This window comes from Pristiophorus japonicus, unplaced genomic scaffold (genome assembly GCF_044704955.1).
Source record: "Pristiophorus japonicus isolate sPriJap1 unplaced genomic scaffold, sPriJap1.hap1 HAP1_SCAFFOLD_512, whole genome shotgun sequence".
Lineage (NCBI taxonomy): Eukaryota > Metazoa > Chordata > Chondrichthyes > Pristiophoridae > Pristiophorus > Pristiophorus japonicus.
This window is the reverse complement of record NW_027254418.1, coordinates 22,902-83,781: the sequence shown is the minus strand read 5'-3', so window position 1 is coordinate 83,781 and position 60,880 is coordinate 22,902. Positions and strand designations below refer to the sequence as shown.

The 60,880-nt window shown below is 44.2% G+C and overlaps 1 protein-coding gene across 1 annotated transcript; it reads left to right on the top strand.

Annotated features, from left to right (window-relative positions):
* Positions 1-8,069: 8,069 nt before the first annotated feature.
* LOC139253805 (zinc finger protein 229-like) lies at positions 8,070-24,919 on the top strand. The gene is made up of 2 exons (XM_070873561.1): positions 8,070-8,429; positions 23,963-24,919. Exons 1-2 carry the CDS (start codon positions 8,070-8,072, stop codon positions 24,917-24,919), a joined length of 1,317 nt encoding a protein of 438 aa, XP_070729662.1.
* The last annotated feature ends 35,961 nt before the right edge of the window (positions 24,920-60,880 follow it).

The following is a 60,880-nucleotide window of genomic DNA, read 5'->3' as shown; positions in this document are numbered from 1 at the left end:
AGTGCTGTTGGGGAGGATTTAAACTAATATGGCAGGGGGATGGGAACCAATGCAGGGAGACAGAGGGAAACAAAAAGGAGACAAAAGCAAAAGACAGGAAGGAGATGAGGAAAAGTGGAGGGCAGAGAAACCCAAGGCAAAGAACAAAAAGGGCCACTGTACAGCAAAATTCTAAAAGTACAAAGGGTGTTAATAAAACAAGCCTGAAGGCTTTGTGTCTTAATGCAAGGTGTATCCGCAATAAGGTGGATGAATTAATTGTGCAAATAGATGTTAACAAATATGATGTGATTGGGATTACGGAGACGTGGCTCCAGGATGATCAGGGCTGGGAACTCAACATTCAGGGGTATTCAACATTCAGGAAAGATAGAATAAAAGGAAAAGGAGGTGGTGTAGCATTGCTGGTTAAAGAGGAGATTAATGCAATAGTTAGGAAAGACATTAGCTTGGATGATGTGGAATCTATATGGGTAGAGCTGCAGAACACCAAAGGGCAAAAAACGTTAGTAGGAGTTGTGTACAGACCTCCAAACAGTAATAGGGATGTTGGGGAGGGCATCAAACAGGAAATTAGGGGTGCATGCAATAAAGGTGTAGCAGTTATAATGGGTGACTTTAATATGCACATAGATTAGGCTAGCCAAACTGGAAGCAATACGGTGGAGGAGGATTTCCTGGAGTGCATAAGGGATGGTTTTCTAGACCAATATGTTGAGGAACCAACTAGGGGGGAGGCCATCTTAGACTGGGTGTTGTGTAATGAGAGAGGATTAATTAGCAATCTCATTGTGCGAGGCCCCTTGGGGAAGAGTGACCATAATATGGTGGAATTATGCATTAGGATGGAGAATGAAACAGTAATTTCAGAGACCATGGTCCAGAACTTAAAGAAGGGTAACTTTGAAGGTATGAGGCGTGAATTGGCTAGGATAGATTGGCGAATGATACTTAGGGGGTTGACTGTGGATGGGCAATGGCAGACATTTAGAGACCGCATGGATGAATTACAACAATTGTACATTCCTGTCTGGCGTAAAAATAAAAAAGGGAAGGTGGCTCAACCGTGGCTATCTAGGGAAATCAGGGATAGTATTAAAGCCAAGGAAGTGGCATACAAATTGGCCAGAAATAGCAGCGAACCTGGGGACTGGGAGAAATTTAGAACTCAGCAGAGGAGGACAAAGGGTTTGATTAGGGCAGGGAAAATGGAGTAGGAGAAGAAGCTTGCAGGGAACATTAAGGCGGATTGCAAACGTTTCTATAGGTATGTAAAGAGAAAAAGGTTGGTGAAGACAAACGTAGGTCCCCTGCAGTCAGAATCAGGGGAAGTCATAACGGGGAACAAAGAAATGGCAGACCAATTGAACAAGTACTTTGGTTCGGTATTCACTAAGGAGGATACAAACAACCTTCCGGATATAAAAGGGGTCAGAGGGTCTAGTAAGGAGGGGGAACTGAGGGAAATCTTTATTAGTCGGGAAATTGTGTTGGGGAAATTGATGGGATTGAAGGCCGATAAATCCCCAGGGCCTGATGGACTGCATCCTAGAGTACTTAAGGAGGTGGCCTTGGAAATAGCGGATGCATTGACAGTCATTTTCCAACATTCCATTGACTCTGGATCAGTTCCTATGGAGTGGAGGGTAGCCAATGTAACCCCACTTTTAAAAAAAGGAGGGAGAGAGAAAACAGGGAATTATAGACCGGTCAGCCTGACCTCAGTAGTGGGTAAAATGATGGAATCAATTATTAAGGATGTCATAGCAGTGCATATGGAAAATGGTGACATGATAGGTCCAAGTCAGCATGGATTGTGAAAGGGAAATCATGCTTGACAAATCTTCTGGAATTTTTTGAGGATGTTTCCAGTAAAGTGGACAAAGGAGAACCAGTTGATGTGGTATATTTGGACTTTCAGAAGGCTTTCGACAAGGTCCCACACAAGAGATTAATGTGCAAAGTTAAAGCACATGGGATTGGGGGTAGTGTGCTGACGTGGATTGAGAACTGGTTGTCAGACAGGAAGCAAAGAGTAGGAGTAAACGGGTACTTTTCAGAATGGCAGGCAGTGACTAGTGGAGTGCCGCAAGGTTCTGTGTTGGGGCCCCAGCTGTTTACATTGTACATTAATGATTTACACGAGGGGATTAAATGCAGTATCTCCAAATTTGCGGATGATACTAAGTTGGGTGGCATTGTGAGCTGCGAGGAGGATGCTATTAGGCTGCAGAGTGACTTGGATAGGTTAGGTGAGTGGGCAAATGCATGGCAGATGAAGTATAATGTGGATAAATGTGAGGTTATCCACTTTGGTGGTAAAAACAGAGAGACAGACTATTATCTGAATGGTGACAGATTAGGAAAAGGGAAGGTGCAACGAGACCTGGGTGTCATGGTACATCAGTCATTGAAGGTTAGCATGCAGGTACAGCAGGCGGTTAAGAAAGCAAATGGCATGTTGGCATTCAAAGCGAGGGGATTTGAATACAGGGGCAGGGAGGTGTTGCTACAGTTGTACAGGGCCTTGGTGAGGCCACACCTGGAGTATTGTGTACAGTTTTGGTCTCCTAACTTGAGGAAGGACATTCTTGCTATTGAGGGAGTGCAGCGAAGGTTCACCAGACTGATTCCCGGGATGGCGGGACTGACCTATCAAGAAAGATTGGATCAACTGGGCTTGTATTCACTGGAGTTCAGAAGAATGAGAGGGGACCTCATAGAAACGTTTAAAATTCTGACGGGTTTAGACAGGTTAGATGCAGAAAGAATGTTCCCAATGTTGGGGAAGTCCAGAACCAGGGGTCACAGTCTGAGGATAAGGGGTAAGCCATTTAGGACCGAGATGAGGAGAAACTTCTTCACCCAGAGAGTGGTGAACCTGTGGAATTCTCTACCACAGAAATTAGTTGAGGCCAATTCACTAAATATATTCAAAAGGGAGTTAGATGAAGTCCTTACTACTCGGGGGATCAAGGGTTATGTGATGAAAGCAGGAAGGGGGTACTGAAGTTTCATGTTCAGCCATGAACTCATTGAATGGCGGTGCAGGCTAGAAGGGCTGAATGGCCTGCTCCTGCACCTATTTTCTATGTTTCTATGTTTCTATGTTTCTAAAAACCAATGCCTATAATGTGGCCAAGGTTAGTGGGAAACTAGAAGATTGGGAAAATTTTAAATGACAGCAAAGAATGACAAAGAAAGCAATAAAGAAAGGCAAGATAGATTACGAAAGTAAACTTGCGCAAAAGATATAAACAGATAGTAAAAGCTTTTACAGATATATAAAACGGAAGAGAGTGACTAAAGTAAATGTTGGTCCTTCAAAGATGAGAAGGGGGATTTAACAATGGGAAAAGTGGAAATGGCTGAGACCTTAAACAATTATTTTGCTTCGGTCTTCACAGTGGAAGACACAAAAACCATGCCAAAAATTGCTGGACATTGGAATATGGGAAGAGAGGACCTTGAGACATCACTATCACTAGGGAGGTAGTGCTGGACAGGCTAATGGGACTCAAGGTGGACAAGTCCCCTGGTCCTGATGAAATGCATCCCAGGGTATTAAAAGAGATGGCGAAAGTTATAGCAGATGCATTTGTTATAATCTACCAAAATTCTCTGGAATCTGGGGAGGTACCAGCAGATTGGAAAGCAGCTAATGTAACACCTCTGTTTTTTAAAAAAAAAGGGGGCAGACAAAAGCCAGATAACTATAGGCCGGTTAGTTTAACAGCTGTAGTGGGGAAAATGCTTGAAGCTATCATTAAGGAAGAAATAGAGGGACATCTAGATAGGAATAGTGCAATCAAGCAGACGCAACATTGATTCATGAAGGGGAAATCATGTTTAACTAATTTACTGGAATTCTTTGAGGATATAACGAGCATGGTGGATAGTGGTATACCGACGGATGTGGTGTGTTTAGATTTCCAAAAGGCATTCGATAAGGTGCCACACAAAAGGTTACTGCAGAAGATAAAGGTACGCGGAGTCAGAGGAAATGTATTAGCATGGATCGAGAATTGGCTGGCTAACAGAAAGCAGAGAGTCGGGATAAATGGGTCCTTTTCGGGTTGGAAATCGGTGGTTCGTGGTGTGCCACAGGGATCAGTGCTGGGACCACAACTGTTTACAATATACATAGATGACCTGGAAGAGGGGACCGAGAGTAGTGCAACAAAATTTGCAGATGACACAAAGATTAGTGGGAAAGCGGGTTGTGTGGAGGACACAGAGAGGCTGCAAAGAGATTTAGATAGGTTAAGTGAATGGGCTAAGGTTTGGCAGATGGAATACAATGTCGGAAAATGTGAGGTCATCCACCTTGGGGGAAAAAAAATAGGTAAAAGGGAATATTATTTGAATGGGGAGAAATGACAACATGCTGCGGTGCAGAGGGACCTGGGGGTCTTTGTGCATGAAACCCAAAAAGTTAGTTTGCAGGTGCAGCAGGTAATCATGAAGGCAAATGGAATGTTGGCCTTCATTGCGAGAGGGATGGAGTACAAAAGCAGGGAGGTCCTTCTGCAACTGTATAGGGTATTGGTGAGGCCGTACCTGGAGTACTGCGTGCAGTTTTGGTCACCTTACTTAAGGAAGGATATACTAGCCTTGGAGGGGGTACAGAGACGATTCACTAGGCTGATTTCGGAGATGAGGGGGTTACCTTATGATGATAGATTGAGTAGACTGGGTCTTTACTCGATTGAGTTCAGAAGGATGAGTGTTGATCTTATAGAAACATTTAAAATAATGAAAGGGATAGACAAGATAGAGGCAGAGAGGTTGTTTCCACTGGTCGGGGAGACTAGAACTAGGGGGCACAGCCTCAAAATACAGAGGAGCCAATTTAAAACCGAGTTGAGAAGGAATTTCTTCTCCCAGAGGGTTGTGAATTTGTGGAATTCTCTGCCCAAGGAAGCAGTTGAGGCTAGCTCATTGAATGTATTCAAATCACAGATAGATAGATTTTTAACCAATAAGGGAATTAAGGATTACGGGGAGCGGGCGGGTAAGTGGAGCTGAGTCCACGGCCAGATCAGCCATGATCTTTTTGAATGGCGGAGCAGGCTCGAGGGGTTAGATGGTCTACTCCTGTTCCTAATTCTTATGTTCTTATGTATGAGAGACTGAATCAATTGGGCCTTTATTCACTGGAATTTAGAAGGATGAGAGGGGATCTCATAGAAACATATAAGATTCTGATGGGACTGGACAGGTTAGATGCGGGTAGAATGTTCCCGATGTTGGGGAAGTCCAGAACCAGGGGACATTGTCTTAGGATAAGGGGTCGGCCATTTAGGACTGAGATGAGAAGAAACTTCTTCACTCGGAGAGTTGTTAACCTGTGGAATTCCCTACCGCAGAGAGTTGTTGATGCCAGTTCATTGGATATATTCAAGAGGGAGTTAGATATGGCCCTTATGGTTAAGGGGATCAAGGGTATGGAGAGAAAGCAGGAAAGGGGTGCTGAGGGAATGATCAGCCATGATCTTGTTGAATGGTGGTGCAGGCTCGAAGGGCCGAATGGCCTACTCCTGCACCTATTTTCTATGTTTCTATGACAGGAAAGACTGGTCAGGGAGGGATAGCTAGAAAAGAAAAAGTGGGAGAAGGAAGTGGAACTCGAAGGGAAATGGCTCTGGTCCGAAGTGGCAGCAAATAGACACAGGAAAAAAAAACTCAGTTTACACAGTGACTTGGAAATACTACAATAGGGATTCTACAATAGTGCAATCAGTATAATCAAGATCAATTATATTGAAACAAAATTGATTAATATATAGATCAATTATAAGTAAACTTAAAATCACAATTTAAGTAATTGAAAAGTTGAATCAGTCTCGAGCTGTCTCATTAAATCAGTAAATCAATTCTCGGGTAGATCAAAAGGCACAATGACAAGTAATCATTCCAAAGACCGTTGATCCAACTTCTGTCCTGTGATTGTATGAACTGATGCTCTCCACTCTCTATCCTGTGATTGTATGAACTGATGCTCTCCACTCTCTGTCCTGTGATTGTATGAACTGATGCTCTCCACTCCCTGTCCTGTGATTGTATGAACTGATGCTCCCCACTCTCTGTCCTGTGATTGTATGAACTGGTGCTCTCCACTCTCTGTCCTGTGATTGTATGAACTGATGCTCTCCACTCTCTGTCCTGTGATTGTATGAACTGATGCTCCCCACTCTCTGTCCTGTGATTGTATGAACTGGTGCTCTCCACTCTCTGTCCTGTGATTGTATGAACTGATGCTCCCCACTCTCTGTCCTGTGATTGTATGAACTGGTGCTCTCCACTCTCTGTCCTGTGATTGTATGAACTGATGCTCTCCACTCTCTGTCCTGTGATTGTATGAACCGATGCTCCCCACTCTCTGTCCTGTGATTGTATGAACTGGTGCTCTCCACTCTCTGTCCTGTGATTGTATGAACTGGTGCTCTCCACTCTCTGTCCTGTGATTGTATGAACTGATGCTCCCCACTCTCTGTCCTGTGATTGTATGAACTGGTGCTCTCCACTCTCTATCCTGTGATTGTATGAACTGATGCTCCCCACTCTCTGTCCTGTGACTGTATGAACTGGAGCTCTCCACTTTCTGTCCTGTGATTGTATGAACTGGTGCTCTCCACTCTCTGTCTTGTGAAAGTTTCAACTCATAATTTCTATATAGTTTCAGTTTAAAAAACAGAGGAAGCTCTCTCTACAGTGTCCTATCAAACAGGTCCTTTTCTGCTCACTTTATTATTTACACCGACACACACTTGCTCTGGGTAGTTTGATCCTGATCATTGCAAATCCCTTCAGCCTTCCCACTCTGCTCTCTCCAGATGTAATTGGCTACAAGTCAGCATGAAACAAACAGGAACGATGGATTTTAGGATTTTAGTTTTGAAATGAAGATTTGAGATGCTGTGGGTGGATTCTCTGTAGCGGGAGAGGTGGTTGTGGGCCGGTGGAGCGGAGGGCAGTAATGGTCCGACAGATGGACGGGAGGCTTCATAAACAATTGGTGTACGCCGCAAACCATGAATAATAACCTGAACTACCGGCGTTTGCAACTTCGGGGCTTTATCGCCCTCTCTCCGTCCATGCTAGACTCCAGCCACCACCTCGCTCGGCTCAATCTCACTCTCACTCCCTCCCTTTAAGTCTAATCTCCAAATCACCCCATCAGCAGCGGCTGCCTTCTATTCCCCCTTCACTGCGGTCGGATATATAGATATAGATTAATGGTGATGTGGATCAATAATTCCCTTTTATCAGCAGTAATTCAGTCATGATTGTGGGCCAGGTGTTGAGATGCCGATTTCAGGGGAGGGAGAGGGAGGGGAACCAGTGAATGTAGAACTGAACACAGCCAGAGTCAGCACCTTCAGGGGAGAAGAGGGAGGGGAACCAGTGAGTGTAGAACTGAACCCAGTCAGAGTCAGCACCTTCAGGGGAGGAGAGGGAGGGGAACCAGTGAGTGTAGAACTGAACCCAGCCAGAATTGGTGGTGAAACCTGGGAGTGGAGGAGGAGCTGTCTTCAGACATGCGATTGTGTTTGAATTTCAGGACAGAGAGTATGGAGAGGGTATGGGATGGTGATTTACAGCTTTGGAGGAACAAGAGAAAAGAATGTTCCATAGAATCTAGAATTGTCTGTTCTGAATTTCTGTCCTGTATTTGCAGTCATGGTTTTTGTAAACTCCTTTTCCAGGGTATTAAAGGCATGATATGCAGAAGGGAAACTCAAACCAAACATCACGTCAAGGTCTGATGCAATCACTTGATTTATCAGGACATGAATATCATCAGCCTTTGAATGTGAAAGGAGAAATGTTTGTCTGTTCTGTCTGTGGGAAAAGATTTCCAACATCAGTGTAACTGGAAGAGCACCAAGACACACACACCCGAGTGCGAGTGTTCCAATGCACTGCCTGTGGAAAGAGCTTTAACCAGTTACACAGCCTGAAAAAATATCGCACCATTCAGAGCGGGGAGAAACCGTACACGTGTTGTGTGTAGATGAGGCTTTAACTGATCGTCCAACCTGGAGAGACACAAGGACACCCACACCATGGAGAAACCGTGGGAATGTGGGAACTGTGGGAAGAGATGCAATTCCCCATCTGTCCTTGAAATTAGTCAACACAGTCACAGTGGGGAGAGGCCATTCACCTGCTCTGAGTGTGGCAAGGGATTCATTTGTTCTTCCCATCTGCTGATACACCAGCGAGTTCATACTGGGGAGAGGCTGTTCACCTGCACTGTGTGTGGGAAAGGATTCACTACCTCATCCCACCTGCTGACACACCAACGAGCTCACACTGGGGAGAGGCCGTTCACCTGCTCCATGTGTGGGAAGGGATTCACTACCTCCTCCCGACTGCTGACACACCAGCGACTTCATACTGGGGAGAGACTGTTCACCTGCTCCGTGTGTAGGGAGGGATTCATTCAGTCATCCAACCTGCTGAGACACCAGCGAGTTCACAAGTGACTGCAGGGTTTGGTTCTGCTGGTACCTCAGATTGATTGTGTTTGTTCTGACCTGTTGGGGGTCTCTCTCTGCCGATTTTAATTTCCACTATAACTGGGCTGGAGTTTGATATTTGACCAATTAATCAAGGGAAAGATGAGATAAAAATAATGCTGATTGTGCTTGCATCCATACTTAACTCTTGAAAGGGCTTCAAATACTCAAAACTTCAAAAAATTGAGCTAAATGTTAAACAATTGAGAATAAAATGAATTGAATCTGCATGTTGGTTTTGGATTTCTCTGGGAGGGAAGGTACTTGATGTGCCTTGAAATACCGCCGGTGGCCAGTAGATGACGCTGTCCATCCAACTAACTTCGACTGAGAGGAGCGTGACTGCCCCCTAGAGCAGGAGGACTGAGGGCAGTCCAGGGTCACTGAACATGCTGCACCTCACAGGGTCATCACACACGGCCCCCTCCATGGGGCAGATCAGAGTCAGACACTGAACATACTGCACCCCACAGGGACATCACACACTGGCCCCCTCCATGGGGCAGATCAGTGTCAGAACTTGGAGTGGGAAGGGGAGGATCCAATTGTCGTGGACCATGTAGGAACCAACGACATAGGTAGGACTAGGAATGAGGTTCAGCTGAAAGAGATGGAGGAGTTGGGGGTCCAAAAGAAAAAGCTGAACCTCAAAGGTAATAATCTCTGGATTGTTACCTGAGCCCCACACCAATTGTTACAGGAATAAGCAGATTAGAATGTTAAATGCGTGGCTCAAAGAGTGGTGTGGGAGGCAGGGGTTTTGCAGTACTGGGCAAATAGGGAGCTGTTTCTTTGGGACGGGTTCCACTTGAACTGGACAGGAACCAGTATCCTGGCGAATCGAATAACTAGAGCAGTAAACATGGCTTTAAATTAATGAAGGTGGGGGAGATTTAGGAAAGTGTACAGCATGGTTTAGATACTGAGAAAAAGCATCAAGAGACATGTCAAGGTTCTAGAGCAGAGCAGAGTTTTGGGTAAAAATAAGCAGAGTGGGTCAGGAAGGGACAGATGGAGTAACAAAGGTAATAGGGCATGACTGACTGAGGAGACATCAAGGAAAAATAGAAAAAAGTCAAAGCTAAAGGCACTATGAATACATGAAGTATTCACAATAAAATAAAATAATTAATAGCGCAGATAAAAATTAATTGGCTATTAGATCAAACCTTTGTGGAGATGAGGTTGCAAAGTGACCACGGTTGGGAATTAACATTCCAGGAGACATAACTTTAAGAAGAAATAGCAAAATAGAAAAGAAAGAGGGGAAGCCCTGATAATAAAAGCTGGGATAAAGACAGTAGAGGGAAAGGATCTTAGTTCAGAAAATCAAGAAGTAGAATCAGTTTGGGTGGAGCTAAGAAACAGCAAGGGGCAGAAAACATTGGTGGGAGTTGTTTACAGGCCCCCCAAACCGTAGTGGTAATGTAGGGCACAGTATAAATCAGGAAATTAGAGGTGTATGTAACAAAGGTAATACAATAATCATGGACTTTAATCTGCATATAGACTGGGGAAACCAAATTTGCAGTAATAGTGTGGAGGACGAGTTCATAGAAGATATCCAAGTTGGTTTTCGAGATCAGTATGTTGAGTAACCAACTAGAGAACCAGTTATTTTAGATCTAGTATTGTGCAATAAGAAGTGGTTCATTAATAACCTTATATTAAAGGGGCCCTTAAGAAAGAGTGACCATAATAAGAGATAATGTTACATTAAATTTGAAAGTGATTTAGTTAAATCCGAAACTAGGGTCTGAAATCCAAAATAAAAGAAAACTAGGAGAGTTGGCTAATGTAGATTGGGAACATAAGAACAAAAGAATTAGGAACAGGAGTAGGCCATCTAGCCCCTCGAGCCTGCTCCGCCATTCAATAAGATCATGGCTGATCTGGCCGTGGACTCAGCTCCACTTACCCATCCTCTCCCCGTAATCCTTAATTCCCTTATTGGTTAAAAATTGATCTATCTGTGACTTGAATACATTCAATGAACTAGCCTCAATTGCTTCCTTGGGCAGAGAATTCCACAGATTCACAACCCTCTGGGAGAAGAAATTTCTTCTCAACTCGGTTTTAAATTGGCTCCCCCGTATTTTGAGGCTGTGCCCCCTAGTTCTAGGCTCCCCGACCAGTGGAAACAACCTCTCTGCCTCTATCTTGTCTATCCCTTTCATGATTTTAAATGTTTCTATAAGATCACCCCTCATCCTTCTGAACTCCAACGAGTAAAGACCCAGTCTACTCAATCTATCATCATAAGGTAACCCCCTCATCTCCGGAATCAGCCTAGTGAATCGTCTCTGTACCCCCTCCAAAGCCAGTATATCCTTCCCTAGGTAAGGTGACCAAAACTGCATGCAGTACTCCAGGTGCGGCCTTACCAATACCCTATACAGTTGCAGAAGGACCTCCCTGCTTTTGTACTCCATCCTTCTCGCAATGAAGGCCAACATTCCATTTGTCTTCCTGATTCCTTGCTGCACCTGGAAACTAACTTTTTGGGATTCATGCACAAGGACCCCCAGGTTCCTCTGCACCTCAGCATGTTGTAATTTCTCCCCATTCAAATAATATTCCCTTTTACTGTTTTTTTTTCCCAAGGTGGATGACCTCACACTTTCCGACATTGTATTCCATCTGCCAAACCTTAGCCCATTCGCTTAACCAATCCAAATCTCTTTGCAGCCTCTCTGTTTCCTCTACACAACCCGCTTTCCCACTAATCCTAGTGTCATCTGCAAATTTTGTTACACTACACTCTGTCCCCTCTTCCAGGTCATCTATGTATATTGTAAACAGTTGTGGTCCCAGCACCGATTCCTGTGGCACACCACTAACCACCGATTTCCAACCCGAAAAGGACCCATTTATCCCGACTCTCTGCTTTCTGTTAGCCAGCCAATTCTCTATCCATGCTAATACATTTCCTCTGACTCCGTACCTTTATCTTCTGCAGTAAACTTTTGTGTGGCACCATATCGAATGCCTTTTGGAAATCTAAATACACCACATCCATCGGTACACCTCTAATCCACCATGCTCGTTATATCCTCAAAGAATTCCAGTAAATTAGTTAAACATGATTTCCCCTTCATGAATCCATGCTGCAACTACTTGATTGCACTATTCCTATCTAGATGTCCCTCTATTTCTTCCTTAATGATAGTTTCAAGCATTTTCCCCACTACAGATGTTAAACTAACCACCCTATAGTTACCTGCCTTTTGTCTGCCCCCTTGTTTAAACAGAGGCATTACATTAGCTCTTTCCAATCCGCTGGTACATCCCCAGAGTCCAGAGAATTTTGGTAGATTTTAATGAATGCATCTGCTATAACTTCCGCCATCTCTTTAATACCCTGGGATGCATTTCATCAGGACCAGAGGACTAGTCTACCTTGAATCCCATTAGCCTGTCCAGCACTAACCCCCTAGTGATAGTGATTGTCTCAAGGTCCTCCCTTCCCATATTCCTATGACCAGCAATTTTTGGCATGGTTTTTGTGTCTTCCACTGTGAAGACCGAAGCAAAATAATTGTTTAAGGTCTCAGCTATTTCCACATTTCCCATTATTAAATCCACCTTCTCATCTTCTAAGGGACCAACATTTACTTTAGTCACTCTTTTCCATTTTATATATCTGTAAAAGCTTTTACTATCTGTTTTTATGTTTTGCGCAAGTTTACCTTCGTAATCAATCTTTCCTTTCTTTATTGCTTTTTTTAGGCATTCTTTGCTGTTGTTTAAAATTTTCCCAATCCTCTAATTTCCCACTAACCTTGGCCACCTTATACGCATTGGTCTTTGATTTGATACTCTCCTTTATTTCCTTGGTTATCCATGGCTGGTTATCCCTTCTCTTACCGCCCTTCTTTTTCACTGGAATATATTTTTGTTGCGCACTATGGAAGAGCTCCTTCAAAGCCCTCCACTATTCCTCAATTGTGCCACCATTTAGTCTGTGTTTCCAGTCTACTTTAGCCAACTCTGGCCTCATCCCACTGTAGTCCCCTTTGTTTAAGCATAGTACGCTCGTTTCTGACACAACTTCCTCACCCTCAATCTGTATTAGAAATTCAACCACACTGTGATCACTCATTCCGAGAGGATCTTTTACTAGGAGATCGTTTATTATTCCTGTCTCATTACACAGGACCAGATCTAAGATAGCTTGCTCCCTTGTAGGTTCTGTTACATACTGTTCTAAGAAACAATCCCGTATGCATTCTATGAATTACTCCACCAGGCTACCCCGTGTGATTTGAGTTGACCAATCAATAAGTAGGTTAAAATCCCCCATGACTACTGCCATTCCTTTTTCACATGCCTCCATTATTCCCTTGATTATTGCCGGCCCCACCGTGAAGTTATTATTGGGGGCTTATAAACTACGCCCACCAGTGACTTTTTCCCCTTACTGTCTCTAATCTCCACCCAGAATGATTCAACATTTTGTTCATTAGTGCCAATATTGTCTCTTACAACTGCCCTGATATCATCCTTTATTAACAGAGCTACCCCACCTCCTTTCCCCCCTTGTGTATCTTTTTGAATCGTCAGATACCCCTGTATGTTTAATTCCTAGTCTTGGCCACCATGCAACCATGTTTCTGTAATGGCAACCAAATCATACCCATTTGTCATGATTTGTGCCGTCAACTCATTTACTTTATTTCGAATACTGCGTGCATTTAGCAGGAGTGTTTTAATCCTTGTTTTTAAACCATGATTTTTAGTTTTGACCCCTCCTGCAGCCCCTTTATATTCAACGGTCCTTTTTGTTTTTTGTCTTGGGGTTCTCTTCCCTCCACTTTTACTCATCTCCTTTCTGACTTTTGCTTTTGTCTCCTTTTTGTTTCCCTCTGACTCCCTGCATTGGTTCCCATCCCCCTGCCATATTAGTTTAACTCCTCCCCAACAGCACTAGCAAACACTCCCCCTAGGACATTGGTTCCGGTCCTGCCCAGGTGCAGACCATCCGGTTTGTACTGGTTCCACCTCCCCCAGAACCTGTTCCAATGCCCCAGGAATTTGAATCCCTCCCTGATGCACCACTGCTCAAGCCACGCTATCCTGCGATTCCTACTCTGACTAGCACGTGGCACTGGTAGCAATCCCGAGATTACTACTTTTGAGGTCCTACTTTTTAATTTAGCTCCTAGCTCCTTAAATTCGTCTCATAGGGAAACTACACTAAAAGGTATGTTGGTAGCAAAGCAATGGCTAGTATTTAAAGAATTAATACATCATTTACAATGCCTTAAAGTATACATTCCTTTAAAGCACAAAAACCCCAGAGGAATAGTGGTCCAACCATGGCTAACTAAAGAAGTTAAAGGTTGTATTAGATGAAAGGAAGATGCTTATAATGTTGACAAATGGAGCAGTAAGCTTGAGGATCAGTAAGGCTTTGAATTCAGCAAAGGAGGACCAAGAAATTGATAAAGAAAGGGAAAGTAGAATATGAGAGTAAACTACTGAGAGACAAATAACAGAATGCAAAAGCTTCTATCAGTATGTAAAAAGGAAAATATTAGCAAAGGTAAGTGTGGATCCCCGACAGACTGAGACAAGAACATAAGAACATAAGAATTAGGAACAGGAGTAGGCCATCTAGCCCCTCGAGGCTCCTCCACCATTCAACAAGATCATGGCTGATCTGGCCGTGGACTCAGCTCCACTTACCCGCCCGCTCCCCATAACCATTAATTCCCTTATTGGTTAAAAAATCTATCTATCTGTGACTTGAATACATTCAATGAGCTAGCCTCAACTGCTTCCTTGGGCAGAGAATTCCACAGATTCACAACTCTCTGGGAGAAGAAATTTCTTCTCAACTCGGTTTTAAATTGGCTCCCCCGTATTTTGAGGCTGTGCCCCCTAGTTCTAGTCTCCCCGACCAGTGGAAACAACCTCTCTGCCTCTATCTTGTCTATCCCTTTCATGATTTTAAATGTTTCTATAAGATCACCCCTCATCCTTCTGAACTCCAACGAGTAAAGACTTAGTCTACTCAATCTATCATCATAAGGTAACCCCCTCATCTCCGAAATCAGCCTAGTGAATCGTCTCTGTACCCCCTCCAAGGCTAGTATATCCTTCCTTAAGTAAGGTGACCAAAACTGCACGCAGTACTCCAGGTACGGCCTCACCAATACCCTATACAGTTGCAGAAGGACCTCCCTGCTTTTGTACTCCATCCCTCTCGCAATGAAGGCCAACATTCCATTCGCCTTCCTGATTACCTGCTGCACCTGCAAACTAACTTTTTGGGATTCATGTACAAGGACCTCCAGGTCCCTCTGCACCGCAGCATGTTGTAATTTCTCCCCATTCAAATAATATTCCCTTTTACTGTTTTTTTCCCCCAAGGTGGATGACCTCACATTTTCTGACATTGTATTCCATCTGCCAAACCTTAGCCCATTTGCTTAACCTATCCAAATCTCTTTGCAGCCTCTCTATGTCCTCTACACAACCCGCTTTCCCACTAATGTTTGTGTCATCTGCAAATTTTGTTACACTACACTCTGTCCCCTCTTCCAGGTCATCAATGTATATTGTAAACCGTTGTGGTCCCAGCACCAATCCCTGTGGCACACCACTAACCACCGATTTCCAACTCGAAAAGGACCCATTTAAATCGACTCTCTGCTTTCTGTTAGCCAGCCAATTCTCTATCCATGCTAATACATTTCCTCTGACTCCGCGTACCTTTATCTTCTGCAGTAAACTTTTGTGTGGCACCTTATCGAATGCCTTTTGGAAATCTAAATACACCACATCCATCGGTACACCTCTATCCACCATACTCATTATATCCTCAAAGAGTTCCAGTAAATTAGATAAACATGATTTCCCCTTCATGAATCCATGTTACATCTGCTTGATTGCACTATTCCTATCTAGATGTCCCGCTATTTCTTCCTTAATGATAGCTTCAAGCATTTTCCCCACTACAGATGTTAAACTAACCGGCCCTATAGTTACCTGCCTTTTGTCTGCCCCCTTTTTTAAACAGAGGCATTACATTAGCTGCTTTTCAATCCAATGGTACTTCCCCAGAGTCCAGAGAATTTTGGTAGATTATAACGAATGCATCTGCTATAACTTGCGCTATCTCTTTTAATACCCTGGGATGCATTTCATCAGGACCAGGGGATTTGTCTACCTTGAGTCCCATTAGCCTGTCCAGCATTACCCCGCTAGTGATAGTGATTATCTCAAGGTCCTCCCTTCTCACATTCCCGTGACCAGCAATTTTTGGCATGGTTTTTGTATCTTCCACTGTGAAGACCGAAGCAAAATAATTGTTTAAGGTCTCAGCCATTTCCACATTTCCTATTATTAAATCCACCTTCTCATCTTCTAAGGGACCAACATTTACTTTAGTCAATCTTTTCCGTTTTATATATCGGTAAAAGCGTTTATTATCTGTTTTTATGTTTTGCGCAAGTTTACTTTTGTAATCTATCTTTCCTTTCTTTATTGCTTTCTTAGTCATTCTTTGCTGTCGTTTAAAATTTTCCCAATCTTATAGTTTCTACTAACTTTGGCCACCTTATACACATTGGTTTTTAATTTGATACTCTCCTTTATTTCCTTGGTTATCCACTGCTGGTTATCCCTTCTCTTACTGCCCTTCTTTTTCACTGGAATATATTTTTGTTGAGCACTATGAAAGAGCTCCTTAAAAGTCCTCCACTGTTCCTCAATTGTGCCACCGTTTAGTCTGTATTTCCAGTCGACTTTAGCGAACTCTGCCCTCATCCCTCATCCCACTGTAATCCCCTTTGTTTAAGCATAGTACGCTCGTTTGAGACACTACTTCCTCACCCTCAATCTGTATTACAAATTCAACCATACTATGATCACTCATTCCGAGAGGATCTTTTACTAGGAGATCATTTATTATTCCTGTCTCATTACACAGGACCAGATCTAAGATAGCTTGCTCCCTTGTAGGTTCTGTAACATACTGTTCTAAGAAACAATCCCGTATGCATTCTATGAATTCCTCCTCAAGGCTACCCCGTGTGATTTGATTTGACCAATTGATATGTAGGTTAAAATCCCCCACATGCCTCCATTATTCCCTTGATTATTGCCCGCCACACCATGAAGTTATTATTTGGGGGCCTATAAACTATGCCCACCAGTGACTTTTTCCGCTTACTATCTCTAATCTCCACCCACAATGAATCAACATTTTATTCATTAAAGCCAATATCGTCTCTCACAACTGCCCTGATATCATCCTTTATTAACAGAGCTACCCCACCTCCTTTCCCTTCTTGTCTATCTTTCCGAATTGTCAGATACCCCTGTGTGTTTAATTCCCAGTCTTGGCCACCCTGCAACCACGTTTCTGTAATGGCCACCAAATCATACATTTGTAATGATTTGTGCCGTCAATTCATTTACTTTATTTCGAATGCTGAATGCTTTTTGGTAGATGTTTTAATACTAGTTGTTATACCATGATTTTTCGTTTTGACCCCTCCTGCAGCGCTTTTATATTCACACATATTGTCCTTTCCTATCACCTTGTGGTTTACACTTACCCCAGTGCTACTCTGCTCTGTTGCCTCCTGCCTTTTGCATTCTTTCTTGGGGTCCTGTTCATCTGAGCTCTCACCCACTCTAACTAGCTCAGAGCCCCCTCTTGGGTTCCGAATACTCCTTGCATTGAGGCACTGAGCTTTCATGCTTGCCTTTTTATTACACTTTGACCCTTTAAAATTTTGTTGTACATTGGCCCTTTTTGTTTTTTGCCTTGGGTTTCTCTGCCCTCCACTTTTACTCATCTCCTTTCTGTCTTTTGCTTCTGTCTCCATTTTGTTTCCCTCTGTCTCCCTGCATTGGTTCCCATCCCCCTGCCATATTAGTTTAATTCCTCCCAAACAGCATGAGCAAACACTCCCCCTAGGACATTGGTTCTGGTCCTGCCCAGATGCAGACCGTCCGGTTTGTACTGGTCCCACCTCCCCCAAAACCAGTTCCAATGCCCCAGGAATTTGAATCCCTCTCTGCTGCACCACTGCTCAAGCCACGTTTTCATCTGAGCTATCCAGTGATTCCTATTCTGACTAGCACGTGGCACTGGTAGCAATCCAGAGATTACTACTTTTGAGGTCCTACTTTTTAATTTAGCTCCTAGCTCCTTAAATTCGTCTCGTAGGACCTCATCCTTTTTTTTACCTATATCGTTGGTACCAATGTGCATACGACAACTGGCTGTTCTCCCTCCCTTTTCAGAATGTCCTGCACCCGCTCCGAGACATCCTTGACCCTTGCACCAGGGAGGCAACAAACCATCCTGGAGTCTCGGTTGCAGCCGCAGAAACGCCTACCTATTCCCCTTACAATTGAATCCCCTATCACTATCGCTCTCCCACTCTTTTTCCTGCCTTCCTGTGCAGCAGAGCCAGCCATGGTGCCATGAACTTGGCTGCTGCTGCCCTCCCCTGATGAGTCATCCCCCTCAACAGTACTCAAAGCGGTGTATCTATTTTGCAGGGGAATGACCCCTGCACTACCTTCCTTTCACTGCTCTTTCTGCTGGTCTTCCATTCCCTATCTGGCTGTGGACCCTTCACCTGCGGTAAGACCAACTCGCTACACATGCTACTCACGTCATTCTCAGCATCGTGGATGCTCCAGAGTGAATCCATCCTAGGCTCCAATTCCGCAACGCGGACCGTCAAGAGCTGGAGGCGGATACACTTCCCGCACACGTAGTCGTCAGGGACACCGGAAGTGTTCCTAAGTTCCCACATGGTATAGGAGGAGCATATCACGTGACCAAGCTTTCCTGCCATGACTTAACCCTTAGATACACTTAAATTGGCAACCACAATGCTAAAGTTTACTCACTGTTTTCGAAGAGAAAAAAGAAAAACTACTCACCAATCACCAGCCAATCACTTACCCCCTTGGCTGTGATGTCGCCTTTCTGTTTCTTTCTACTTTTTTTTTGCCTTCTCCCTGCAGAGAAATTATAATGGAGAACAAGGAAACGGCAGAGAAATTAAAAATATATTTTCAGTCTGTCTTCACGGAAGAAGGTGTAAACAAAATTGCCGCAACTACTGGATAACCCAGGGTCTAGCGAGAATGAGAAACTTAAGGAAATTGGTATTAATCAAAAAATGGTACTGAAGAAATAATGGGACTGAAAGCCAATAAATCCCCTGGACCTGATGGCCTACATCCTAGAATATTGAAACATAGAAACATAGAAAATAGGTGCAGGAGCAGACTATTCTGCCCTTCGAGCCTGCACCACCATTCAATATGATCATGGCTGATTATGCAACTTCAGTACCCCATTCCTGGTTTCTCTCCAGATCCCTTGATCTCTTTAGCCGTAAGGGCCACATCTAACTCCCTTTTGAATATATCTAACGAACTGGCATCAACAACTTTCTGTAGTAGAGAATTCCACAGGTTCACAATTCTCTGAGTGAAGAAGTTTCTCCTCATCTCGGTCCTAAATGGCTTACCCTTTATCCTTATACTGTGACCCCTGGTTCTGGACTTCCCGAACATTGGGAACATACCTAACCTGTCCAATCCCGTCAGAATTTTATATGTTTCGATGGAACCCTCTCATTCTTCTATATTCCGGTGAATATAAGCCGAGTCGATCCAAGCTTTCTTCATATATCAGTCCTGCCATCCCAGGAATCAGTCTGGTGAACCTTTGCTGCACTCCCTCAATAGCAAGAATGTCCTTCCTCAGATTAGGCGACCAAAACTGTACACAATAGTCAAGGTGTGGCCTCACCGAGGCCCTGTACAACTGCAGTAAGATCTCCCTGCTCCTATACTCAAATCCCCTCGCTATGAAGGCCAACATGCCATTTGCTTTCTTCACTGCCTGCTGTACCTGCATGCCAACTTTCAATGACTGATGTACCATGATACCCAGGTCTCGTTGCACCTCCCTTTTCCTAATCTGTCATCATTCAGATAATATTCTGCCTTCCTGTTTTTGCCACCAAAGTGGATAACTTCACATTTATCTACATTATACTACTTCTGCCATGCATGTGCCCATTCACCTGACTTGTCCAAGTCACCCTGCAACCTCTTAGCATCCTCCTCACAGCTCACACCGCCACCCAACTTAGTGTCATCTGCAAACTTGGAGATATTACATTCAATTCCTTCATCTAAATCATTAACGTATATTGTAAATAGCTGAGAAAGGTAGCTATAGAAACAGTGGATGCATTGGTTGTCATCTTCCAAAATTCCATAGATTCAAGAACTATTCCCATGGTTTCAAAGATCACAAATGTAACTGGGCTATTTAAGAAAGGAGGGAGAGAGAAAACAGGGAATTATGGACCAGTTAGCCTGACATCTGTAGTCGGGAAAATGCTCGATGCTATTATTAAGGACGTGGGAACAGGAACTTAGAGAATATTAATAAAATTTGTCAGAGTCAACACGGCTTTATGAAAGGAAATCATGTTTGACAAATTTTTGAGATTGTAACTAGCAGAATAGATAAGGAGGAACCAGTGGATGTGGTGTATTTGGATTTTCAGAAGACATTCGATAAGGTGCCACATGAGGTTATTAAACAAAATGAGGGCTCATGGGATTGTGGGTAATATACTAGCATGGATTGAAGATTGGTTAACGGACAAAAAACAGAAAGTAGGAATAAATGGTTCATTTTCAGGTTGGCAGGCTGTAACTGGTGGTGTGTCACAAGGATCGATACTTGGGCCTCAGCAATTCACAATGTATATCTGATTTGGATGAGAAGACCAAATGTGATATATCCACGTTTGCTGATGATACAAAGCTAGGTGGGAAAGCAAGTTGTGAGGAGGGTACAAAGAGGCTTCAAGGGGATAAAGAGAGGTTAAGCGAGTGGGCAATCATCATACAATCATAGAAATTTACAGCATGGAAGGAGACCATTTCAGCCAATCGCATCCAGCCTAATCCCACTTTCCAGCTCTTGGTTCATAGCCCTGTAGGTTGCGGCACTTTAAGTGCACATCCAAGTGTCTTTTAAATGTGGTTGAAGGTTCATGGCACTACAACCCTTTCAGGCAGTGAGTTCCAGACCCCCACCACCCTCTTGGTGAAGAAATGTCCCTTATCTCCTCTAAACCTCCCCCCAATTACTTTAAATCTATGCCCTCTGGTTGTTGACCCCTCTGCCACGGGAAACCAAATCATCCCTATCCACTCTATCCAGACCCCTCATAATGTTATACACCTCAATCATGTCTCCCCTTAGCCTCCTCTGTTGCAAAGAAAACAGACTCAGCTTCTATTTTCTTTCATCATAGACAAAATTCTCCAGTCCAGGCAACAATCTTATAAATCTCCTCTGCACCCTTTCCAGTGCAATCACACCTTTCCTGTAATGTGGTGACCAGAACTGCATGGAGTACTCCAGCTGTGGTCTAATAAGTGTTTTATACAGTTCAAGCCTATCCTCCTTGCTCTTGTATTCCATGCCTCGACTTATAAATGCAAGTATTCCATATGCCTTCTTAGCCATCTTATCAACCTGGCCTGCTACCTTCGAGATTCTGTGGACCTGCACTCCACAGTCCCGATGTTCCTCTACACTTTCCAGTGTCCTACCATTTAATGTGTATTCCCTTGTCTTGTTAGACCTCCCCAAATGCATTACCTCACACTTATCCGGATTGAATTCCATTTGCCACTGTTCTGCCCACCTGACCAATATGTTGATATCTTCCTGTAATCCGCAGCTTTCTTAGGATAAGGGGTAGGCCATTTAGGACTGAGATGAGGAGAAACTTCTTCACTCAGAGAGTTGTTAATCTGTGGAATTCCCTGCCGCAGAGAGTTGTTGATACCAGTTCACTGGATATATTCAAGAGGGAGTTAGATATGGCTCTTACGGTTAAGGGGATCAACAGGTATGGAGAGAAAGCAGGAAAGGGGTACTGATGGAATGATCAGCCATGATCTTATTGAATGACGATGCAGGCTCGAAGGGCCTACTCCTGCACCTATTTTTCTATGTTTCTATGTTTCTTCTTCATTATCAACGACTCAGCCTATTTTAGTGACATCTGCAAACTTCTTAATCATATACCCAACATTTAAGTCCAAGTCATTGATATATATTGATAAGAACATGGCAAATGGAATATAATGTGGAGAAATGTGAAGTTATCCATTTTGGTAGGAAACATAGAAAAGCAGAGTATTTTTTAAATGGTGAGAGATTGAGAAATGTTGGTGTTCAGAGGGATCTGGATGTCCTTGTACATGAATCACTGAAAGTTAACATGCAGGTACAGCAAGTAATTAATAAAGCATGTTGGCCTTTATTACTAGTGGATTTGAGTATAAGTGTAAAGTAATCTTACTGCAATTATATAGGGCCCTGTAGTATTGTGTACTGTTTAGGTCTCCTTATCAAAGAAAGGATATACTTGCCATAGAGGAGGTGCAACAAAAGTTCACTAGACTGATTCCTGGGATGCGGGGATTGTCCTATGAGGAGAGATTGAGTAGATTATGCCTCTATTCTCTAGAGTTCAGAAGTATGAGAGGTGATCTTATTGAAACATACAAAGTTCATACAGGGCTTGACAGGGTAAAAAACATACAAATTCGTAGAAGGCTTGACAGGGTAGGTGCAGGAAGGATGTTTTCTCTGGCTGGGAAGTCTAGAACCAGGGGTGAGTCTCAGAATAAGAGGTCAGCCATTTAGGACTGAGATGAGGAAAAACCTCTTCACTCAGAGGGTGGTGAATCTTTGGAATTCTCTCCCCCAGAGGGCTGTGTAGGCTCTCAGGGTTTGAATATATTCAAGGCATTGATCAATAGATTTTTGGATATTATGTAAATGAAGGATATGGGGATAGTGCAGGAAAGTGGAGTTGAGGTAGAAGATCAGCCAAGATCTCATTAATGGCGGAGCAGGATCGAGGGCCGAATAATTTTACTCCTGCTCCTGTTCCTTACGGTCCAGTGCCCCCAGAGCACAATATTCACGCAGCAGGAGCCCAGTGCGCAGGCGCAACACCGGACTGTACCTGGAGCATGCGCATTGTGACTTTGATCAGACCGAACGCGGCCTGGAAGCGGGCAAAGGCCGGATCCACAGTTTGGAGCCGATCCGAATCAGCGGGGAACAGGGGAGGAACGCACCTCGCAGGTAGGCTTCATACACACCTAGTGTAGGTCGCAAGCATGTATTAAGAAACTATAAGTTCCGAATTTGCAGCTCCAGGGCATTTTCGCGGCAACAAACCGAGGGTGACGGCCGCCATCTTTGTGAAGGACAGCTGCAGGTTTGTGCTCCACCATGGTGACTCATCGAGCAGTAGAGCGCATGCGTGAACATCTTTGCAAACGAACAACGTGTGGGCGGGGCTTCAGTGTCCCAGTGAACCCAGCCAGAGTCAGCACCTTCAGGGATGGAGAGGGAGGGGAACCAGTGAGTGTCGAACTGAACCCAGCCAGAGTCAGCACCTTCAGGGGAGGAGAGGAAGCGGCATCAGTGAGTGTAGAACTGAACCCAGCCAGAGTCAGCATCTTCAGGGGAGGAGAGGGAGGGGAACTAGTCAGTGTAGAACTGAACCCAGACAGAGTCAGCACCTTCAGGGGAGGAGAGGGAGGGGAACCAGTGAGTGTGGAACTGAACCCAGCCAGAGCCAGCACCTTCAGGAGAGGGAGGGGAACCAGTGAGTGCAGAACTGAACCCAGCCACAGTCAGCACCTTCAGGGGAGGAGAGGGAGGGAAACCAGTGAGTGGAGAACTGAACCCAGCCAGTGTCAGCACCTTCAGGGGAGTTGAGGGATGGAATCAGTGTGTAAAACTGAACCCAGACAGAGTTGGTGGTGAAAAATGGGAGCAGAGAACAAGCTGTCTTCAGACGTGCAATGTGTTTGAATTTCAAGACAGGGAGAACGGAGACTGTATGGGATGGGGATTTACAGCTTTGGAGGAACAAGAAAGGAAAGAATGTTCCATAGAATCTAGAATTGTCTGTTCTGAATTTCTGTCATTTACTTGCAGTAATTATTTTTGTAAACTTCTTTTCCAGGGTATTAGAATGGGAGGATTTGCCAACGGGAATCTCTAAAACTAAATATCACATCAAAATCTGATGGAATCACTCAATTCCTGAGGACTTGAATACTATCGGCCTTTGAATGTGGAAAGAGCAATGTTTGTCTGTTCTGTCTGTGGCAACAGATTTCAAACATCAATGTGACTGGAAAAGCACCGAGACACACGCACCCAAGTGAGAGTGTTCCAGTTCACTGCCTGTGGAAAGAGCTTTAACCAGTTATACAGCCTGTAAAAAGATCAAACCGTTGACAGTGGGGAGAAAACATACACGTGTTCTATGTGTGGACGAGCATTCAATTGATCATTCAACCTGGAGAGACACAAGGACACCCGCACCATGGAGAAACCGTGGGAATGTGGGGACTGTGGGAAGGCATTCAATTACCCATCCCAGCTGGAAATTCATCGGCGCAGTCACACCGGGGAGAGGCCGTTCACCTGTTCTGTGTGTGGAAAGGGATTCACTGTGTCATCCCGACTTCTAACTCACCAGCGAGTTCACACTGGGCAGGGGCCATTTATCTGCTCCGAGTGTGGGAAGGGATTCACTTTGAAATCTAACCTGCTTTCACATCAGCGAGTTCACACGGGAGAGAGGCCGTTCACCTGCTCCATGTGTGGGAAGGAATTCACTCAGTCATCCCACCTGCTGACACACCAAAGAATACACGCTGGGGAGGGGCTGTTTACCTGCTCTGAGTGTGGGAAGAGTTTCGCTCAGTCATCCCGCCTGCTGGCACACCAGCGAGTTCACACTGGGGAGAGGCCGTTTACCTGCTCCATCTGTGGGGCGGGATTCCATCAGTCATCCCACCTGCTGGCACATGAGCGAGTTCACTCTGGGGAGAGGCCATTCACCTGCTCTGTGTGTGGGAAGGGATTCACTCAGTCATCCAACCTGCTGAAACACCAGCGAGTTCACACTGGGGAAAGGCCATTCACCTGCTCCGTGTGTGGGGAGGGCTTCATTCAGTCATCGAACCTGCTGACACATGAGCGAATTCACACTGGGGAGAGGCCGTTCACCTGCTCAGTGTGTAGGGAGGGATTCACTCAGTCATCCCACCTGCTGACACACCAGCGAGTTCACATTGGGGAGAGGCCATTCACCTGCTCAGTGTGTGGTGAGGGATTCGCTCGGTCATACACCCTGATAACACACCAGCGAGTTCACACTGGGGAGAGGCCGTTCACCTGCTCTGTGTGTGGGGAGGGATTCACTCAGTCGTCCAACCTGCTGAGACATCAGCGAGTTCACAAGTGCCTGCAGGGTTTGGATTCTGCTGTTATGCCAAACTGAATCATGTCCATTTTGGTATATGTGGTTTCTTTTTATTGATATTGATCACCCCTATAACTGGAGATTAATATTCTAAATATTGGACCAACTAATCAACGGGAAAAGGGTCAGATAAAAATAATGCTGATTGTGTTTGTATCCATATTTCACTGTTTAAACGGCTTTCTTCAAATACTGAAAGGTGCAACAAATGGAGCTAAACTTTCTTGAACCATTGATAATAAAATGAATTGAATCTGCAGGTTTGTTTTGGATTTCTTTGGGATGGAGCCAGGCATTGTGTGCCTTGAAATATCGCCGGTGTCTAGTAGATGACGCTGTCCCTCCTATTTACTCTGACTGAGAGGAGCGTGGCTGCCCCCTAGAGCAGAAGGAATTAGGGCAGCTCAGGGTTAGACACTGAAAATACTGCACCCCACAGGGACATCACTTACTGTCCCCTCCCTGGGGCAGCTCAGGGTGAGAGATTGAACATAATGCATCCCACAGGGATGTCTCATACTGCCCTCTCCCTGGGGCATCTCAGGGTCAGACACTGAACATACTGCATCCTACAGGGACATCACACACTGCCCTCTCCCCGGGGTAGCTCAGAATCAGAACTTAGAATGGGAAGGGGCGGATCCAGTTGTCATGGTCCATGTAGGAATCAACAACATCGGTAGGACTAACAGTGAGGTTCTGCTGAAACAGTTTGAAGAGTTGGAGTCCAAATGAAAAAGCTGAACATCAAAGTTAATAATCTCCAGATTGTTACCTGAGCCACACACCTATTGGTCGAGGGATAAGCAGATTAAAATGTTAAATACGTGGCTAAAAGTGTGGTGTAGAAGGCAGGAGTTTTGCTTTATGGGGCACTGGCACCAGTACTGAGGAAAGAGGGAGCTGTTCCATTGGGATGGGCTCCACTTGACCTGGGCAGGAACCAGTGTCCTGGCAAATCAAATAACTAGGGCAGTAAACAGGGCTTTAAACTAATGAAGGTGGGGGAGATTCAGGGAAGTGTACAGAATGGTTTAGATACAGAGTAAAAGCAACAAATTACATGTCAAGGCGCTAGAGCAGAGCAGGGTTTGGTGTAAGAATAAGCAGAGTGGGTCAGGAAGGGACAGAGAGACTAACAAAGGTAATAGGGCATTACTGACAAAGAAGAAATCAAGGAAACAATTTTAGAAAATGAAAACTAAAGGCACTATATCTGAATGCACAAAGAATTCTCAATATAATAGATGAATTAATAGCGCAGACAGAAATTAATAGGTTTGATCTAATAGCCATTATGGACACGAGGTTGCAAAATGACCACAGTTGGGAACTAAATATTCCAGGATACGTAACTTTTAGAAGAGATAGCAAAATGGAAAAGGAGGAGGGGTAGACCTGATAATAAAGGATGGGATAAAGACAGTAGAGGAAAAGAATCTTAGCTCAGAAAATCAAGAAGTAGAATCATTGTGGGTGGGGCTAAGAAACAGCAAGGGCAGAAAACATTGGTGGGCGTTCTTTATAAGCCACAAACTGCAGTGGTAATGTAGGGCACAGTATAACTCAGGAAATTAGAGCTGCATGTAACAAGATAATACAATAATCTGCATACAGACTGGGCAAACCAAATTTGCAGTAATAGTGTGGAGGATGAATTCATGGAAGGTATACAAGATGGTTTTCTAGATCAGTATGTTGAGGAACCAACTAGATAACAGATTATTTTAGATCTAATATTATGCAATAAGAAAGGTTAATTAATAACCTTGTAGGAAAGTGGCCCTTTGGGAAGAGTGACCATAATTATATAGAATTTTACATTAAGTTTGAAAATGATTTAGTTAACATAGAAACATAGAAAATAAATGCAGGTGTAGGCCATTTGGCCCTTCGAGCCTGCACCGCCATTCAATGAGTTCATGGCTGAACATGCAACTTCAGTATCCCATTCCTGCTTTCTCGCCATACCCCTTGATCCCCCTAGTGAATTGGCTTCAACAACTTTCTGTAGTAGAGAATTCCACAGGTTCACCACTCTCTGGGTGAAGAAGATTCTCCTCATCTAGGTCCTAAATGGCTTACCCCTTATCCTTAGACTGTGACCCCTGGTTCTGGACTTCCCCAACATTGGGAACATTCGTCCTGCATCTAACCTGTCTAAACCCGTCAGAATTTTAAATGTTTCTAAGAGATCCCCTCTCATTCTTCTGAACTGCAGTGAATACAAGCCCAGTTGATCCAGTCTATCTTGATATGTCAGTCCCGCCATCCTGGGAATTAGTCTGGTGCACTTTTGCTGCACTCAATAGCAAGAATGTCCTTCCTCAAGTTAGGAGACCAAAACTGTACACAATACTCCAGGTGTGGCCTCACCAAGGCCCCGTACAACTGTAGTAACCCTGCCCCATACTCAAATCCCCTCGCTATGAAGGCCAGCATGCCATTTGCCTTCTTAACCGCCTGCTATACCTGCATGCCAACCTTCAATGACTGATGTACCATGACACCCAGGTCTCGTTGCACCTCCCCTTTCCCTAATCTGTCACCATTCAGATAATAGTCTGTCTCTCTGTTTTTACAACCAAAGTGGATAACCTCACATTTATCCACATTATACTTCATCTGCCAAGCATTTGCCCACTCACTTAACCTACCCAAGTCACTCTGCAGCATCATAGCATCCTCCTCGCAGCTCACACTGCCACCCAATTTAGTGTCATCCGCAAATTTGGAGATACTACATTTAATCCCCTCGTCTAAATTATTAATGTACAATGTAAACAGCTGGGACACCAGCACAGAACCTTGCGGTACCCCACTAGTCACTGCCTGCCATTCTGAAAAATATCCATTTATTCCTACTCTTTGCTTCCTGTCTGACAACCAGTTCTCAATCACGTCAGTACACTACCCCCAATCCCATGTGCTTTAATTTTGCACATTAATCTCTTGTTGAAAGCCTTCTGAAAGTCCAAATACACCACATCAACTGGTTCTCCCTTGTCCACTCTACTGGAAACAACCTCAAAAAATTCCAGAAGATTTGTCAAGCATGATTTCCCTTTCACAAATCCATGCTGACTTGGACCTATCATGTCACTTCTTTCCAAATGCGCTGCTATGACATCCTTAATAATTGATTCCATCATTTTACCCACTACCGATGTCAGGCTGACCGGTCTATAATTCCCTGTTTTCTCTCTCCCTCCTTTTTTTAAAAAAGTGGGGTTACCTTGGCTAACCTCCACTCCATAGGAACTAATCCAGAGTCTATGGAATGTTGGAAAATGACTGTCAAGGCATCCGCTATTTCAAAGGCCACCCCCTTGAGTACTCTGGGATGCAGACCATCAGGCCCTGGGGATTTATCGACCTTCAATCCCATCAATTTCCCCAACACAATTTCCTGACTAATAAGGACTTCCCTCAGTTCCTCCTTCTTACTAGACCCTCTGACCCCTTTTAAATCCGGAAGGTTGTTTGTGTCCTCCTTAGTGAATACCGAACCAAAGTACTTGTTCAATTGGTCTGCCATTTCTTTGTTCCCAGTTATGACTTCCCCTGATTCTGCCTGTAGGGGACCTTCGTTTGTCTTTACTAACCTTTTTCTCTTTACATATCTATGGAAGCTTTTGCAGTCCATTTTAATGTTCCCTGCAAGCTTCCTCTCGTACTCTATTTTCCCTGCCCTAATCAAACCATTTGTCCTCCTCTGCTGAGTTCTAAATTTCTCCCAGTCCCCTGCTATTTCTGACCAATTTTTATGCCACTTCCTTGGCTTTAATATTATCCCTGATTTCCCTTGATAGCCACGGTTGAGCCACCTTCCCTTTTTTATTTTTACGCCAGACAGGGATGTACAATTGTTGTAGTTCATCCATGCGGTCTCTAAATGTCTTCCATTGCCTATCCACTGTCAACCCCTTCAGTATCATTCGCCAATCTTTCCTAGCCAATTCACGCCTCATACCTTCAAAGTTACCCTTCTTTAATTCTGGACTATGGTCTCTGAATTAACTGTTTCATTCTCAATCCTAATGTAGAATTCCACCATATTATGGTCACTCTTCCCCAAGGGGCCTCGCACAATGAGATTGCTAATTAATCCTCTCTCATTACACAAGACCCAGTCTAAAATGGCCTTCCCCCTAGTTGGTTCCTCGACATATTGGTCTAGAAAATCATCTCTTATGCACTCCAGGAAATCCTCCTCCACTGTATTGTTTCCAGTTTGGTTAGCCCAATCGATATGCATATTAAAGTCACCCATGATAACTCCTGCACCTTTATTGCATGCACCCCTAATTTCCTGTTTGATGCCCTCCCCAACATCACTAGTACTGTTTGGAGGTCTGTACACAACTCCCACAAGCGTTTTCTGCCCTTTGGCTCCACCCATACCGATTCCACATCATCCAAGCTAATATCTTTCCTTACAATTGCATTAATTTTCTCTTTAACCAGCAACGCCACCCCGCCTCCTTTTCATTTCTGTCTATCTTTCCTAAATGTTGAATACCCCTGGATGTTGAGTTCCCAGCCTTGGTCACCATGGAGCCATGTCTCCATGATGCCAACCACATCATATCCGTTAACTGCTATCTGCACAGTTAATTTGTCCACCTTATTCCGAATACTCCTCGCATTGAGGCACAGAGCCTTTCTAAGACACTTTGACCCTTTAGAATTTTGCTATAAAGTGGCCCTTTTTGTTTTTTGCCTTGGGTTTCTCTGCCCTCCCCTTTTACTCATCACCTTTCTGTCTTTTGTTTCTGTCTCCATTTTGCTTCCCTCTGTCTCCCTGCATTGGTTCCCATCCCCCTGCCATATTAGTTTAACTCCTCCCCAACAGCATTAGCAAACACTCCCCCTAGGACATTGGTTCCGGTGCTGCCTCGGTGCAGACCATCCGGTTTGTACTGGTCCCACCACCCCCAGAACCGGTTCTAATGCCCCAGGAATTTGAATCCCTCCCTGCTGCACCACTGCTCAAGCCACGTATTCATCTGAACTATCCTGTGATTCCTACTCTGACTAGCACGTGGCACTGGTAGCAATCCTGAGATTACTACTTTTGAGGTCCTACTTTTTAATTTAGCTCCTAGCTCCTTAAATTCGTCTCTTAGGACCTCATCACGTTTTTTACCTATATCGTTGGTACCAATGTGCACCACGACAACTGGCTGTTCACCCTCCTTTTTCAGAATGTCCTGCACCCGCTTCGAGACATCCTTGACCCTTGCACCAGGGAGGCAACATACCCTCCTGGAGTCTCGGTTGCGGCCACAGAAACGCCTATCTATTCCCCTTACAATTGAATCCCCTATCACTATCACTCTCCCACTCTTTTTCCTGCCCTCCTGTGCAGCAGAGCCATCCACAATGCCTTGAACTTGGCTGCTGCTGTCCTCCCCTGATGAGTCATCCCCCCCAACAGTACTCAAAGTGGTGTATCTGTTTTGCAGGGGGATGACCGCAGGTGACCCCTGCACTACCTTCCTTGCACTGCTCTTCCTGTTGGTCTTCCATTCCCTATCTGGCTGTGGACACTTTACCTGCGGTAAGACCAACTCGCTACACATGCTAATCATGTCATTCTGAAACTAGGATATTAAATCTAAACAAAGTAAACTCTAGGTATGAGGGTGCGGGAGTCCTCCCTTTATTTATTGGGGACTTGGCCTGGAGGGTGTTGCATGGAACAGTTCCATACAATAAGTTTTAAGGTCGGTTCACGGACTCCCAGGCCACCTGCAATTTCTGCGGTCTGGAGGACTTCATGTTCCACATCTATGTTGTATGTGTGAGGTTGCAGCTCCTTTTCCAATATTTGAAGGGGCTGCTCCTCAAGTTCTGGCTGCACTTCAGTCCCACACTCCTGATCTTTGGGCACTGTGTGGAGGGGAGCGGGAAGGTCCGAAGGACTCCTCGAAGGATTGCTCCTGGGCATGGCCAATGTGGCCATCAACTGGTCCAGGCAGTGGGCAGTCGAGGGGGTCGTTCAGCCCGACTGCCTGCCTCTCTTCTGTGGTTACATCTGAGCCAGGGTGTCCCTGGAGATGGAGCACGCGGTGTCCACCGGGACACTCGCGGCCTTCTGCGAGAGGTGGGTGCCGGAGGGACTGGAGTGCATCATCACCCCCAGTAACCAAATTTTACTTTGAACTACGTAATGTCTAAAGTTTCATTTGTTTAAGTTTGTCAGTTTAATCAGGGGGCACTTGTATTGATGTTACTACAAAAATAGTTGTAGGTATAAGGGAAGAGTTGGTTCAGGTAGTTTGGGAAACTATATTGAAAGGTATGACAGCAGAAAAGGAATGGCTAGCATTTAAAGGATGAATACATAATTTACAACAAACATGCATTTCTTTAAGGCAGGCACAAAACCCCCCTCATGAATAGTGGTCCAACTGTGGCCAAGAAAAGAAATTAAAGATAGTATTAGATGAAAGTAAGATGCTTATAATGTTGTCAAAAAGAGCAGTAAGCCTGGGAAGATTTTAGAATTCAGCAAAGGTGGACCATGAAATTCATAAAGAAACGGAAACTAGAATATGAGAGTAACCTATCGAGAGACAAAATAACAGACTGCACAAGGTTCTATAGGTATGTAAAAAAAGGAAAAGATTAGCAAAAGTAAATATGGGTCCCCTACAGGATGAGACAGGAGAAATTATAATGGGGAACAAGGAAATGGCAGAGAAATTAAACACATACTTTGTGTCTGTCTTCACGGAAGAAGGCGCAAAAAAATTGCCAGCACTACTGGAGAACCCAGGATCCAGTGAGAATGGGGAACTAAAAGAAATTAGTATTAATCAAAAAATGGTACTGGAGAAATTAATGGGACTGAAAGCCAATAGATCTAATGGCCTACATCCTAGAGTATTGAATTGGTAGCTATAGAAATAGTGGATGCATTGGTTAACATCTTCCAAAATGCCATAGATTCTAGAACAGTTCCCATGGTTTGGAAGGTAGCAAATGTAACTGGGCTATTTAAGAACAGAGGGAGAGAGAAAACTGAGAACTACAGACCAGTTAGCCTGACATCAGTAATAGGGAAAATGCTAGATCCTATTATTAAGGATGTGGTAACAGGCACTTGGAGAATAATAATATGATTGGGCAGAATTAACACGGCTTTATGAAAGGGAAATTATGTTTGACAAATCTGTTAAGGGTTTTTTGAGGTTGTAATTAGCAGAACAGATAAGGAGGAACCAGTGGATAGGGTGTATTTGGATTTTCAGAAGGCATTCGATAAGGTGCCACAAGAGGTTATTAAACAAAATTAGGGCTCAAGGAATTGGGGGTAATACTCGCATGCATTGAGGATTAGTTAGCAGACAGAAAATAATTAGGAATAAATGGTTCATTTTCAGGTTGGCAGGCTGCAACTGGTGGGATACCACAAGGATTGGTGCTTGGGTCTCATTAATTCACAATATATATCAATGATTTTGATGAGAGGATCAAATGTTATACAGTTGGAAGTCTCTGGTCCGGCAGCCTTGGGACCTGGCCGGTGCTGGAGAATTTTCCAGACCTCGGGAGGTCAGCTGCTGACAGCAACCTGGACGTGTTCTGTGCATGCATGGGGAGAGAAGCGGTGGTGTGGGGAGAGAAGAGGAGCGGGGAGAGAAGCGGCGGGGAGGAGAGCGGTGGCGGCAGAGTGGAGAGCTGTGGGGGGGGCAGGTGGGGGGAGAGAGCGGGAGGAGAGCGGTGGGGGGGGTGCGACGGAAGAGCCATGGCAGTGGGAAACACGGTGATGGGGGAGTGTGGTGAGGCGGGGGAAAACGGTGGCAGTGGGGGGGTAGGTGTAGAGCCGGGTGGGGGACGGAGAGTGGTGGTGGCAGCGGGGGGGAGGGGGGGGAAGAGGTGGAGAACGGGGTAGAGGGCGGAGTGCAGTGGTGCAGTGGGTGGGGTGCTGGAGAGAGACAGCCTGGGGTGAGGCCTAGCTTTAGTGCCCCAGTCAGCCGCCTGCCCTTCCCTTTCCATTCCTTGCCTGACCTGCTTACCTCAATGATCAGCATCATTATAGGCAATCCCTCGAATCGAGGATGAATTGCTTCCACGCCAAAAAGAGATGAAGTCACAGGTGTTTCAATGAAGGACCTAATATTCCAGATCCCAGACCACATCTTGAAGGGTGAGAGATGCCTGTGCGTGGATTATTTTTAACGTGTGGTGGCCGTTGCACACCAGCCACCACACAGGCTTCACAGAGCTAGGTCTTGATCCAGTGGCAAGGATTAAGCAAGACAACTGGAGACCAGCTCTGCTGCAAGGACCTAATGTGCACACATACCGCTGTGTGGATGGACCCACGCTGCGCCTGGGCCCTCACCTCTTCTGGGCCTGTACTCACGTCTCTCCTGGGTCCCGATCTTGTCTCTCTACGAAATCTCGCCGCTCCTTTGCCCGACTTCACCGTTCCAGCTAGCCTTGACCACACTGCAATCAGCGACAAGGATTTGGGTGACGTCAAATCCAATCGCCCTTTTCACAGCTTCAATGAACAGCACAGGACACCACCCACGCCAGGACTGTTGTTAGTCAAGGAATGTTTCCAGAGTAAAGAGACCCGGACTGGAGAGATACAACCTGTATATCCACGTTTGCTAATGATACAAAGCTAGGTGAAATGCAATTTGTGAGGTGGGTACAAAGAGGCTTCAAGGGGATATAGACAGGCTCAGTTAGTTGGTAAGAATATGACAAATGGAATATAGTGGAGAAATGTGAAGATATCCACATTGGTAGGAAAAATTGAAAAGCAGAGTATTTTTAAATGCTGAGAGAAGTTGGTGTTCAGAGTCATGGGTGTCTTTGCACAAGAATCACTGAAAGTTAACAAACAATCAATTAAGAGAGCAAATTGTATGTTTGCATAAGAACATAAGAAATAGGAGCAGGAGAAGGCCATATGGCCCCTCGAGCCTGCTCCACCATTTAATACGATCATGGACTAAGGTCCACTTCCCTGCCCGCTGCCCACAACCCCTTATACCCTTATCGGTTAAGAAATTGTGTATCTCTGTCTTAAATTTATTCAATGACCCAGCTTCCACAGCTCTCTGAGGCAGTGAATTGCACAAATTTACAACCCTCTGAGAGAAGACATTCCTGCTCATCTAAGTTTTTAATGGGCGGCCCCTTATTCTAAGATTATGCCCCCTAGTTCTTGTCTTCCCTATCAGTGGAAACATCCTCTCTGCATCCACCTAGTCAAGCCCCCTCATAATCTTATACGTTTCAATAAGATCACCTCTCATTCTTCTGAATTCCAATAAGTAGAGGCCCAACCTACTCAACCTTTCCTCATAAGTCAACCCCTCATCTCCAGAATCAACCGAGTGAACCTTCTCTGAACTGCCTCCAAAGCATGTATATCCTTTCTTAAATATGGAAACCAAAACAGTATTCCAGGTGTGGCCTCATCAATACCCGGTACAACTGTAGCAAGACTTCCCTGCTTTTATACTCCATCCCCTTTGCAATAAAGGCCAAGATTCCATTGGCCTTCCTAATTACTTGCTGTACCTGCATACTAACCTTTTGTTTTTCAAGCACCAGGATCCCTACGTCCCGCTGTACTGCAGTACTTTGCAATTTTTCTCCATTTAAATAATAACTTGCTCTTCGATTTTTTTCTTCAAAGTGTATAACCTCACACTTTCTAACATTGTACACTATCTGCCAAATTTTTGCCCACTCACTTAGCCTGTCAATGTCCTTTTGCAGATTTTTTGTGTCCTCTTCACACATTGCTTTTCCTCCCATCTTTGTATCATCAGCAAACTTGGCTACGTTACACTGGGTCCCTTCATCCAAATCGTTAATATAGATTGTAAATAGTTGGGGTCGCAGCACTGATCCCTGTGGCATCCCACTAGTTACTGATTGCCAACACGAGAATGAACCATTTATCCCAAATCTCTGTTTTCTGTTAGTTAGCCAATCCTCTATCCATGCTAATTGTTGTGTATGGAGAAAGACTCAGACTGAATACTGTGAGCTCAAATTAACGTGTGACCTTAGTCTTTTATTGCAGGTCTCCAGAGTGCCTCTCCAACCTGTGAAGCCTTCTTAAATACCTGTGCTCCCAAGGGATTATGGAATCCCTTGGGACTCCGGGGAATGAGCCCTCTGGTGGCTGTACAGAGTAAATACAAGTCCACATATATAACAACATTCCCCTCCCCCACCTCCCCCCCCCCACCCCCAAAGTCAATAGTGTAACTATTTACAATGTGAGTCGATCTGGGGCCTTTCTTGCCCTGGTTGATCATCTCGGTGTGAAAGCTGGTGTTGTTGAATCATTTGTTGGGCTCTCGCTGGGCTGCTGTGGATGATGGGTTCTGCTTCGTGGTCAACCATGGTGTCGGTTGCCAGTGGCATGTGTGTTGGGGGATCAAAAAAGGTAGGGTCCAAGGTGGGTTGCTCAGGGTAGTCCGTGAATCTGAGTTTGATTTGGTCCAAGTGTTTCTGGTGAATGAGTCCATTTGAAAGTTTGACCCGAAACACCCTGCTCCCCTCTTTGGCCACGACAGTGCCGGGAAGCCACTTGTGACCTTGTCCATAATTTAAAATAAATACAGGATCATTGATTTCAATCTCGCATGACACATTTGTGCTATCATGGTATGCACTTTGTTGAAGCTGCCTGCTCTCTACCTGTTCATGTAGATCGGGGTCAACTAAAGAGAGCCTTGTCTTTGAGTGCTCTTTTCATGAGCAGTTCAGCAGGTGGGATCCCAGTGAGTGAGTGGGGTCTCATGCGGTAGCTAAGCAGGACTCGGGATAGGCGAGTCTTTAGTGAGCCTTCAGTTACCCTCTTCAAGCCTTGCTTGATGGTTTGAACTGCTCTCTCTGCCTGACCATTGGACGCTGGTTTAAACGGGGCAGATGTGACATGTTTGATCCCGTTACGGGTCATGAATTCTTTGAACTCAGCACTAGTAAAACATGGCCCGTTGTCGCTCACCAGGACACCGGGTAAGCCATGTGTGGCAAACATGGCCTGCAGACTTTCAGTAGTGGCAGCGGACGTGCTAGCCGACATTATCTCACATTCAAACCACTTGGAGTATGCGTCTACAACCACAAGGAACATTTTACCCAAGAGCGGGCCTGCATAGTCGATGTGTGCCCTAGACCACGGTTTGGAGGGCCAAGATCATAAACTTAGCGGCGCCTCCCTGGGTACATTCCTTAACCATGAACATGTATTACACCTGTGAACGCAGGACTCTAAGTCTGCATCGATGCCGGGCCAACACACATGCGACCTGGCTATCGCTTTCATCATTATGATGCCTGGGTGGGTACTGTGGAGGTCATTGATGAAGGTGTCTCTGCCCTTCTTGGGGAGCACTACTCGATTGCCCCACAGAAGGCAGTCTGCCTGTATAGACATTTCATCTTTGTGCCGTTGGAATGGCTTTATCTCTTCCTGCATTTCCACAGGAGCTGGACCAGCCCCCGTGAAGCACACAGCTTTTGACTAGAGATAATAAGGGGTCCTGGCTTGTCCAGGTTTTAATCTGCCAGGCAGTGACAGGTGATTACTCACTCTCAAATGCTTCCATAGCCATGGCTAAATCTGTGGGCTGTGCCATTTCCACCCCTGTCGTGGGCAATGGCAGCCTACTGAGAGCATCGGCACAGTTTTCTCTGCCTGGCCTGTGGTGGATGGCATAGTTGTATGCAGACAAACATGAGCGCCCATCTCTGGATGTGGGCTGATGCTTTGGTATTTATCCCTTTACTCTCAGAAAACAGGGATATAAGTGGCTTATGGTCAGTTGCCAATACGAATTTTAGCCCAAATGGGTACTGATGCATTTTCTTTATCCCATAAACACACGCTAACGCTTCTTTTTCAATCATGCTGTAGGCTCTTTCAGTCTTAGACAGACTCCTGGATGCAGTTTCCCAAAATCATTAGCTTGTTGCAATACACATCCGACGCCATATGACGACGCATCACATGCTAGTACCAAATGCTTACATGGATCATACAACACAAGCAATTTGTTTGAGCATAACAATTTTCTCGCTTTCACAAAGGCATTTTCTTGGCTTTTGCCCCAAACCCATTCACCCCGTTTTCATAGTAAGACATGTAGTGGTTCTAGCAGGGTGCTGAGACCTGGTAAGAAGTTACCAAAGTAGTCCAAGAGTCCCAGAAATGACCACAGCTCCGTCACGTTCTGTGGCCTCGGTACGTTCTCGATTGCCTCTGTCTTCACGTTGGTGGGCCTGATGCCATCCGCCACAATCCTCCTTCCCAGGAACTCCACTTCAGATGCAAGGAAAATGCATTCGAGCATTTTAACCTGAGTCCCACGTGATTGAATCGACTAATAACCTCCTCCAGGTTCTACAGATGCTCAACTGTGTTCCAACCTGTGACCAAGATGTCGTCCTGGAAGAGCACGGTGTGCGGGACCAACTTCAGTAAACGTTCCATGTTTACCTGGAATATCGCTGCTGCTGATTGGATTCCAAACGGGCACCTGGTATAATCAATAAGACCTTTGTGCATGTCAATGCAGGTGAGGGCCTTCGATGATTCCTCTAGTTCCTGTGTCATGTTGGCTGAAGTCAGATCTTGCTTCGTGAACGTCTTTCCTCCCGCCAGCATTGCAAAGAGGTCATCGGCTTTTGGTAATGGGGATTGGTCCTGCAGGAAGAAATGATTGATAGTTACTTTGTAATCGCCACAGATTCTGACGGTGCCGTCTCCCTTGAGGACTGGGACAATAGGATTGGCCCACTCGCTGAACTCGATCGGTGAAATGATGCCCTCTCGTTGCAGCCGGTCTAGCATGATCTCTACCCTTTCTCTCATCATGTACGGTACTGCTCTCGCCTTGTGATGGATGGGTCATGCCCTCGGAATTAGGTGAATCTGCACTTTTGCTGCTTGGAATTTCCCAATGCCTGGTTCAAACAGTGAAGGAAATTTGTTTAAGACCTGGGCACACAAAGTGTCATCAGCGGGCGATAGCACTTGGAAGTCATTCCAGTTCCAGCGTATCTTTACCAGCCAGTTCCGGCCGAGCAGCGTGGGACCATCGCCCGGTACCACCCAGAGTGGTAGCTTGTGCACCGCTCCATCATAGGAGACCTTTATGGTTGCACTGCCGATTACAGGAATCAGTTCCTTTGTGTAAGTTCTTAGTTTCGAATTGGAGTTAAGACTGGCCTTGAGGTCTTGTTGCACCACAACCTTTCGAAAGTCCATTTAGTTCAACATTCAGCATTATCGGGGGACAATTCATGGTGAATGTGTGTACCCCAGGTACCTCTGCCTCCTCTATCTGAGACTCTGTTTAGACATGATCCTCCTCTGCAACATGGTGGTTTTCAGGTTTACCAGGTTTAGCAGCTCGCCTGCACAGTCGTTGGAGGTGTCCCATTGTTCCACAGCCCTTGTAAACATATCCTTTGAATCGGCATGAATGGAAACTAAGATCACCCCTGCAGCGCAAACAAGGTGTTAATGGTCTTGCATTCATCACCCTTGATGGTGGACTCTGAGACATCTGCGGACGTGTAGCTACAGGTACGTGTGACCTGCTCTGTATTTTATGATTCGAAAACAACATCACTTTGTTCACAGTACTTGTAGCAGCAGTTGTGTGCTAAGAGATTTGCTTAGTATTGTCACTGGTGGCAATGAATGCCTGGGCTATCGCTATGCCTTACTCAAGACTGGGGTCTCTACAGTCAAAAGTTTGTGAAGTATGGTTTCCTGGCCACTGCCAAGTATGAAAATGTCTCTGAGCATGCGCTCCAAATGTTCTTCAAATTCGCAAAGTTCTTCAATGCATCTTAGTTCGGTGATATAACTCGCCACTTCCTGGCCTTCAGAACTTTTGTAGGTGTAGAACCAGCACCTCGCCATCAGAATGCTTTCCTTCAGGTTCAAATGCTCTCGGACCAATGTGCACAAATCGTCGTATGATTTCTGCATGGGTTTCGCTGGAGTGAGCAGATTCTTCATGAGGCCATACGTTGGTGACCCACAGACGGTGAGGAGGATCTCCCTTCATTTGGCAATGCTCTCTTCCCCATCTAGCTCATTGGCCATGAAGTATTGGTAGAGTCGCTCCACAAAAGTTTCCCAATCATCTCCCTCCGAAAATTTCTCCAGGATGCCTACTGTTCTCTGCATCTTTGGGTTCGCTGTCTGTATCTCGTCGCCAGTTGTTGTATATGGAGAAAGAGTTAGACTGAATACTGTGAGCTCAAAGTAACGTGTGACCTTAATCTTTTATTGCAGGTCTCCAGAGTGCCTCTCCAAACTGTGAAGCCTTCTTAAATACCTGTGTTCCCGAGGGATTATGGGATCTCTTGGGACTCTGTGGAATGAGCCCTCTAGTGGCTGTACAGAGTAAATACAACTCCACATATATAATACTAATATATTACACCGAACCCCGTGAACTTTTATCTTGTGCAGTAACCTTTTATGTGGCACCTTGTCAAATGCCTTCTGGAAGTCCAAATACACCACATCCACTGGTTCCCTTTATCCACTCTGTTTGTTACATCCTCAAAGAATTCCTGCAATTTGTCAAACATGACTTCCCCTTCATAAATCCATGCTGACTCTGCCTGACCGAATTATGCTTTTCCAAATGTCCTGCTACTGCTTCTTTAATAATGGACTCCAACATTTTCCCAACCACAGATGTGAGGCTAACTGGTCTATAGTTTCCTGATTTTTGTCTGCCTCCTTTTTTAAATAGGGGCTTTACATTTGCAGTTTTCCAATCTGCTGGGACCTCCCCAGAATCCAGGGAATTTTGGCCTTTATTACAAGATGATTTAAATATAAGAGTAAAGGTTTCTTACTGCAATTATATACAGTACAGTAGATACCTCAAATCACTGTTGATATGCCACCAACAATGTCTCTGCAAGATCCTGCAAATCTCCTGGGAGGATAGACGCACCAATGTCAGTGCTGGAATACTGCATGCAGTTTTGGTTTCCATACTTACGAAAGGATATATTTGCTTTGGAGGCAGTTCAGAGAAGGTTCACTAGGTTGATTCTGGGGATGAGGGGGTTGACTTGTGAGGAAAGTTGAGTAGGTTGGGCCTCTACTCATTGAAATTCAGAAGATTGAGATGTGATCTTATCGAAATGTATAAGATTATGAGGGGGCTGGACAGGATGGATGCAGAGAGGATGTTTCCACTGAAGTGGCGCGATCTTAGAATAAGGGGCTGCCCATTTAAAACAGAGATGAGGAGAAATTTCTTCTCTCACAGGATTATAAATCTGTGGAATTCGCTGCCTCAGAGAGCTGTGGAAGCTGGGATATTGAATAAATTTAAGACAGAAATAGACAGTTTCTTAAACGATAAGGGGATAAGGGGTTATGGGGAGCGGGTGGGGAAGGGAGCTGAATCCATGATCAGATCAGCCATGATCTTATTGAATGGCGGAGCAGGCTCGAGGGGCCGTATGGCTTACTCCTGTTCCTATTTCTTATGTTATTATGTTCCTGATCAGGCCAACATCACCAGCATCGAAGCACTGACCACACTCGACCAGCTCCATTGGTGGGCCACATTGTCTGCATGCTGCACACGAGACTCCCAAAGCAAGTGCTCAACTCGGAACTCCTACACAGCAAGAGAGCCCCACGTGTGCAGAGGTAATGTTTCAAGGGCATCCTCAAAGCCACCTTGATAAAGTGACTGAGATGAGGAGAAGTTTCTTCACTCAGAGGTTGGTGAATCTTTGGAATTCTCTCTCCCAGAGGACTGTGGGATTTCAGTCGTTGTGTATGTTCAACAGACATCGATATATTTTTCGCTATTAAAGGAACCAAGGGATATGGGGATAGTGCAGGAAAGTGGAGTTGAAGTTGAAGATCAGCCAAATGACCTACTCCTGTTCCTATTTCTTATCTTATGGTGACAGTAAGTAACAGAATAGCAAAGGTAAACTGCAGGTGTGCAGGTACAACCCAAGGGTCAGTCCATCCAGTGACCAGAGCACACAGCTGGACATCACGAATTATCCAGTCCTCCATTGACATCAGCATCATGTTGGCTCAATTGCTAAAAATGGTTTCTCATTGGTTATCTGCAAAAAAATGGAAAACAAAAGCTATAGCTGGTTATGAAATAGTCTTGGACTGGTTCTATGGTGAGCTGCAGTTCTCCACCTCCATTACATGAAGAGAGCATGACGTAATCTAACCGAGCACTTTGAGTTTCATTGATGCCACGATAGAAACAGTCTGTAATTTAGAGAGCCGAAATGTGGAAGGAGAAAGATCTTGCTATTTTCTATTTCTCTGTGTGTCTTCCATCTCTCCTGTCACCTCTCCTCAACCCATCTGCCCCCTTCTCCCTCTCTATCTGTTTCTCTCTTCCTTTGTTTTTTGTTCCTTTTTCTGATCAGCCAGCTCTCTCAATGACAGTCATCCATTTTCTATCCTTCTGTCCCTTTCTCTCTATGGTCTCCCCCTGGCGTGTGGCCCCGCCTTCTCAAACGCAGCCATACCAGGCCACAGTCCCTCAAAAAGGCAAAGTCAGGGCGGTGAGGGATCTTCTTATTCGTTAATGGAATACGGACATCGCTGGCAAGGCCGGCATTTATTGGCCATCCCTAATTGCGGTGAACCACCTTCTTGAACAACTGCAGTCCGTTTAGTGAATATATTCCCGCAGTGCTGTTAGATAGGGAGAGACAGGATTTTGAACCAGCGACGATGAAGGAACGGCGATATATTTCGCAGTCAGGATGTTGTGTAACTTGGAGATGATGTTGTTCCCATGCGCCTGCTGCCCTTGTCCTTCTAGGTGCTGGAAGCGAGTTTCTGCATCTTGTAGACAGTACATGCTGCAGCCACGGTGCACTGGTGGAATGTTACCGAATAGACAAAAACAAGTCTGTTAAAACATATAAACAGCAATCACCAACAATCCCAGTTTGTAATGGTTCACATTAAGGACACGCATGATATAATAACAAGGTATTGTTGTGTGTATTGTAACACATTGTAATGCCAGAGACCCGGAGAGTTTGGAGGCAACTTGATGAATGATCTGAGAATTGTGTTATGGGCAGGAGGTTAAGAGTGACCAATGGCTGTACTCCCGGAAGTGCAAGTATGTCCCGCTCATCCAGCTGTGTGGGGCAGAGGAAACAGACAGAAGGGCGGATATAAAATGACAGACTTTCCAATCTGGTGTCCATTCCATTATAACCACGTACCGCGACCTCTGCTGCAGACCCGGGGATCACAGGATGGGGAAAATAACAACCATCGCAAAGAAATGAAGGGACACCTGATCAGTGAACTCCTGCTAAACTAGGGGAGTGAGTAAGAGCTGGAACTCCAAATAGAGAAATACCACCGATTATAAAGTGTTCGATTCCAGAACGTACTGTTCACCGAGTTAAATCTGTGGGGCTACAGGCACAGGAGTACTGTGAGTAAGGCCTTGATGGTTATGACTGCTCCCGTGAGACGCCGCAGTGGATCCCAGCAGAGGATCCGGCTGTAGATCCCCACAGACCATGCAAGGTACTGAAGGATTCCATCACGGCTCTTTAAAAAGAGGAAACATCCCCGATAAACCATTGTACACAAAGGGATAGTCCCAGAGATTCAGAACACATGGGAACAGCTCTTGGAGCCTGTCCACAGCTGAATAGGACCTTGAGGTCCGGTGTCAATTGGTGGAAATTCAGCGCCAGGATCAATTGCTCTGAGACTCTCCTCCCCGAATGCACTGATCTCCGGCCACTCTGAGCAAAGCCGAGCCTCTCCCCGCCACGGCCAGTGATTCCGGCAGGGGATAGTTTGTAAAGTTAGCTCATACCTCACCTGGGAGTGCGTGATCGTCACATGTACAGGGATTTATGTCCCGTATTCATCCCATGCTGTCCATTGTGTGCTTCATTGGATGGTGTCAGAGGAGCTGCAGGCTGCTTTGACCACATGCTGTATCTGAGTTCGTTCTGCTTGATGAACGACTGCACAGTGAGATTTACTCTGCATCTGAAACGTGCTGTTTCTGACCTTGGAGTGTTTGATGGGAGAGTGTAGAGGGAACTTTACTCTGCATCTGAAACGTGCTGTTTCTGACCTGGGAGTGTTTTATGGGGCAGTGTAGAGGCAGCTTTACGCTGTATGTAGCCTGTGCTGCACCTGCCCTGGCAGTGTTTGACAGGAGTTTGTAGAGGGACTTTTACCTGACCTGGGAGTTTTGATGCGTAGTTAAAATGGGCTTTACACTGTATGTAAGCCAACCTGTACGTGACATGGGAGTGTTTGATGGGACAGGTGCAGAGCAGTGGTGGGCAAAATACGGCCCGTGGGCCATACCCGCCAAGTCATTCTATCAGGTCCGCTGGGTGGGACAGAAATAGAACGCGAGCCGGTGCTCGAGCTGTACATTCATCTATTCACTTTCACTTCGCATGGGTCAGAGACAGACCCGAACTGCAGCCAAGGAAAAACCATAGTAATACTTCATTCAAAATAACAATTCGCAAAATCGATTCGCCCCGGCCCGATTAAAATGTTCCGTTTCGTGAGCCTGGGCGTCATGGCGGACGTATCTACCCAGAATGCACTGCGTACTAGAATATGCTCTATCCAATTTAGAGTGGGGTCATGGCTGTTCATCTCCACAGATCTTTTACTGAAGAAAGTGACCGGCGCTGCATCTTTCCTTTCCCGGTATCTATAGTATGACGGCAGGGGAGTTCTCATCTGGCACCAATTGGGACGGCATTCGTAATCCTTGCAGAGGGACATGAGGATGACTGAGGTGGGAAATTGTTGCTGACACAGGCTCTAAAGAGGGTGCAGTTCTGTTTCACAGCACTGATTCACAGCGGTTGCGACAGTCTTGGATCTGGCCTGGAGACGACGAAGGTTGAACAGGTTCCCACTGGTTCTGTAGTTTAGCTCCACTCCAGCGGGGAGCTTGTTGAATGTGAGGTGGAGCATTGCAGCGGAAGATCGAGAAGAGGCTTGGCGTGATGACGCAGCCCTGCTTGACCCCGGTCCGGACGTGGATTGAGTCTGTGATGGATCCGTTGGTCAGGATCATGTCATCGTGGAGCAGCAAGAGGATGGTGCTAAACTTTTGGGGGGGCAGCCGAAACGGAGGAGGACGCTCCATAGACCCCGTGGTTGACAGTGTCAAAGGCATTTGTAAGGTCAAAGAAGGCCACGTGCTCTTCCCTGCATTTATCTCACAGCTTTCATTGCCAGCATCGAAGCACTGACCACACTCGACCAGTTCCGATGGGCCAGCCACATTGTTCACATGCCTGACACAAGACTCCCAAAGCAAGCGCTCTACTCGGAACTCTTACACGGCAAGCAAGCCCAAGGTGGGCAGAGGAAACATTTCAAGGACACCCTCAAAGCCTCCTTGATAAAATGAAACATCCATACCTACACCTGGGAGTCCCTGGCCAAAGACCACCCTAAGTGGAGAAAGTGCATCCGGGAGGGCGCTGAGCACCTCGAGTCTCATCGCCGAAAGCATGCAGAAACCAAGCACAGGGCAGCGGAAGGAGCGTGCGGCCAACCAGACTCCCCACCCACCCTTTGCTTCAACGACCATCTGTCTCAGCTGTGACAGAGACTGTAATTCCCATATTGGACTGTTCAGTCACCTAAGAACTCACGTTTAGAGTGGAAACAAGACTTCCTCGATTTCGAGGGACTGCCTATGATGATGATGATGATTTACAGAGACCAGAAGCTACCACAACATTTTCAACTTACCCCCTCCAAGTCTATTACATCCTTCCTGAGATTTTGCTGTCCAGAACTCAGTGCTCTATATAGAAACATAGAAACAGAGAAAATAGGTGCAGGAGTTGGCCATTCGCCCCTTCGGGCCTGCACCACCATTCAATAAGATCATGGCTGATCATTCACCTCAGTACCCCTTTCCAGCTTTCTCTCCATACCTCATCCCTTTAGCTTTAAGGGCCATATCGAACTCCCTCTTGAATATATCCAATGAACTGGCATCAACAACTCTCTGCAGTAGGGAATTCCACAGGTTAACAACTCTCTGAGTGAAAAAGTTTGCCTCATCTCAGTCCTAAATGGCTACCCCTTATCCTTAGATTATATCCAGTGGTTCTGGACTTCTCCCTCAAACATCGGGAAAATTTTTCCTGCATCTAACCTGTCCAGTCCCATCAGAATTTTATGTTTCTATGAGATCCGCTCTCATCCTTCTAAACTCCAGTGAATACAGGCCCAGTCGATCCAGTCTCTCCTCATATGTCCTGCCATCCTGTGAATCAGTCTGGTGAACCTTCGCTGCACTCCCTCAATAGCAAGAATGTCCTTCCTCAGATTAGGAGACCAAAACTGAACACAATATTCCAAATGAGGCCTCACTAACGCCCTGTACAACTGCAGTAAGACCCCCCTGCTCCTATACTCAAATCCCCTAGCTATGAAGGCCAACATACCATTTGCCTTCTTCAGCACCTGCTGCAGCTGCCTGCCAACTTACAATGACTGATGTGCCATGACACCCAGGTTTCATTGCACCTCCCCTTTTCCTAATTTTTCACCATTCAGATAATATTCTGCCTTCGTGATTTTGCCACCAAAGTGGATAACCTCACATTTGTCCACATTATACTGCATCTGCCACGCGTTTGCACACTCACCTAACCTGTCCAAGTCACTCTGCATCCTTTTAGCATCCTCCTCACAGCTCACACCGCCACCCAGCTTAGTATCATCTGCAAACTTGGAGATATTACACACAATTCCCTCATCCAAATCATTAATGTATATTGTAAAGAGCTGGGGTCCCAGCACTGAGCCCTGCGGCATTCCACTAGTCATTGCCTACCATTCTGAAAAGGATTCATTTATTCCGACTCTCTGCTTCATGTCTGCCGACCAGTTCTCTATCCATATCAGTACACTACCCCCAATACCATGTGCTTTAATTTTGCACATCAATCTCTTGTGTGGGACCTTGTCAAAGGCCTTTTGAAAGTCCAAATGCACTACATCAACTGGTTCTCCCTTGTCCACTCTACCAGTTGCATCCTCAAAGAATTCTAGAAGATTTGTCAAGCAGGATTTCCTTTTCATAAATCCATGCTTACTTGGACCGATCCTATCACTGCTTTCTATGTGCTGCTATTTCATTTTTAATAGTTGATTTCAACATTTTCCCCACTACCGATGTCAGGCTAACCGGTCTATAATTACCCGTTTTCTCTCTCCCTCCTTTTTTAAAAAGTGGTGTTACATTAGCTACTCTCCAGTCCATAGGAACTGACCCAGAGTCGATAGACTGTTGGAAAATGATCACCAATGCTATTTCTGGGGCTACTTCTTTAAGTACTCTGGGATGCAGACCTTCAGGCCCCAGGGATTTATTGGCCTTCAATCCCATCAATTTCCCTAACACAATTTCCTGCCTAATAAGGATTTCCTTCAGTTCGGTCCCCTAGTACTTCCGGAAGGTTATTTGTGTCTTCCTTCGTGAAGATAGAACCAAAGTATTTGTTTAACTGGTCCTCCATTTCTTTGTTCCCCATTATAAATTCACCTGAATCTGACTGCAAGGGACCTACATTTGCTTTCACTAATCTTTTTCTCTTCACATATCTATAAAAACGTTTTCAGTCAGTTTTTATATTCACAGCAAGCTTCCTCTCATAGTCTATTTTCCCTCTCCTAATTAAACCATTTGTCCTCCTCTGCTGTATTATAAAATTCTCCCAGTCCTCAGGTTTGCTGCTTTTTCTTGCCAATTTATATGCAACTTCCTTGGATTTAACACTATCCTTAATTTCTCTTGTTAGCCACGGTTGAGCCACCTTCCCCGTTTTATTTTTTACTCCAGACAGGGATGTACAATTGTTGAAGTTCATTCATGTGATCTTTAAATGTTTGCCATTGCCTATCCACTATCAATCCTTTAAGTATCACTCACAATCTATTCTAGTCAATTCATGTCTCATACCATTGAAGTTACCTTTCCTTAAGTTCATGACCCTAGTCTCTGAATTAACTGTGTCACTCTCCAACTTAATAAAGAATTCTACCATATTATGGTCACTCTTCCCAAGGGGCCTCGCAGAACAAGATTGCTAATTAGCCCTTTCTCATTACACATCACCCAGTCTAGGATGGCCAGCTCTCTAGTTGGTTCCTCGACATATTGGTCTAGAAAACCATCCCTAATATACTCCAGGAACTCCTCCTCCATCGCATTGCTACCAGTTTGGTTAGCCAATCAATATGTAGATTAAAGTCGCCCATGATAACTGCTGTACATTTATTGCCCGCATCCCTAATTTCTTGTTTGATGCTGTCCCCAACCTCACCTTAGATGGAGTCTATCTAAGGCTCCACGCGCCACAGGCAAAATGCCTTGCCCATTGTATTCCAGATTCCTCGAGATGAATGACAACATTCGTTTAGCCTGTTTGATTCCTTTTTTCACTGTCTACCTGCATTTAGAAAGTCATTTATCTGGGCACTTAAAACCCCTTTCTCCTCCACAGCCCCTAGCTTCCCACCATTTAGAAAATACTCTGATCTATCTTTATGAGGTCCAAAGTGGATCACCTCACTCTTGCCCATGTTAAATTCCCCCTTCCACTGTTTTTACTGCTCACTTAATCTCTCTATGTTCCCTTTGCTGCAATGATATGTCTTAATGCAATTATATAGGACCCTGGTAAGATCACACCTGGATTATTTTGTACAGTTTTTGTCTCCTTACCTAAAGAAATACAGACTTAAGAACATAAGAATTAGGAGCAGGAATAGACCATTCAAACCCTCGAGCCTGCTCCGCCATTCAATGAGATCATGGCTGATCTTCTACTTCAACTCCACTTTCCTGCATTGTCCCGATATCCCTTGATTCCCTTAATATTCAAAAATCTATCGATCTCTGTCTTGAGTATAGTAAAACAATACGCCTCCACAGCCCTCTGGGGGAAAGAAGGCCAAAGATTCACTACCCTCTGAGTGAAGAAGTTTCTCCTCATCTCTGTCATGAATGGCCGACCCCTTATCCTGAGACTGTGACCCCTGGTTCTACACTCCCCAGCCAGAGGAACCATCCTCTTTGCATCTACCCTGTCAAGCAAGCCTTGTAAAAATGTTGTATGTTTCAATGAGATCATCTCTCATTCTTCTATACAGAGAATGTAGGCCTAGTCTACTCAATCTCTCCTCTGAGGGCAATCCCCCCATCCCAGGAATCAGTCTGGTGAACCTTCGTTGCACTCCCTCTGTGGCAAGTATATCCTTCCTTCGTTAAGGAGACCAAAACTGTACACAGTACTCCAGATGTGGTCTTAGCAGGGCCCAATATAATTGCAGTAAGATGTTTTTACTCTTGTACGCAAATCTTCATGTAATAAAGACTAACATACTATTTGCTTTCTTAATTGTTTGCTGTACCTGCATGTTAACTTTCAGTGATTCGTGTACAAGGACACCATGGTCCCTTTGAACACTAACATTTCTTTCACGATTTAAAAAATAGTCTGCTTTTCTGTTTTTTCTACCAAAGAGGATAACTTCAAATTTCTCCACATAATATTCCATTTGCCATGTTCTTTCCCATTTACTTAACCCCTCTATATCCCCTTAAAGCCTCTTTGCACCCTCCTCACAACTTGCATTCCTACATAGCTTTGTATCATCAGCAAACTTGGATATATAACATTTAGTCCTCTCATCCAAACTATTGATATAGATTGTGAATAGCTGTGGCCCAAGCACTGATCCTTGCGATACCCCACTAGTTACAGTCTGCCAACCTGGAAATTACCCGTTTATTCCTACTCTCTGTTTTCTGTCCATTAATCAATCCTTATTCCATGCTAGTATGTTATCCCCAATCCCATGAGCCCTAAGTTTGTTCAATAACCTCGTGTGGCACCTTATCGAATGCCCGCTGAAAATGCAAATACACCAAATCTACTGGTTCCACCTTATCTATTCTACTAGTTACAAACTCAAAAAACTTGTAACAAATTTGTCAAACATGATTTCCCTTTCATAAAACCATGTTGACACTGCCCAATCTTATTATTATTTTCTAAGTGCGGTTACCATGTCCTTAATAATAGATTGAGCATTTTCCCTACTACTGATGTCAGGCTAACTGGTCTGTAGTTCCCCGTTTTCTCTCCCCCCCTCCTTTCTTAAATAGCCAAGTTACCTTCCAACCCACGGGAACTGTTGTGGAGTATTAAAAATATAGCACTCACACAAGAAAGGTCTTTTAAAGAGAAAAGAGATGTTTATTAAAACCTGATATATCAAGGGAGAACTGGTGGCAAACAGTTCACTCGCTGTTTGCGCTGCTCCCTGTCTCACAGGACAAGCGGTGCAATTACATGTTTATAGAGCCGAAAAATATAAACTAGGTGGGGAAGTGTTCCATTTTCCACCTGTCCTCGCCCACCTACTACTAATACATTGGTTGATACAGGTTACAGGTAATTTCATTGGTACAGTAATTTCTAATGATCCTATTGGTTACAGTAATTTATAATGATTCTATTGGTACATTCAGTTCTGATAGCCGTTGCTAGGGGGACAGCCCCTGTGAGTTGTGTATGCCATCCTAAGAACATCTTCCTAGGCTTGTTATCTTTGGCAGAATCTGGTTATACTCTGCTTTAAAGAGGCCTTTGTGCCTATTATGACCTGTGTCTGGAACGCCATGGTCTTCTCTCGTTATTTCTGTAAGCTGTCTACATAAATCCTGGGGGGAGGCACAGAGGGGAGGGGGTTCTTATCTCCAAAGAGAATTTCACTGGCCTTAGTGTTTCAACTTAATTGCTGGGATGTGGGATTCAGCTATTCTACTATGAATGCATGTAAACGTGTCTCTCAATCTATCTTACTTGATATTTTAATTACACCATGTTACTTTTCCCCTAATTGAGGTTTTTTGCCCCTACAATCCCCCATTTGATCAGGTGGTAACCTCGAATACTCACCATGAACAACAATTTTCCTTTCCCTGCCTTTCCCTGTCTTAATTCGTGCGTCTCCCACCTCGGTTTCGTTGATCAGGCAATAGGATTGGGACAGCCACGATTCATCAGGTATTCATGCTGTCTTTGTGTTTGATTACCCCTTTTTGGATCTAACAAAGGCTTTCTGCGTTCTTGGTTACGGGCCTTGGCCACGTCTTCACTCTGCATCTTTTGTATCTGCCTGCACATTCTCCACGAAGTATCAGCACCACTATTGCTGCACTAGGACTAACGCATGGAATATAATTCTAATTCCTAGCTTGTAACTTTTCTTGGGTATGCCTCTCCTGTCTTTGCACTTGTTACATAGCATCACCAACCAACTCAAGGCTATTACTGTCTATGCTACCACTAGGGTATGTGAAAGGATTCTTATCCATGGATGTATAATCTCAAGTATCAAGGTGGGTTTTTCAGGTTATCCTTTATTTCACTGTCCAGTTCTTTGCCTTTATCCTTTAGCTCATAATATATTTTAATGTTATTTCTTAATAATCATTTAAGCTCAGTTAAATCTTCAAGTAACAGGGGAATTGGTGGTGCTTGCTCTTCCATGTAATCATCAATATCTTGCTTAATCTTATCACTTATATTTATTGTCATTGTCTTTCTGGCGTGTATATATGTCATGTGTGCTCTTCTCACTGCCACTGACACTCTGGGAGTAAAGCAAAAGTTTTGCATTGTAAGGTTACCATTCAAGCCTCTGTAATCGTAGTTACCACACAATATTCTCCTTGCCCTTGATAGGCTTAATGTGTGGGTTCGGTTCGGGCAGGGCTTATTCCAATGACACATCCTTCCATAGTATTGTCAAATCCGCAGCTATCCTTGCTCCCATCTCCCATTGGGTGAGGGCATATAGTTAGGCTTCCTTCTCTCCGGCACCCAGATAAAGATATTCCCCTTTTATTTCCATTCTTTTTGATCTCATACTGGTCCATCGCAGATGTACTCTTCCCCTCGTATTATATTTGTTTCCCCTCACATCCTCCTGTAACCGCATACACCCTCGTCATTCCTTTCAGGGTGCAGGCATCTAATGGCCCAGTGTGCTGTGCCATTTCTTTCAACTGGGTGCTATTTATCCAATCTGGACCTCGCCCGGTTTGTATATGATCCATATTGTGTCTCACCTGACCGATCAACCATCTCCCATAGGCATGACATGTGTCTCTTTTCCTGACCTCGGCATCGTCCTCTCATTCCTGCTTATTTAGCTCGTTAATTGTTCGTGCATGGCCTTCCAATACGGATATACCCTCCAGCAGTATTTTGGATGTTTTAGATCCTAACTCTGAAAATTCTATCTCTATCGCAGCCTGTTTCCTCATCTGTACCTCCATCATTCCCCTCAAACTATCTACTCCTGCTTGAATCGCCTGTATATCTAGTGCATTTACTAGAGAGGTCCCTGTACTTACTACTGTTAATACATCATTCCCTATAGGTCTCCTCTGTCTTCCTCCTTTGTGTCTCAGCTGCTTATGATACTTCCTTGCTCCTGATGTGTCACTAGCTTTTCTCAGGATTGTGTCGAGCAATCGTGTGTACAGCACTTTAGTCTTGGGGCTAAACTTTTCTGGCAGGTATAGGGCTGTTAAATTTATGCTCACAGGTAACATTTTATGCTGCACATTGTCAAATAACAATGTAGCTTCTGTTCCAAGTTTAACTACCAATCGCTTTCCCAAGGTTAATTCCCCTGGTTTACAATATTCAGGTAACATTTTGCTACCCACTGATAAACGCACCTGACACTCGGATGCCGCCCCCTAGGGGCTGCTTTATGTAGTTGTTGTACCCTCTGGTGTGAGTATATGCTTCTGGGCCCCCTAGGGGCAGCCTTGTAGCTTGTCCTTGTAGACTCGTAAGGGCAGTGGTGATCATGCTTATATTCTGTTGATGAAAAACATCCTGGATATTCCAGATTTTTAGTTAGAGTCTTACCATTTCTATTTTAGCCGGATTGTTTGCCCCATTTCTCCGGACATGTACCCTTTTCCAGATTCATTTAATTATAGCCAGTACCCCTAATATTGCAAATATCCATCCTAATCCTCTAAAAAGTCCATCTGTCGTACCTTTATAGTATTTCAGCTGGGACCAGTGCTTCCATCGGCCCCTATCTTTCATATTCACGCAAGCACATGTATCTCCACTAATTAATACCTCAAATGGTCCACTCCACCTAGGTGCGAACCCTGGTTTCTCTGCCACTTCCTTAACCATTACCTTTGCCCTATCTAGGGGATTATAGCTGAGGTGGTTATCTCACCACCTTCGTTCTCTTCCTTCTGCCTTTCTCGGACCTTCTGTCACATACCTTTCAACTGCTCACTCAATTCGCTCACATACTTTCTGATTCTATTTTGTCATGGTCCTAATACTGGGCCCAGGTTTCAGATGTCCTCCCAGAATGCACTCCGAGACGCCCGTCTATTTTTGAGAATGAAAAGTGCCTAACTCTTACCTCGCGATTTTCCGAGTCCAGCAGGCCTGTTTCACAGTCAACACAGTGCAGCACAAGCAGCTGGGGGCGGAACTACAGCCCTGGGCCAAAAAGAGTGCCGGCAGCTGCGCGCATGCACAGTGGAGTCTGCGCACATATGCAGTAGCTCCTGGCCCCAAGGTTCTGTGTGCGTGTGCTGCAGGCTGTGTGGGAGGGGCCCAAAGCATGCAGACCCTAGCCCTGATCGAATGGGCTCCTAGAGCAGGTGACCGACTATGCGGAGGAGGAGGAGATCCTGAGCTCGGACCTGGAGATGACAAACAAGAAAGGGAGAATTGCTGGCAAAAGTGACCAAGAAGGAAGATGTCGATTGCTCTCACTGACTGAGGCCATCGAGTGTTCCTTGGGACTGTCTCGGAAATGTTTGGAGGGGCGGGGGTAGGAGGAAAACAAAGAGATTGAGGGAAAGACGCGAGTATTGCTGCCTGCGTGTATGGGTTGCATGTGTTTGTTGTTGTGTGCACTGCTGGAGGGCTCCCGGTGCTCCCAAATAGGAAAGTGTTATTTTTTATTTGTTGATTTATTGAATGATTTTTAATTTTTTAATTTTTTATTTATTGATTTATTTATCATTTATTATTGATGATGGTTCTTTATTTTTAAAAGTGAAGTGTTTAATGCTTTGGAAAATCCTCGAACTTCCCTTTCCCCCTATCTCTGGCTACCTGCACCTGATTTCTAAAGTCTCTGCAAGGTTTTTCAGAGCGTACAAAAGTGGACACTTACTCTGTTGTAACTTAGTTTGGAGTAACTATTCACTGCCTAAACTTGCAAAAAAAGAGGTGTAAATGGCTGGTAACGTCCCCTTTTGGAAAAAAAAACCTGTACTAAAACTAAACTATACTAACTCACTTAAACTGCAATTTCTAAGATACTCCATATTAAACTAGTTGCTCCAAAAAAATAGAAGCAACTTGAGCCGAAACTTCAGCCCAAATAAACCACCCGGAGTCATCGGTAGGCTATGATGTGAGAAATTTTATTACAAGCATGCAGGGGACAGAACTCTAGCAAAGACTCTCTGATCGAACAATCGAACAGTTGTGACTGACAGCTGCTCAACCGTTGGTTCTGCCCATGTGACAGGCTAATGTTTATGCCCATGTCTCTTCCATAACTGGAACAGAATCTAGTACGCAGGCTTTGAAAGCTGCTTTCCGTTATCTCACTTTCTGTGGTTCTTCAACCACTGTATCTGAAGTCACAAGTTCAACTTATATTGTCCTTTGTTCTAAACTGCTGAAGCCTGTAGTTTTAACATTTTTCCAAAGTCCTTTTACACTTTCGCAGATAGCTCCCCACTTGCCCAGGAGTTTGACCTGATCCCTGAAGGTATTTCTAGATTGTTTCCAAAACTTTTAGTTTTATTTCTTTTCTTTTTAAGAAATCAGATTTAACTTTTTTATTTTAAATGTATCTCAGTATTTTGTTGTGCCTTTTCTTAACCAGTGGTACTCGAAACCTTCACAACAAAATTAACTCTTCACTGTTCCCATCCTAATTTCTGCTTCCCTTTTGTAGTATTTGTATTATTGTTGGATTACAAAATATCAAATATGGTAATACTGTTTTTTTTAATATCAAACTTCTCATTTATGCTTACAGTTTCTCAGTGATTCACAGATCACAGAATACAAAGTACTTGTTTTATAATTATGTGCCTAAATTCTGTTTTAGAAGTTGCACGTTAAAAACTCCAATCCAAGTAGGAATAGCATACGTCGAAAATCTTTTGCTCTGTAACTTCAAGATATACTTTGTGATACAGTCCTTCATAAATTACATCTTTTAAAGCTTCAGTTTCTGACACAGTAGTTGTGTAATTTTATTAAAAAGGCTTCCAAACCCAAGATTTTCCAATACAACCAAAATGTTTATCAAGGCGAATCATCTGAAATATCTCAAAATCTCAATTCAAATATTGTACTGCCAATCTTTTATTTAAAACTTTTTTTTACTGAGATAGAAGCTTTCATGTCAAGGTTTTACACAAAGGAAAATGGAGGTGCACTTCCCCAAGCCTGCAGCCTCACAGGCTTTTTTTTTAAGGCATTACAATTTCCCTTCTCCATTCTTATCTCATTCCTAGACTAAATTTATTGTCTTTCAACACAATGTAATCAATGATTACGTGTTTTCTTTTGACAAGTAAGTGAGGTGTCGAATTTCTTTATACTTTCTTAAAACTTCCCACATACAGGACAACACTACAAAGGGTTAAAAAAAACTTTCACTCTGTCTGAAAAAGTGGGTGGGGCTAAAACAAACAGACTGCTCCACCATTTCTTTAAACAGCTTTCAGACACATGAAAAATTCATTAATTCCCACCTCAAATATTCAGCAGTCAAAAATCACACATGTACTTTTCATTTTAAAGACAGACATTCACAAAAGTATTTTTTCATTCAACAAAGCTTATTAATTGTTTGGCCGGTTCTATTTTTGGATCCATCTGTCATTTAAGATAGTCACTATCAGGTTTTTTTATGGTCAACCGAAAAATATCTACTAAGCGAGCCATTTGGCCCCCAATCTAATGTATCTTTACACGCAATATTCAGGTTTTGGTACATCTGCCCTTATATCAGTTTCACTGTATTGTCAGATACAGAACATCTTCCCACTTTGTATCACCTAACCCTGGTGTTTATGGTCTCACCGACTTCTTATCAATATAAACTGTATCTCTAGATACTGATTGTCCCTCTACCCCTAGAGCCAGCAATCCCCATCAACACCCTTATCGATTTATCTGTACTCTAAGATATTAATGGTTCCTCTATCCAGTTCTCCTTGAACTTAGAGGCCACTTCTACATCGAGGCCTTATGATAGTGTCTATCGTGACTTCCGAATTCCCTCAAGTCTTTTACACCATAACTGACCTTTCACAGATTTAATGTACCCCAGGCAACAGGCACATCTCATAACGTCCTGCATCGGATTATGAGTGGTAGTTAACGATACTCACTCATGATGGATTCATATATGTTCATCTGTAGACTGCCTGTGGCATCCTGTTCATGACGCCAAAAATGTTGTGGAGTATTAAAAACATAACACTCACATTTTAAAGAGAAAAGAGTTGTTTATTAAACCCTGATGTATCAAGGGAAAACCGGTTGCAAACAGTTCACTCGCTGTTTGCTCTGCTCCCGGTCTCACAGGACAAGCGATTCAATTACATGTTTATAGAGCCGAAAAACAGAAACTAGGCGGGCAAGTTTTCCATTTTCCATCAGTCCCTGCCCACCTATTACTAATACATTGGTTGATACAGGTTAAAGGCAATTTCATTGGTAGTCATTTCTAATGATTCTATTGGTTACAGTAATTTCTAATGATTCTATTGGTTACAGTAATTTCTAATGATTCTATTGGCACATTCAGTTCTGACAGCCATTGCTAGGGAACAGCCCCTGTGTGTTGTGTATACCATCCGAGGAACATCTTCCCAGGCTTGTTATCTTTGGCAGAGTCTGGTTACACTCTGCTTTAAAGAGACCTTTGTCTCTATTATCTCCTGTGTCTGGAACGTCGTGGCCTTCTCTCGTTATTTCTGTAAGCTGTCTACATAAATCCTGGGGGGTTAGCGGGGGGGGGGGGGGGGTGCGAAGAGAATTTATCTGACCATAGTGTTTCAACTTAATTGCTCGGATGTGGGATTCAGCTATTTTACCATGAATGCATGTAAACTTGTCTCTCAGTCTTTCTTACTTTATATTTTAATTACACTAAATTACTTTTTCCCTAATTGAGTTTTTTTTTGCCCCTACAGGAACCATTCTAGAATCTATGGAATTTTGGAAGAGGACAACCAATGCATCCACCATTTCTTTCGCTACCTTTTTCAAAACATTAGGATGTAGGCCATCAGTTCCAGGAGATTTATCGTCTTTCAGCCCCATTAAATTCTCCAGTACCATTTTTGTACTAATACTAATTTCTTTCAGTTCTTCATTCTCACTAGACCCTTGGTTCTCCAATATTTCTGGCAGGTTTGTTGTATCTTCATGAAAACAAGCACAAAAGTATTTGTTTAATTTCTCTGCCATTCCCTTATAACCCATTATAATTTCTCCTGTCTCCACCTGTAAGGGACCCACGTTTACCTTTGCTAATCTTTTCCTTTTCATATACCTATAGAAGCTTTTGCAGTCTGTTTTTATGTCTCTCACTAGCTTACTCATTCTATTTTCCCTTTCATCAATATTTTGGTCCTTCTTTGCTGAATTTTTAAATCTTCCAAATCCTCAGGCTTACTGATCCTTTTGGCAACATTATAAGCATCTTCCTTTGAACTAATATTATCTTTAACTTCTCTTGTTGGCCACAGTTGGACCACTATTCCTGTGGGGTTTTTATACCTTAACGGAATGTATGTTTGTTGTAAATTATTAATTCATTATTTAAGTGATGGCCATTGCTTTTCTACAGTCATTCCTTTTAATGTATTTTCCCAATCTAACTTAGCCAACTCTGCCCTCATACCTGCATAGTTTCCTTTGTTTAAATTTAAGACCCTAGTTTTGGATTTAATTAAAATCACTTTCAAACATTATGCAAAATTCTATCATATTATGGTCACTCTTCCCTAAGGGACCTTTTACTATAAGGTTATTAATTAACCCTTTCTTATTGTACACTACTAGATATACAATAACCTATTCACTAGTTGGTTCCTCAACATACTGATTTAGAAAACCATCTGTATACCTTCCATGAATTCGTCCTCCACACTATTACTGCAAATTCAGTTTGCCCAGTCTATATGCAGCTTAAAGTCCCCCATGATTATTGTATTAACTTTGTTACATGTATCTTTAATTTCCTGATTCATACAGTGCCTTACATTACCACTATGGTTTGGGAGCCTATAAAGAACTCCCACCAATGTTTTCTGCCCCTTGCTATTTCTTGGCTTCACCCAAACTGATTCTACTTCATGATTTTACGAGCTAGGATCCTTTTCCTCTACTGTCTTTATCCCATCTTTTATTATCAGGGCTACCTCTTCTCCTTTTCCATTTTGCTATTGCTTCTAAAAGTTCCGTATCCTGGAATATTTAGTTCTCAACCATGGTCACTTTGCAACCACGTCTCCGTAATGCCTATTAGATTAAACTGATTAATTTTTATCAGCACTATTAATTCATCTATTCTGTTGAGAATGCTTCATGCATTCAGATATAGTGCCTTAAATTTTGACTTTTTTCTATTTTTCGCTAATGTCTCCTTAGTCAGTAATGCCCGATTACCTTTGTTATTCTCTCTGTCCCTTCCCGATACACTCTGCTTATTTTTACCCAAAACTCTGCTCTGCTCTACAGCCTTGACATGTCTCTTGTTGCTGTTTCTCTGTATCTACAGAGTGTTGTATTTTCCTGGATCTCCCCACCCCGCCTTCATTAGTTTAAAGCACTGTGTGTTGCTCTAGTTATTCAATTCGCCAGGACGTTGGTTCCTGCCCAGTTCAAGTCAAGCCCATCCCAATGGAACAGCTCCCTCTTTGTGTGAGTGAACAGCTCCCAGTGAAAAAGAAGGGTGGTAAGAGAAGGGATAACCAGCCGTGGATAACCAAGGAAATAAAGGAGAGTATCAAATCAAAGACCAATGCGTATAAGGTGGCCAAGGTTAGTGGGAAACTAGAGGATTGGGAAAATTTTAAGCAACAGCAAAGAATGACTAAAAAAGCAATAAAGGAAAAATAGATTACGAAGGTAAACTTGCGCAAAACATAAAAACAGATAGTAAAAGCTTTTACAGATATATAAAACGGAAAAGAGTGACTAAAGTAAATGTTGGTCCCTTAGAAGATGAGAAGGGGGATTTAATAATGGGAAATGTGGAAAAGGCTGAGACCTTAAACAATTATTTTGCTTCGATCTTCACAGTGGAAGACACAAAATCCATGCCAAAAATTGCTGGTCACAGGAATGTGGGGAGGACCTTGAGACAATCACTATCACTAGGGGGGTAGTGCTGGACAGGCTAATGGGACTCAAGGTAGACAAGTCCCCTGGTCCTGATGAAATGCATCCCAGGGTATTAAAAGACATGGCGGAAGTTATAACAGATGCATTCGTTATAATCTACCAAAATTCTCTGGACTCTGGAGAGGTACAAGCGGATTGGAAAGCAGCTAATGTAACGTCTCTGTTTAAAAAAGGGGGCAGACAAAAGGCAGGTAACTATAGGCCGGTTAGTTTAACATCTGCAGTGGAGAAAATGCTTGAAACTATCATCAAGGAAGAAATAGCGTGACATCAAGATAGGAATAGTGCAATCAAGCAGATGCAGCATGGATTCATGAAGGGGAAATCATGTTTAACTAATTTACTGGAATTCTTTGAGGATATAACGATCATGGTGGATAGAGGTGTACCGATGGATGTGGTGTATTTAGATTTCCAAAAGGCATTCGATAAGGTGCCACACAAAAGGTTACTGCAGAAGGTAAAGGTACGCGGAGTCAGAGGAAATGTATTAGCATGGATAGAGAATTGGCTGGCTAACAGAAAGCAGAGAGTCGGGATAAATGGGTCCTTTTCGGGTTGGAAATCTGTGGTTAGTGGTGTGCCACAGGGATCGGTGCTGGGACCACAACTGTTTACAATATACATAGATGACCTGGAAGAGGGGGCAGAGTGTAGTGTAACAAAATTTGCAGATGACACTAAGATAAGTGGGAAAGCGGGTTGTGTAGAGGACACAGAGAAGCTGCAAAGAGATTTGGATAGGTTAAGCGAATGGGCTAAGGTTTGGCAGATGGAATACAATGTCGGAAAGTGTGAGGTCATCCACCTTGGGGAAAAAAAAAACAGTAAAAGGGAATATTATTTGAATGGGGAGAAATTACAACATGCTGCGGTGCAGAGGGACCTGGGGGTCCTTGTGCATAAATCCCCAAAAGTTAGTTTGCAAGTGCAGCAGGTAATCAGGAAGGCGAATGGAATGTTGACCTTCATTGCGAGAGGGATGGAGTACAAAAGCAGGGAGGTCCTGCTGCAACTGTATAGGGTATTGGTAAGGCCGCACCTGGAGTACTGCGTGCGGTTTTGGTCACCTTTCTTAAGGAAGTTATACTGGCTTTGGAGGGGGTACAGAGACGATTCACTAGGCTGATTCCGGAGATGAGGGGGTTACCTTATGATGATAGATTGAGTAGACTGGGTCTTTACGCGTTGGAGTTCAGAGGGATGAGGGGTGATCTTATAGAAACATTTAAAATCATGAAAGGGTAGACAAGATAAAGGTAGAGAGGTTGTTTCCACTGGTAGGGGAGACTAGAATTAGGGGGCACAGCCTCAAAATACAGGGGAGCCAATTTAAAACCGAGTTGAGAAGGAATTTCTTCTCCCAGAGGGTTGTGAATCTGTGGAATTCTCTGCCCAAGGAACCAGTTGAGGCTAGCTCATTGAATGTATTCAAGTCACAGATAGATACATTTTTAACCAATAAGGGAATTAAGGATTATGGGGAGCGGGCGGGTAAGTGGAGCTGAGTCCACGGCCAGATCAGCCATGATCTTATCGAATGGCGGAGCAGGTTCGAGGGGCTAGATGCCCTACTCCTGTTCCTAATTCTTATGTTCTTTTTGCCCAATGCTGGTGCTATTGTGCATAAAGCAAACTCATGCGTCCCACACCAATCTTTGGGCCACGCATTTACTTTCTAATCTGCTTATCTCTACACCAATTGGCGTGTGGCTCAGGTAACAATCCAGAGATTATTACCTTTTAGTTTAGCTTTTTCATTTGGACCCCAACTCCTCTATCTCTTTGAGCAGAAACTCATTCCTAGTCATACCTATGTCTTTGGTTCCTACATTATCCATGAAAACTGGATCTTCCCTTTCTGACTCCAAGTGTCTGACCCAGAGATATCCCAGGAAGGGTGCAGAATGTTCAGTGTCTGAGCTGCCCCAGGGAGAGGGGGGGGTGGGGGGTGCCGAGTGTGATGTCCCTGTGGGGAGAATGAGATCAGTGTCTGACCCTGAGCTGCCCTCATTCCTCCTGCCCTAGGGGGCAGTCACGTTCCTCTCAGTCAGAGTAAATTGGATGGACAACGTCATCTACTGGACACCGGCGGTATATGAAGGCACATCCTGTCCGGCTCCATCCTAGAGAAATCCAAAACCAACCTGCAGACTCAATTCATTTTATTCTCAATTGTTTAAAAAAGATTAGCTCCATTTGTTGTAGTTTTCAGTATTTCAAGAAAGCCCTTTAAAGAGTTAAGGATGGATGCAAACACAATCAGCATTATTTTTATCAGCCTTTTCCCTTGATTAATTGGTCAAATATCCAGAATATTAAACTCCAGCCCAGTTATAGGGAAATCAATATCAGCAGAAAGAAACCTCAACAGTCAGAATGAACACGATTTAATCTGGGATAACA

Bases quoted from the DNA above. Each gene is read 5' to 3' on its own strand.
- LOC139253805 (XM_070873561.1), top strand. From the start codon at position 8,070: ATGGAGAAACCGTGGGAATGTGGGAACTGTGGGAAGAGATGCAATTCC. The intron at 8,430-23,962 runs GTGTGTAGGGAG...CGCACCATGGAG, and splicing joins AGAGACTGTTCACCTGCTCC to AAACCGTGGGAATGTGGGGA.